A 72089-nucleotide genomic window follows, 5' to 3' on the forward strand; every position below is an offset into this window, starting at 1 on the left:
TCTTTGAGATTCGTGAGTCCAGTGATCAGCTCCTTGACTCTTAAGTGTAGATGAGAAACTATTTCACCTTCTTCCATACGAAGGAAGCTGATCTTGTTCTGGAGTAGATCCCATCTTGCGAATTTCGCCTTCGTGGTCCCTTCATTCAACTCTAGGAACTTCACCCAAAAATCTTTGGCTGACTCGTAGGCTTCGATTAGATTGACTTCTTGTGTTAGTAAAATGCTTAGCAAATAAAATTCTACCTTTCCATTTGCCACGAAGTCAGTTTGCTCTTTCTTTGTCCATATTTATTATTCTTTGTTAGCTCCCTATTGATCTTTAGATGCTACAAAATCATATTTCACAATTAATAGCAATTCAAAATCTGTTTTGAAGAATACCTCCATCTTCCTTTTCTAAGTTGTGAGCTCCCCCTCGAACTTAGGTGGGTAGATTCTTGGTCTGACGATTTCTTGTGTGCTTTGGTCGATGGTTAGTCCTTCTAAAGTATCCTCGCTCTAATACCAATTGTTGGTTCTGTGCGGCTAGAAGGAGGGGGGGAGGGGTGAAATGCCTAAAATTATAAATACACCCTTCTCAAAGCTGTTGACTTTAACTAATAAACACTTGTTATTAAAGAAGAAATAAATTGCATACAAATAAAAGAGGCTATCGAATTTTACTTGGTTATAACAACGGAGGTTGTTAATCTAAGAAGTTGAAAGCACTAACAAAATTCTCCTTTTGTCGTAGGCGGGAAGCCTCTTACAAGCGTTGGAAGTACAGAAAATATATACTGAATAAAGAATTCGAAGTACAAAATGTTGGATCGAATGAGGGTGATAGAGGGGGGGGGGGGTGAATATCACACTTTTAAAACTTTTCTTTTACTTGTTAAAAACAAAGTCATGCAGTGGAAAAATAAAGAACATTTCGGTTACTTGGTTCGAAACCTAGGTTGACTCCTACTCCAAGGCTTGCGATCCTTGCCGATGGGCAATCCACTAATACTCTTCTTTCCGAATATCTCGGAAAGAAGCAGTGTGTATAATATGCAAGATAGTAACACCCTACTATCTTATAAGAATTTAAGTACAATGCAAGCTTTTCTAAAATAAAATATACCAACAATAATTGACGACGAAGCTTGGTCGGCACTTCTGGATGGAGCAGCTTGCGAGTTGTAGAGCAGTAGCAGAAGCTTGCATAGAGATGATTTTTAAAGCAAAACAGAGTTACCCACCCTCGGACCTCGAGCTCTCTTTTATAAGAATCGCCGATATTCGGTCGACCGATCCCTGGGTTCAGTCGACCGAACCAGCTCTCTTCCATCTTCGCTGAGATCTGATGCTGATTCGATCTTCGACATTAACTGACCATTAAGGGTTCGTTCGACCAATCCCTTTATTCGGTCGATCGAATGGGCTCCTTCCCTATTCGTCGAGATTTGTCGAGATTCGCATTTACTGTGCCTTTAATGTTGATTGTTTGGTCAACCGATCCTCTGGTTTGGTCGACCGATCAGTGTAGTTTCCTCCTGCTTCTGATATTTGCTGATTGAATTGATCTATGCTGAGTCATAAGGGTTTAGTCGACCGATCATATGGTTTGGTCAACCGATCAAGCTTTGATCAAACTCTATTTTAGTCTGAACTTATACCTGCTCTGAGTTGGCCTTGTTCGGTTGACCGATCCTCTGGTTCGGTTGATCGATCAGGCCGAACCTGCAAAACAGTGTTAGATAGAGTATTCCTGCAACATAAAGGTTAACACAGTCATATATAATGCATGAGTAATATTAGATAGTAGAACTGTCTTGACCTCAACTTGAAAACCTTTCTGGTTTCTTCAATTGGATCAACGACCTTAATTAGGTTGTTCCTTTCAGGAACACGACTTCACTGTCGCTCCTCCAGTTGCTTACCTCAACTTACCTGCCAAACATTGGTCCTCCAGACTTATTTGGATTTTCTCTGCTCAGTGTCTGATCACCTGATCCACTAAGGTCTTTCCTGCAATACTACATTAGCCAGCAGCAATAATAGTAATACAGAATGCTATGGTAAAACTAAACTTAGAATCACCAAGATCCGTTGGTCTAGTCGACCGCACGCGGTCGACCAGAAACCATTCAATCAACCTTACTTGGAGTTCACTTCTCCAAGACTTCTCGCTACCTAAGGTTATCTCTCCTTAGGATTTTTACCATTTGGCTTCACTTACCAGAACTTAAGGTTACCACCTCCTAGGGGTTTCTCCACCTAGCTTCACTCAATAAGACTCAGTATTCGGCTACCATGAGATCAGATCATCCAGACCTATCCACCTGACTTCCACGATCTACCGAGATTTCCCTTGCCTCAGTATTCGGCTACCTAGGGATCAGGTCCTCTAGACCTATTGAATCCACCTGGCTTCCACGATATACCGAGATTTCCCTTGCCTATCCTACAACTAGGACTTTCTTTGCCTAACAGCAGTTAGGACTAGTCACTTGGTTGACTTCCCACCCTTGCCTAGCCATGACTAGGACTTCCCATAATCAAGCTCTATTAAACATACTTAAACATATTTATCGAACATTAAAACCTTGGAGGTTGATTGCGCAAACACAAAAGTGTTGTCTTAAATCTCAAGCACCAGGGCTCTTTTTATAGGCTCACTGGTCGAAGTGACTATTTGATAATGTGGCATGATCTGGGTGCCTAGACCCATTCTGAGCACCCCCAGCTGGTCACCTAGCTGGCCATCTCAATCCTCTTTGCAACGATAAAGAGATAAACATTTATCCAGTCCCAGGCACCCGGATGATCTTTGGGTGCCCGAACTGCCATGAGGCATCCTTTCGACACCAAAGTGGTTCGGGTGCCCAGACCAATTGGTTCGAGCACCTGGATCAGTTAGCCATGTGTTGACCATCCGGTGCCTTCTCCAGTCACTTGGGTGATCCTCTAGCCTTCCGGAGTTGAGCTTACCTGAACCCAACTCTGGCCTTCTCTCCTCGAGCACACTTCTGCTCTGGCTTTTCATCCTTTGGAAGCGTCGCACGCGTCTTTCTCGCTCCACCGATGTACTCTTCTATAGCTTCTTGTCCATCGGATGCACTAAGCTAGTTGACTCGATTCCCGTGATATTCTTCTCCTCGTCCGCGTCTTCTAATCAACTTATTGTGTTCATAAGTTTTTGCACACTTAGACACAAGGATCAAAATACTATAGGATTTAACTAAACCTAATTGATCACATCAAAACCTACCCGAGGTACTTACACTTGTATAGTTTTTGACAATAATTATTCTATATTTTTTAAAATTTTGTCTCATGTCCTAGCCTCCAAATATATTTTGTCTATGATAATATCAAAACTATTAGTATAAAAGGATATTATTTATATAATATCAATAATATTCAAATTACTTATAAAAAATTCCTAATAAAAAATCCTTTAAGATCTTAGTCTACATGTGTCAATATAAAACCAGAAGCACACTGTCACTCTTTAAATATTTTTGGTTATGTAAGAAGCTATACTATGACTATCGGGAGTAAAACTACAAGATTTGTTTTTCATTTTTCAAAATAATAAATCAAACATTAGATGAATTTAAATTATTAATGACAATAATGTTTATCAATCCCCAATAATCCTCAACATAATCTTACCGCCGTGTACTGCTATAATATCTAACATGATTATATCCGTTAAATAATATTATAATACACACATATTCCAAAAATAATTAAATTAGATCAATAATGCCTTATATGGTAGAACTAGTGAGATTTATGTTGGATCGAGAAGCGTTAGAAGGAGAGGGGGGGGGTGAATAATGCTCGTGGCTATTTCGTTCGATTTAAAACGTATTGAGAGTTTAAGCAGCGGAAATAATAAAAAGGAAGACAATCACAAACACACGACCCAAGAATTTACTTGGTTCGGAGCCTAGGGCGACTCCTACTCTAAGGCCCATGCTCGTTGAGCGTTTCCTTTGGGCAAAAACTATAATCGTGAAAAGTTTTACAGAAATGCAATACAAGTAAAACAATAACAATCTTATACCGACAACAAAGGAATAGTATAATAGCAACTTCTGGTTGTCGGGGCATAGCTACAGCATTTCAGTGTTGTCTTTTGAGCAGGCAACAGTCAAAAGAAAGCTTTTGGATTCGTTATCTTGCTGCTTCCTCGAGACCCCCTTTTATACACTACTGGAGGTGCCTCAAAACCCTTTCGAGGTGCCTCAAAACCCTTCCGAGGCGCCTCCAACACGCTGAGTCAGTCACGAGGATCAGTGCTGAAAAGTTCGTCTCTTATCCTGCTAGAGGCGCCTCCATGGCCACTCCAAGGCGCCTCCAAGCCCTGATCCAAGGCACCTCCAAGTCCTGGTCCAAGGCGCATCCAGCTCCGTCCGAGGCGCCTCCAGCTCCTCTTCGCAGCCAGCTCACACTCTGCACCTGAGGCGCCTCCAAGCTCCATGGAGGCACCTCGGACACTGCTCATCCGAGGTGTGACTTGCTCCTTTGTTCCTGCAAAATGTGTTAGTCACAAACGCATACCCTGCAAAATAAAGTTAGCACATAATAGTCATAAATAAAATATTGATAGTTTCCGGACTGCCCTGGTCTGACTTCGGATTTCCGACCGGAAACCCAAGGTCGACCCGACGTCTACTGTTCCCTCTGTAGATGCTTCCAGACTTTCAGGAGAGTTACCTGTTGTCAGTGCGATCCTCCAGATCGACTGGACTTTTGCTCAGCGCTAGATGCTTCCAGACTTTCTGTTGGACGCCCACTCCCGACCCATCCAATCTTCCACCTAGTTCGCGACACCAGGACTTTCCACCTAGGGTTACCACCCCTAGGACTTTTGCCTGAAGCCCTCGACCCGCCAAGACTTTTCGCATAGGGTTACCACCCCCTATGACCTAGGGTTACTACCCCCTAGGGTTTTCCACCTGCCTAACCACAGCTAGGACTTTTGCCTAAGTACACTTAGGACTTTTCCTGCAAATCCCATTCAACATATTAGTAAACAAAACACCTTAACTTGAACCCTTTGACATAATCAAAACACCGGTCCGATCATCGGATGCCTCCCGCACCAACAATTTACATGTAAAAGCAAGCATATCCTAAAATTTAATCATAATTATAATCTGAATAATTAACATTAACAGTTTCTAGGTCTTCATCTCTAGACTCTATTATTACATCAAGCTTCTCACTAGTAGAAATCTCTCCATCATTTATTTCCTTGTAAGTGACATTTATATCTATAAGTAATTGAGTTGTTGATTGAATTTGTGAATCAACTGAATGTATCTTCACTTTCTCATTTTAAAATGCATCATGGTTTTAGGTCATGATGGAGTTTGACATTTCTATGATTGAGGGAGGCTTCAACCATTCTGCATTCAATAAGTTCACTATCTTTATTCCAAAAGATCATATAGTTATTTATATAATAATTAATTTTTTCTACAAGTAAACCTAAACCCTTTACCAATTTCTTTGTACTATAGAAACTATCAGTCATTATGTTATCAGGAGAGAGCAACTCTGACATCAATTGAAAAATGTGATCGTAACATCATTATGATAAATGATGTTCTGCTGTAATGTTCAATATTCTTATAACAATTGATAGTTGGGAATGACCAGAAGAAATGTCTTTTTACACTTCTCTTTCACTAGTCTTTAACATGTCATGTACACTACAAGAAATATCTTCTGAACGATGCACGATTGCAAGCTATTGAAAGTCATAAGACATTGATAGCGTGAGCTGCAATGCATACTACGGTTAAGAGCATTGGTAGTGTATGACACATGCTGAGGTTAAGAACATTTGTAGCGCTCACCACATGCTATGATTAAGAGCATTCATCATACGCAATGCATGTTGTGGTTAACAACATTCATAGTGCGCACCTCACGCCACAATTAACAACATTCACAGTGTGAGATGTCTGCTACAATTAAAATACCATACAATTATCATTAATATTTAGTTAAAATATATAATCTAAATTTAAAATTTAGAAAGCATCATAATTCATCTCGTCACTAAATTAGACACCTTCGATATACTTGAACTTTAATATGAAATAATAAGAATACAAGCTTGAACTTAGAATTACTCATGAAAAGGCAATAAGAATATAACCATTCCATAATAATAATGAAAACAAGGTATTACTCATTAACTGATAGTGATTGTACAGAATAGATTACAAATATCTCATTACACTAACCTATATATGTAATTTAAAATCCTATTGAATATGTTTGGTTAGCCACAATAGGAAGTGCAGATTGACGTCATTTCACTAAATTCCAATTCTTGTAAATCCAACACTTCAGTTTGGTCCATAGGTGATCCATGGTCGATGTATCCACTAAAACTATTGACCTTGCCTAAATAGGAAGCATAGTTACCTATGGACTGAAACCTCCAATCAAAATATTGAGCTCTGTCAGTTATCAGGTCACTTCTTGACCCATCTAAACTTCTACATCAATTATCAGGTCCTCCCGATGAAGCACTTCCTATTTAGGCAAGGTCAATAGGTAACTGTGGACCTTGCCTAAAGAAGTTACCTTGAGCTGCTTATCAAAAAACCCACTCAAGGACCAAAACCTCCAATCGAACTAGATCAGAATCTCATGCATTTGCCAACCTTCTTATGAACTCCACATCAAGAGGTTTACAATGATTTAATTTAGATAAGAATCTCATGTAGCAGAATGTAGAAAACATGAATAGCTAGAAATTGAATAGGGAGTTGTCAAACTCATGTTATCTGAATGTAACAAAGTTATCTCTTTGATTCAACATCTATAAAGGATCACCAGTGATTTAATTCCTTACCTCACATATATAAGAGCATGCCTCTTCCGCTAACCACCTACCTTTTTTGCATTCCGAATTCAAATAGGTGTACCATTTGCAAATGAAACAATAGTCCAGGAGAATTTCATTTGCCACGAGGTGTATTTAAAGAGAGGATTAGAATGGGATTGTATTTGTAATTGTAGGAATATACATAAAGGAGAAATTATTTTCTCTCTAGGTATATCATGAGAAATTGTAGTTCTTCTACTCGATGTTTGTTCTAGCTTATCTCAATAATTTACCCTACTTATTAGCATATGTAGAGGGATGACTTTTAGTCTTCCCTTCCAACAAAAACAAATAATATAGCTCTTGATTCCGTTTTTCATAAAGACTTAGAGCTGCAACGATTACATAACTATAAATCATTTTTATTGTAGTTGGATAATAATTAAAAATATGGTGAAATCCATATCAAAAAATAAATACCTTCCTATGAAGACATACAAATAGAGTAGCATTAAGACCTTGAATGACACTGGCCAGCAATGATTGATGATATATTCTGTAAACATTCTATTCATGCCAAAATTAATTCCAATAAACAAATGCTAGAAAAATATCTATCAAAGAACTTTGATATGCATGAGAATAATGTTAAGATGAAAAGTTATGATACATTGAGACATATATATACACATTACATTTTATAAACATTTTTAAAATAGCATTTGGAATGGTCTCTTGCATCAATTAAGGATTTAAAATTTTTTATCTTTCATGATGCCGAAGAATAGAGCTCTCAACAAACTTAAAACCAGGAAACAAGTAAGCGATCAAATACCAAAATTTTGTTGGATCGAGACCGCGCTAGAGGGGGGGGGGGGGTGAATAGCGCTCACGGCTATTTCTTTCGATTCGTAAAACACTCGAGTAAAGACGCAGCGGAATAAAAACAAACAACACAAAGACACAGGTCAATTTTACTTCGTTCGGAGCCTAAGGCGACTCTTACTCGAAGGCCCGCGATCCTTGATCGCTTCCGGTGGGCAACAACTATAAGTTCGAAAGTATACAAAAGATGATTTACAAGTAATGCTGTAAGTAATCTTATACCGACAATGGAAAATACTAAATTGAAGCTTCGGGTTGTTGGTGTCAAGTTGCAGCACTTCGGGACGAGTTCGTTAGCAGCTAAATGCAGAGGGAAGACTTGAATCTTGTTGTCTTGAGCTGCTGGTCGAATCCTCTTTATAAACAGTGTTCAAGGCGCCTTAAACAAGCTCCAAGGAGCCTTAAATGAGAATTTTATCCCGATCTGCTCGTTGGGATAATCCTTTGACTGCCGCGACCTGAAGGCGCCTTAAACCCTTTCAAGGCGCCTCCAAGCTGTCTAAGGCGCCTTCAACCCATCCAAGGCGCCTTAAGCCTGCTCTTCGCGCCAGCTCAAGATTTTGAACCCGAGGCGCCTCCAAGTCCCATGGAGGCGCCTCGGACACTGTTCATCCGAGGTAAATCTTCGTTATTTTGTACCTGCAAGATATGTTAGTCCCAAACAACATCCTGCAACACAAGGTTAGCATAAAATAACAATATGGATAATAAAGAATGTTTAAGACAGTTTCTGGACTGTCCGGGTCTGACTTCGGATTTTCTACCGGAAACCCTATGTCGACCCGACGCCTACTGTTCCCTCTACGGGGAACGCGTCCTCACCTACTCCACTCAGGAGATTTACCTGTTGCCAGTGTTGGTTGCTACTCGGAAAACCTAGAGGTTCCACTGTACAAAAATTTTGTACAAAGGTCTGAACCTTTTCCTAGCTACCATGTGTTCTTTTAAATTAAATTTTGGATCGCCTGCGGAACTTAACACGTTTGATCCAAAACTTAATCTATTTGTTCTTTTAGGTTTTGACTTGGATCTCCTGCGGAACTTAACACGTTCGACCCAAGTCTCCTTAAGTTATTAATTCCATTAAATATTAATTTCCATAAAAGGTTCCCAGTACTGACGTGGCGAGGCACATGGTCTTCTTGGATATGGGAGCAACCACCACCGACTAGACAAAACCTTTAATAGAAAGCTAATATTTAATTTCCTAAAATAACTTTAGGTTAACCAAAGAGAACAATCAAATCACAAGGAAAAGAAAGAAAACAAAAGAACACAACTTCGAAAAACATATTCGAAATACTAGAACGTAAGCCTCTTGTATTTGGTATTATTTCCATAAATAACTAGCATGATGCGGAAAGAAAAATTACTAGTTATACCTTGTAGAAAAACCTCTTGATCTTCTACCGTATTCCTCTTCTAACCTCGGACGTTGTGTGGGCAACGATCTTCCGAGATGAGAAACCACCAAGCACCTTCTTCTCCTCCTAGCTAGGTTTGGCCAAAACAAGAAAGCTCCACCAAGGAAGAAGAAAAACACCAACCAAGCTCTAAGAGATGCAAGCTTCCTCTTCTTCTTCTTCTTCTTCTCCAAGTAGTATCCGGCCTACACAAGACCTCCAAGCAATAGAGAGTTTCGGCCACCACAAAGAGGAAGAAGAGAAGAGATGATGGCCGGCCACAACACCAAGGAAAAGAGGGAGAGAAAATAATATAGGTTGTATCTCATGAAGGCACCCTCACCCCTTCTTTTATATTCCTTGGCCTAGGCAAATTAGGAAATTTAATTACAATAAAATTTCCTCAATTTCCTTGACATGATTTAATTTAGAAAAATAAAACAAATTTTCCAAATTAAACTTCAATGGCCGGCCACATCATTGGAGAGCAAATTGGACAAGTTTTAATCAACAATTAAAACTTCCTAATTTGTTTCCGGAAATTTTAAAAATAAAATTTCTCTTTAAAAATCTCTTCATGGTTGATAAAAGGAAATTTCTATAATTTTAATTTTATCAACATGTGGATAATTTTTAAAGAGAAAATAAAATAACTCTCCAATTTACAAATAAGGAAAGAGATCTAATCTCTTTCTTTAATCTTTTGTAGATCTTTTACAAGAGAGATATTTTAAGTTTAATTCTCTTTAATAAATTAATTCTTCCACATAATAAAAACTAAAATTAAAATCCCTTTTAAATTTAATTTGGCCGGCCCCCACTAGCTTGGGTTCAAGCTAGGGCCGACCATTTTATACCTAGGCCGGCCCTAACTTGTTCCCAAGCTAGCTTGGCCGGCCCCTATTGTGTGGGTATAGAAGGTGGGTATAGGTGGGTATAGAACTCTATAAATAAGAGGCTACGATAGGGACCGAGAGGAGGAATTGGTTTTGGTCTCCCGATAAAATTAAGCATCACGTGTTCGCCCCGAATACACAACTTAATTTTATCAATAATAATTCATTCCACTAGAGAATCATTATTGAACTACCGCACCAATCCCAAATTACATTTTTGGGCTCCTTCTTATTATGAGTGTGTTAGTCTCCCTGTGTTTAAGATATCGAATGCCCACTAATTAAGTGAGTTACTGACAACTCATTTAATTAATTTCTTAGTCCAAGAGTAGTACCACTCAACCTTATTATCATGTCGGACTAAGTCCACCTGCAGGGTTTAACATGACAATCCTTATGAGCTCCTCTTGAGGACATTATCAACCTAGTATCACTAGGACACAGTTTCCTTCTATAATCAACAACACACACTATAAGTGATATCATTTCCCAACTTATCGGGCTTATTGATTCATCGAACTAAATCTCATCCATTGATAAATTAAAGAAATAAATATCAAATATATGTGCTTGTTATTATATTAGGATTAAGAGCACACACTTCCATAATAACTGAGGTCTTTGTTCCTTTATAAAGTCAGTATAAAAAGAACGACCTCATATGGTCCTACTCAATACACTCTAAGTGTACTAGTGTAATAATATAGTTAAGATAAACTAACACCTAATTACACTACGACCTTCCAATGGTTTGTTCCTTTCCATCTTAGTCGTGAGCTACTGTTTATAATTTATAAGGAACCGATAACATGATCTTCTGTGTGTGACACCATACACCATGTTATCTACAATATAAATTAATTGAGCAACTACATTTATCATAAATGTAGATATTTGACCAATGTGATTCTTATTTCTAGATAAATGTTTATACCAAAAGCTAGACTTTTAGTATACACTCTAACAATCTCCCACTTATACTAAAAGACTAAGCTGCTATATCTGCTGCCATACATCTGATTCCTAACCCTTCAACATGTCCATCAAAAGCTCTTGCCTTAAGGACCTCGGTGGAAGGATCTATAGGTCATCACCTGATGCAATCTAGGTAGCAACAACTTCTCCTCGTTTATACGATTTCTCGTATTGGGTGGTACTTGCGCTCTATTGTGTTTACTTGCCTTTATAGACTTATGGTTTCTTTGAGTTTGCTACTGCACCAATATTATTACAATAAATTGTAATAATCTTTGGACAAACTAGAAATCATATCTAAGTCTATCTTGAGGTTATTGAGTCATTCAGCTTTTATGGCTACCTCAGAGGCTTGCCATATACTAAGCTTTTATGGTGGAGTCCAGAAAAACACCTATGCTTATCACTCTTCCATAGTTATGACTTTACCTCCTAAAGTAAACACAAAACCCCGAGGTCGACTTATTATTGTCCCTATCCGATTGGAAGTCAAAATCCATGCAACCCACAAGGACTAAATTAACTGCCTTGTAAGCTAGCATATAATCTCTAGTGCCTCTAAGGTACTACAATATATGCTTTACTGCAGTCCACTGTCCTTGTCCAGGGTTACTTTGATATCTGCTAACTATGCCCTTGGCAAAACAGATTTCTGATCTCGTGCATAGCATACATTAGGCTTCCAACAGTCGTAGCATAAAGAACTGCCTTTATTTCCTTTATCTCCTTTGATGTCTACAGAGACATATCTTTAGATAAAGTTACTCCATCTTTAAAAAGTAAGAAACCTTTCGAGGAGTTTTGCATGCTTAAAATGAGCAAGGATTTTCCGATGTATCAAGCTTGGGATAAGTAAAATATATTTTTCTTTCGATCCCTTATTATTTTGATCTCAAAAATATATACATTCTCCCAAGTCCTTTATATCGAATTATTTGGACAACCATACCCTTACTTCTGACAACATTTTGATATTGTTTCCAAGTACCAAAAATGTTATCTACGTATAGTACAAGAAATACCACCACGCTTCCATCACACCTTTTGTATACACAAGACTTATCCAGTTACTAAATAAATCCATAGATCTGGATTACTTTGATAAACCGGATGTTCCAAGACCTTGAACCTTTGCCTCAGTCCATAGACTGATTGAGCTTACACAAGATGCTCTTAGCCCTTTGCAATGAACCCTTCTGGTTGCTTTATATGGATGCTTTCTTCAAAACTTCCATTAAGGAATGCTGTCTTGACATCCTCTTGCCAAATAGATAGAAGAATCCGGATAGACTTAAGCATGACTACCAGTGAAAAAGTTTCCTTTTTCATCAAGCCTTGCTTTGAAAGTTACTGCCTTCCTGTCTATCCCTCTTTTCCTATTATAGACATTTTTATACCCAACGGCTTTTACACCATTTAGTGATTCTACAAGCTTCCAGATTTTTTTAGAATACATATATTCTAATTCTTTTATTCATTACTCTTTGCCAAGATGCTGCATCTTTATCTTGGAGTGCTTCATCATATGACCGGAGATCAGGTTCATGCCCTCCAGGGATCGAGTCCAAAAACTCTCCCAAAACATGAACCTATTTAGGTTGCATAACAACCCTCCCACTACAATAAGACACTTTCTGTAATTGTGTATCAATTTGTGATACGTGTTGCAGTTTTCTTGTAGTATTTCATCTTGTACAGTTGGTACTAGGTTAGACATGTCCTTTATTATTTCCTTAAGAACAAATTTACTTATGAGCACGTGGTTCATTATATAGTCCTTTTCTAAAAAATCAGTCATTGATGCTAACAATGACCTTCTGATTTTTAAGACTATAAACCTACTTTTGTTTATCTAGGATAACTTACAAACAAGTGAACTCCTATCCAACTTATCATTGTCTCTCTTTAACATATGTGCTGGATTATCCGAATCCGAATATGCTTCAAAATAGGTTTTCAACTATTCAGCAATTCTATATGAGTAGAGAGTTCTAACTTGGAAGGTACTATGTTCACTTTCGTTATCAGAGTTTATCCTTAAAACAAATTTGGTAATTTTCTGAATAACTCATCATCTATCTAATTATTTCATAAGAGTTCTTTACTTTCTTTCTACTACACCATCCTGTTGGGGTGTACCAGGTGCAGTTAGTTGGGGTTGAAATCCAACTACTGATAAGTGACTCCTAAAATCTCTCAAGAGGTACTTGCCACTACGATCTTCCATAGTGACTTTTTACTTTAACATTTCTCCGCATCAACCTTGTACTCTTTGAACTAATCAAAGTACTTAGTCTTGCGGTACATTAAGTAAATTTATTTGTATCTTGAATAGTTGTCTATAAAATAGACAAAATATTCAATACTACCTCTTGTCTGGATAGTCATAGGATCACACAAATCAGTATGAACCGATTTCAACATATCTTTGACTCCATACCCCTTGGACTTAAAAGCTTCTTGGTTATTTTCCTTCCAAGTAAGACTCGCAGGTTGGAAATATTTCCACTACCAATGAACCCAAAAGTTCATTAGCTACCAATGAATCCTACTCAAGTATAACCTAGCTTTTAGATGCCAAAGATATAATTGGTTCATTTCCGAAGATTGCTTTCTCTTAAAATTAGAAGATGTGTTACTAATTTCCATTTGTTGCATCGTGGGAGTTATTGGATTATAAATTATCAACCATCATACCAGAATATATAACTTCCCTATTTTTCTTGATAACAACTTTGTTATCAAAATAGACACAATATCTATAATAGTTTAGAAACTGAAATCAGGTTATTTCTAAACTTGGTACGTAAAGACAATTACTTAAAATCCATATTTTATTCTTATCAAAGGATAAACATCTCCCACTGCAATAGCTACCACTTTTACAGTAGTGCCCATGTGGACGGTGATTTACCTTTCATTTAGTTGTCGGGTTTCCTGGAACCCTGCAATGAATTGCACACATGATTAATGGCATCTTGTATCTACTCTCCAGGTTCTGGTAGATAACACCACTAGACATGTTTCAACTAATGAATTAAATACACCTAAATTGTTCTTAGTTCTAAAAAGACAGTTTACCTTAATAGCCAAGTCCTATTTCCAATCATTACACTTGAGATTACTAAGTCTTTCTTATAGTATGACTACTAGGGGATTGACAAACATTTTAAATCCTAAGAATCATAAAAATACTTGGTCAAGATCAACTCCTTAAAAATCCCCATGAATTTTGTATGCCACAATAGTGTGGACGTATACAAAATCGAAGAGGAGATTTTATTCATTAATTTTATTATCTCGTCAACTTTACTTTATGACGAATAAAATTAATAGTTGATCTGTCTTTGATCAAATATTTGGTCAAAAACTTTTGAATTTTTAAAAAATATTGATTCCTCAAACAATATTATTTAAATTCACCAACACCTCAAACACTGTGAATTTTGTATGCCACGTTAGTGTAGACATATACAAATTCAACATTTGTAAAAGGAGGGTTTTACCCATTAACTATCTTGTCAACGTAACTTTATGACAAATAAAATTATCTCAAACACCGTTAATTTTGTATGCCACGTTAGTGTGGACGTATACAAAATCAATCATTTGTAAGAGGGGTTTTAACCCTTTAATTTTATTATCTTGTCAACCTAGTTTTATGACAAATTAATAGTTGGTTTCATTTGGTCACACAAATAATAGCAGTGACTCCGATGGGGAGGATACTATTAGATGTATCTAAGTGTATACCATTACTTGACACTAAGTCCATTAATAAGATTATGCCCCTTCCGTTGGGGAAGATCACACGCTCTTAATTAACTTCCTATAGTCATCCAAAAATGGAAGTCTGTTCTAGTGATCCGCAAACAAGCTCATCCGTTATGGAGGAAGGCACTCAGAGCCAACGCGCAAGCTTGTTTGCATCACTTACAAACCAGTAATGGAGACCATGGGATTTACTTAAAAAATCCCTCTCCCACTTAGTTATTTATTAATGAGGAATTTTAACTATGCTAGCCTACTAAACTTGTAAACTAACATGCACACACATCACAATATAAAAGCAATAAATAGAAAATCTAATTTTCAACTATTATGGCTTTTATCTCTAGTTGTCCTCCGTGTGTTGTCATCCCAAGCTGCTGCCATATTTGGCCACTGCCACCTGGTCTAGCTGTCGCATCCATCTTGCTAGTTCCGCTGCGCCTCTGGTCCTTAGAAGGTTCCACGCTTTGCAAGATTCGATCCGCGACATAAATAGAATTTTACATTTTTGATCCTATATTCCATAAAAGGAATGTACATGTATCTAGATCAAAATAAAATCCTAATAAAACTAAATACAGCTCCTGCTGTATTTTATAATACAATCATGCACACACAATAAAATGCCCTTGACATGTCCAAGGGTCCAATCACACACATAATAACTATAAGCCATAATAGTTGGATCCTGCATCCACAAAGTTAGTACATCCTACTATTATCCTGCCTATGTATGACATGTGCATAATTAAACTAATACCAAATACACAGAGGCAAAACCCTAGCTCTGATACCAATTGTTGGTTGTTACTCGGAAAACCTAGAGGTTCCACTGTACAAAAATTTTGTACAAAGGTCTGAACCTTTTCCTAGCTACCATGTGTTCTTTTAAATTAAATTTTGGATCGCCTGCGGAACTTAACACGTTTGATCCAAAACTTAATCTATTTGTTCTTTTAGGTTTTGACTTGGATCTCCTGCGGAACTTAACACGTTCGACCCAAGTCTCCTTAAGTTATTAATTCCATTAAATATTAATTTCCATAATTGGTTCCCAGTACTGACGTGGCGAGGCACATGACCTTCTTGGATATGGGAGCAACCACCACCGACTAGACAAAACCTTTTATAGAAAGCTAATATTTAATTTCCTAAAATAACTTTAGGTTAACCAAAGAGAACAATCAAATCACAAGGAAAAGAAAGAAAACAAAAGAACACAACTTCGAAAAACATATTCGAAATACTAGAACGTAAGCCTCTTGTATTTGGTATTATTTCCATAAATAACTAGCATGATGCGGAAAGAAAAATTACTAGTTATACCTTGTAGAAAAACCTCTTGATCTTCTACCGTATTCCTCTTCTAACCTCGGACGTTGTGTGGGCAACGATCTTCCGAGATGAGAAACCACCAAGCACCTTCTTCTCCTCCTAGCTAGGTTCGGCCAAAACAAGAAAGCTCCACCAAGGAAGAAGAAAAACACCAACCAAGCTCTAAGAGATGCAAGCTTCCTCTCCTTCTTCTTCTTCTCCAAGTAGTATCCGGCCTCCACAAGACCTCCAAGAAATAGAGAGTTTCGGCCACCACAAAGAGGAAGAAGAGAAGAGATGATGGCCGGCCACAACACCAAGGAAAAGAGGGAGAGAAAACAATAGAGGTTGTATCTCATGAAGGCACCCTCACCCCTTCTTTTATATTCCTTGGCCTAGGCAAATTAGAAAATTTAATTACAATAAAATTTCCTCAATTTCCTTGACATGATTTAATTTAGAAAAATAAAACAAATTTTCCAAATTAAACTTCAATGGCCGGCCACATCATTGGAGAGCAAATTGGACAAGTTTTAATCAACAATTAAAACTTCCTAATTTGTTTCCGGAAATTTTAAAAATAAAATTTCTCTTTAAAAATCTCTTCATGGTTGATAAAAAGAAATTTCTATAATTTTAATTTTATCAACATGTGGATAATTTTAAAGAGAAAATAAAATATCTCACCAATCTACAAATAAGGAAAGAGATCTAATCTCTTTCTTTAATCTTTTGTAGATCTTTTACAAGAGAGATATTTTAATTTTAATTCTCTTTAATAAATTATTTCTTCCACATAATAAAAACTAAAATTAAAATCCCTTTTAAATTTAATTTGGCCGGCCCCCACTAGCTTGGGTTCAAGCTAGGTCCGGCCACCCAACGGCCCTAGCTTGTTCCCAAGCTAGCTTGGCCGGCCCCTATTGTGTGGGTATAGAAGGTGGGTATAGGTGGGTATAGAACTCTATAAATAAGAGGCTACGATAGGGACCGAGAGGAGGAATTGGTTTTGGTCTCCCGATAAAATTAAGCATCCCGTGTTCGCCCTGAACACACAACTTAATTTTATCAATAATAATTCATTCCACTAGAGAATCATTATTGAACTACCGCACCAATCCCAAATTACATTTTGGGCTCCTTCTTATTATGAGTGTGTTAGTCTCCTGTGTTTAAGATATCGAATGCCCACTAATTAAGTGAGTTACTAATATTTAATTTTTCAGTCCGAGAAAACCACTTTTTCTCGTTCGGACTAAGTCCACCTGCAGGGTTTAACATGACAATCCTTATGAGCTCCTCTTGAGGACATTATCAACCTAGTATCACTAGGACACAGTTTCCTTCTATAATCAACAACACACACTATAAGTGATATCATTTCCCAACTTATCGGGCTTATTGATTCATCGAACTAAATCTCACCCATTGATAAATTAAAGAAATAAATATCAAATATATGTGCTTGTTATTATATTAGGATTAAGAGCACACACTTCCATAATAACTGAGGTCTTTGTTCCTTTATAAAGTCAGTATAAAAAGAACGACCTCATATGATCCTACTCAATACACTCTAAGTGTACTAGTGTAATTATATAGTTAAGATAAACTAACACCTAATTACACTACGACCTTCCAATGGTTTGTTCCTTTCCATCTTAGTCGTGAGCTACTGTTTATAATTTATAAGGAACCGATAACATGATCTTCTGTGTGTGACACCACACACCATGTTATCTACAATATAAATTAATTGAGCAACTACATTTATCATAAATGTAGACATTTGACCAATGTGATTCTTATTTCTAGATAAATGTTTATACCAAAAGCTAGACTTTTAGTATACACTCTAACAATCTCCCACTTATACTAAAAGACTAAGCTGCTATATCTGCTGCCATACATCTGATTCCTAACCCTTCAACATGTCCATCAAAAGCTCTTGCCTTAAGGACCTCGGTGGAAGGATCTATAGGTCATCACCTGATGCAATCTAGGTAGCAACAACTTCTCCTCGTTTATACGATTTCTCGTATTGGGTGGTACTTGCGCTCTATTGTGTTTACTTGCCTTTATAGACTTATGGTTTCTTTGAGTTTGCTACTGCACCAATATTATTACAATAAATTGTAATAATCTTTGGACAAACTAGAAATCATATCTAAGTCTATCTTGAGGTTATTGAGTCATTCAGCTTTTATGACTACCTCAGAGGCTTGCCATATACTAAGCTTTTATGGTGGAGTCCAGAAAAACACCTATACTTATCACTCTTCCATAGTTATGACTTTACCTCCTAAAGTAAACACAAAACCCCGAGGTCGACTTATTATTGTCCATATCCGATTGGAAGTCAAAATCCATGCAACCCACAAGGACTAAATTAACTGCCTTGTAAGCTAGCATATAATCTCTAGTGCCTCTATATGCTTTACTGCAGTCCACTGTCCTTGTCCAGGGTTACTTTGATATCTGCTAACTATGCCCTTGGCAAAACAGATTTCTGATCTCGTGCATAGCATACATTAGGCTTCCAACAGTCATAGCATAAAGAACTGCCTTTATTTCCTTTATCTCCTTTGATGTCTACAGAGACATATCTTTAGATAAAGTTACTCCATCCTTAAAAAGTAATAAACCTTTCGAGGAGTTTTGCATGCTTAAAACGAGCAAGGATTTTCCGATGTATCAAGCTTGGGATAAGTAAAATATATTTTTCTTTTGATCCCTTATTATTTTGATCTCAAAAAATATATACATTCTCCCAAGTCCTTTATATCAAATTATTTGGACAACCATACCCTTACTTCTGACAACATTTTGATATTGTTTCCAACTACCAAAAATGTTATCTACGTATAGTACAAGAAATACCACCACGCTTCCATCACACCTTTAGTATACACTCTAACAGCCAGTACGATCCTCCAGATCGACTGGACTTTTGCTCAGCACTCGATACTCCCGGACTTTCTGCTGGACATTTGCTTCCCGGCTAGTCCAGTCTTTCACCTAGTTCGCGACGCCAGGACTTTCCACCTAGGGTTACCGCCCCTAGGACTTTTTACTTGAAGTCATCGACCTGCCAAGACTTTCCGCATAGGGTTACCACCACCTATGACCTAGGGTTACCACCCCCTAGGGTTTTTCCCTTTGCCTAACCGCAGCTAGGACTTTTCTCCACCTAGAGTTACCGCCCCCTATGACCTAGGGTTACCACCCCCTAGGGTTTTCACCTACCTAACCACAGTTAGGACTTTCCTGAAACACTCATTCAACATGTTAGATAACAACAACCCTTAACTTTGAATCCTTTGCCATTATCAAAACTCAGGTTCGATCGTCGGATGCTTCCCGCACCAACAATCTCCCCCTTTTTGATTATGGCAACCCAAATTCAAAGTTAAGTAAAACCAATGCATAAGTATATTAAAAAGTTTTAAGTGAGCAAGCTTAAGTATATAAATTCAAATGAATGCCTAACTTAAGCTAACACTTAAACTTTTGTGAAGCTCCCCCTTAATACAGGGTTTCCTTTTTGAATTTTTACTTTACTTTTGAATTTCCTACTCTCCCCCTTTGCCATTATCAAAAAATAAGCCAGTTGAAAATAATTTTCAATTTTTCTTTTTGAAATGTAAATTAGATTATGAAAAAACAGGATAAGTGCTAAGTTGAAAAATAAATTTTCACCTAAAATTTTGAAAGCACTGAGTTAAAATTTTGCAAAATTATCTGAACGGTAACTTAGAAAATATCTTATTAAGAATTTATAAAGTTATGATTCAAGATTGGCTAAGTTTGAAAAAAAATTGAAAGTTGCTCTATGAATCACTTAGCTAAGCCTTTTGGAAACATTGAATTTTGAAAAGGGACTTAGCTTAATTTTGAATAAAATAGTACTTATTTTTGAAAAAGAACTTGTTAATTTTTAGGTTGAAGAGAGAGAGTAGCTAATATTTTAATTTAGATTATTTATTTAGTTGGTTCTTAAGTCCAAGCATGAGTCCAGTTCAATAGATTGACTTTAAGAGGTATCAGAGCCCTTAACCTGAATATTTGCATTTCCTTTAGTTTGAGAGATACTTTTAGCTGAGATAAGGTTATTTTTGTCTTTAACAAGTAACTAAGCAAATTTTTGTGATATCACAACACTTTAAATTCTTAGTTTTTTAAAGAGGGAGTTTAGCTAAAAAAGATTGATCAGCTAAGATTTTTACTTTTTAAAATACTTTTATCAAGGACTTAGCTAAACTTATGAGGATAATAGTTTTGTTAAGTATTTAACCTTAAAAAGATTTAGTTTTTCAAAACAAACTGTTTTGATGAAATTTTGAGAATGCTTTGGAAAATACTTAGCATTTTCAGCAGAACTTAGCATTTGAAAACAATTGTACTTAGCTAATTTTTTTTTTAAACACTTTAAAAAGTACTTAGCTAAATGTTTTTGAAAAAATATTTAGCTAACTTTGAAAATACTTAGCTATGTTTTCAACTTAAACATGATTGCGTTGAGAAAATAATTTAACTAAGTTTAGTTAGAGAAAACTTAATTAAGTACTTAGCTTTAAAAATATTTAGCTTCTAGAGGAGTTATAATTTTAGAGTCAGGTCATCAATAATTTTAATTTTAAAGCTAAAAAATAACTTGAATTTTCGAAGATATGCCAAAAATAGTTTTTAATTTTGAGGTCAAGTCAAAATTTTTAAAGAAAAAATAATTTTAAAACCGACTTAAAATCACTCCCCCTTAATTAATGTCTTAATAAATTTTTGAGTTCAGGAGTTCAAGCATGAGAGGTTAAAAAAAATAATTTTCCTAATTTTCCATCTCACTCAATCTAGATTAACAAGCATGTTTAGCATTTGAGTGAACGTGAGATGGAGTTGTCTTTACAGTTGATATAAAACATAAGTTTTGAATTTCAAATAATTTTGAAATGAAGTTTTAAAAGAATTTAGTTTTGCAAAGATTTTGAAATAATTTTGAAATTAATTTTTGAAAAGATTTTGAAATTAAATTTTGAAAAGATTTGAAACTAATTTTGAAAAGATTTGAAGATAATTTTGAAATTGAGTTTTAAAATAATTTTTTAATTTTGAAATTGAGTTTTAAAATAATTTTGAAATTGAGTTTTAAAAATCATTTTGAAATTGAGTTTTAAAAATCATTTTGAAATTGAGTTTAAAATAATTTTGAAATTGAGTTTTGAAAAGATTTTAAAATGATTTTGAAATTAATTTTTGAAAAGATTTTGAAATAATTTTGAAACTAATTTTTAACATATTTTGAAATAATTTTGAAATTAAGTTTTGAAAAGATTTGAAATTAATTTTGAACAGATTTTGAAATAATTTTGAAATTAATTTTGAAAAGATTTTAAAATGATTTTGAAATTAAATTTTGAAAAGATTTTAAAATAATTTTGAAATTAAGTTTTAAAATAACTTTGAAAATAAGTTTTGAAAATAATTCAAGTTAATTAAAGATAATTTAATTGTTAATTAACTTGATTTAAGTTCAAGTCAATTTTCATAATTTGATTTCTTAGTCATCTCACCCAATCTAGATTGTCAATCAGGGAACCCTATAATTGTTGTGAGATGAATTATTGTGAAATTTAAGGGTCTGGTTTAACTTTGCGTTAGATTCAGGTTTAGCTTTGGGTTCAACAAGTAAGCATTCTTTGGATAAACTTCTGGGCTATGGTGACTCACAAGGAGCTCATTAAAAGTAACCATGCCTTCGAGGTTTCCCAAATAGTCCTACCCATTAAACTTAATACTAATCCTTGGTCTAACTAGTTAGGATCCATTTAAGGGTAGCTTCGGTCAGTTCCACTTGGCCAAATGCACCAGGTCGAAGCCATATCTTCCTAGACATGCGATGCCCAAGCTTCCCTAACGTACTATCATCCAAAAATTTCACCAGTACTGTGGGTCAAGTTAAACTTAGTCCGTTTTAGTCTAACCTTAATTACCCTGCCGGGTAATTTACTCTTGTTTTACCCATTTCGGGTAGATTAAATTCAGTTACCCTGTCGGGTAGTTCAGTGGGGGGTGCCAGCTATTCTGGATCCTCCATCTTTATTTTAAATTTATGATTTAATTTCAAATTTTTAATTTGATTTTGATTTTTGAATTTTGAATTTATAATTTAATTTTGAATTTTTAATTTGATTTTGAATTTTGAATTTTGAATTTTGAATTTAATTATGTTCGTTTTATTAATATCATTTTTCTTTTTGCTCCCCCTGGATCATAGCCTCGATAAGGTCTATCAAGGTAATAGACTTGATCCTTGGGGACCCAATATTGACCAAGTCCAACTTGATTGATCAAGTTGGACTTAGGTACCCATCCTTGGACTACCTTTTTATTATTTCTATTTACTAATGATAAATACGATTTGTATTTTCTTTTAGTTTTAAATCCAAGTCCGGATTTGTTGTAAACGACTCGCTGTTTTCCAAGAATCAGATCCAGATTCTTGGAACCCAAAGTAAACCGTTCCAACATGTTCTTGAGTTCTTTAACTTGAGTTTTCAAATTGGAATTTTCTTCCTCAAGTTGTTGGACTTGGGTTGAATTTCCAATTTGAACTGGCTCAGTTAAAGGACTCGAGTTAGTCACTTCCTTAAGGATTGTTACCTCCTTTTGGAGTGACTTGACTCGGACGTTAGATTTAGCCAACTTTTTTAGTAAGTAAGGAACTAAATTTTCTGAATTATCTAAGCAAATACTAGAAATTAAAGAACTTACAGTGGGTTTAGAACCTTCGGAAACGGATACGGATCCGTGGCTTCGCTCGGACTCGGTTCCAGATTCGCTTTTGGTATCTGTCTCGTATTTGAACTCAGTTTCCGCCACAGATGCTAGTACTGGTAATGCGAGGAAGCTTGTCACTTCTTCTTCGTCAGTCTCTGATTTGTCTGAAGATTCAGACCATGTTGCCTTCATCATTTGTTTCTTTCTAGCTTCCTTTGTCGTTGTAAAATACCGAAAAATAAGCGAATATTAATAAGGGAATTTTCCGGAATTTTTGGACATTTTTTTTGGGAATTTTTCGGAGCTCGTACGGACTAATTGACGGGGATAAAAACGGGGTCCGGAAAAGCATGTTTAGGCTACCCCATTTAAATGAGGAAAAGTTGAATTTCTTAATTCCTTTTCTTTATTTATTTTGCCTTTTCTTTATTTTCTTTCCGCCATTCTCTCTTCCTCGCCAAACCCGAGTGCTCGAGCCTCGCCGCGCGCTAGGCATCTCCGAGCCCTAACCGCCGGAGCTCTAACCGGCGACCCCGGCGGTTTTCCTCTCTCCCTCGTGCCTAATCCATGACCAAGGGAAGAAGTCGACGCCACTCCACCCAGCGCCGCCGGTCCAAAAAGCCCTAGCGCCCAGCAGTGCTCGGCATCTCCTGGCACAACCTGACCTCTCCCTCTCGGTGTGTTACTGTCGCGTCGCCGCCGGTTGAGCTGTTCTCCTCAGTCCTACTTCTCCGGCCGACTTCTCCTCTCAGACTTGTGATCCCCTCATTTCTTTCCTCACCAGCGCACATCTTCGACCAGGGGCAGAGCCGAGCCCTAGCCTCGCCTTCTTCTGGTTTTCTTGCGTTGTGCCCTAGGTTTTCTCTTGCTGTTGGATCCGAACAAAACAGTAGTGAGGTGAGCAGCCTACCCTTGTTGGATTCTTGGTTTGAATTTATGTTTTTGATCAGGATAGTGTATCTGGTTTTGGGTCTCTTGCCGGTGCGTATCTGTTTGGGTTTAGTATCAGACAGGAGCAAGCAGTGACGAGTTCTTCTTGTGTCTCTGCTTGGTAGTGCCGAAGACAATACCGAGTTGTGTTTTAGCCGGATCTTGGAGGTAAGTATGGTTGGTATTGAGATTATAGTGATTTAATTCTGTTCTGTGGTTGAATCTCGAATCTGATTTGTGATCTCCCCTATTTACCTCATTTTTGGTCCCAACAGGGTGTAGTGAGTTAGGTAAGGCAAAAAGGGGTATTTGGATTTTTGATTTGGATCCTGTGCTGAATTTGTTGGTTGATAACTATGTTACTTGTCACTGTTTTCCCACAGCAGCTTCTCCGGGTCTCGACAGTAAGTTCTTCAGGATTTGAGCAGCACTGAGGCATCGGAAAAATTTGAGGTAAGGTTTAGGGTTTTTGAGCTTCGTGTATATTGATTAGGTTTATGTTGGAGATTGGTAGATTGGATTAGCTTTAGATTTTTAATCTCATGTTATGATTAGGGTTAAGGAACTAACCCTGGTGGACCCACTGATTTTATTTAATAAGGGTTCATTAATTTTGTTGGAAGGATTAGTTGGATCCAATTTAAATTTCTTTAATTGGATTAGAATGTAGTTTGGCTAATTGTGGTATTATAGAAATAGCTAAACTAGACATTATGTTTGATATACAGGACCTTGACGCGAGACGAGTATCTCGACGTCGGATTTGGACAGATTGGACCTTTCTATTTTCGGCGGCGGGTACTTTTGACTTATGCCATTTGATATGCTTAGTAATTAAATTAACATGTTGTATTAATTGTATTTCTTATCTGTTTCGGTTAATCACTACCCAAATCTTACATGCTTGATTGATTGATTGGTTATGCATCTCAGGTATATTTTACCTGTTTATACATGCTTATAGGGGTAGTGATATGCCATGCTTGACCATGTTCAGGACCTAGGTTTTATACCTTCTGTATACCTTTGGATTGTTTTGGATTCGTTGACCTATGATGCATTTTTATATATATGTGGATTAGGTCAGGATATTCTTGTGGTTAGTGCCATGCACCATTTGCATGATTGCATGCTGAGCGATAGTCCGCTCCATTATTGTTGAGCACATCGCCAGTTACATGGATCTGCACACACCACCACTCATGGGTTAGTGGTCGATTCAGGCTGAGTGTGTTGCAGCAGGGACTCTGTTAGGCACCGTTGGTCCGCTCATGGGTAGTGTGACACAACGTGTTATCCGGCAGGGATTCCTCCCCGTCTTTGAGTACCGGGAGTTGAGAGCATTGCGCTCCCCCATCTATGATTTGGGGTAGGAGGATAGGTGTACTCCGACAGCATCCCGTCCACTCGGTCACTCATCAGGAGTAGTGACGACAGAGTGCACGGTTGTCACAGCCCTACCCACTCGGTCTCACTTTTGTATGAGATGATCGACTGGCGTCAGGGGTGACCAGGACGCATCATTGGCATCATATGCATGATGCATCTATTGCTTGTGTTTGTGTTTGCTGCATTTATATGCTGCATATTGTTTGGATACCTATGTTTGACATGCATACAGGATTTCCTTATCCCTCGGACTGTTTGACCTTATACTCAGGACCTGGTTAGTACAGTATTCTCCTGTTTATTTCAGATGCATTCTTATCTTTCTTATCAGGAGACTGTACGCATGATTAGTGCTAGGTGTTGTTTCTTTACTTTGCATATCAACTGTACCTGCTGAGTGTTGGACTCACCCCGCCTCCATTGTTGATATTTTTAGGTTGATGCTGTCAGGAGAGAGTTCCAGTCGCTAGTCCTCACTGCACGTAGTGCTGGTCCTGCAGACCTCCAGGATATGTTTGGTTTTCTTTGGTTTCTTTCTGTTCTAGACTGTTTGAACTCGTTATGTTCTGGATTTATTTGCTTATGGACATGATATTGATTTTATTATATTGATGGATTTAGATTTGGTTTTTATTCTACTACATGCCTGCCTGGATGGCAGAAGAGGTGAGTTCGTCGGTTTTGAGCTTTACGAGTGTAGTTGAGTAGGGTGGTTTTTGAGTCAGAGTATTATTACTGCGTGGTTGTGTCAGCCAGAGGCTGAATATATATATAAACTGCGTGGTGATTGATTTTTATTATTGTTATGATTCCATCCGCCTGTGGCTGAGTATTTAGTGCTTGTAGAAAATTTTTGATTGTCCGCCGTACAGGGGAGATGCTGCCGAAATTTTCTCGGACAGGGACTCCTCTGGGGCGTGACAATTTAGTGGTATTAGAGCACAGGTATACGATCTTTTGTTTTCGTATTTTTGATGTTTGGGATAACCTGATACCAATTTATTTACTTGGTATCAGAGCGCCAAGTTTGGCGATACTTGTTGGATTTTTTTGTATTTTGGATTTTCGAGATTTATCTGATACCAATTTATTGGTATCAGAGCTGGTTATGGATACCTGCTTTTGGTGTTCTGGATTTTTGGATGTCTATTTCGGTTTGTACGGATTTCCGTTATGGTTATGTTTCGGACTTCCGTTTCGGATTTAGATGGATTTCCGTCGATTTTCTCGTTCGGAATTATGAGGTCAGAAGTTGGGGACTGGACAGCGATGGAACATCTCCAGACGACAAATAGGTATGATGTTTATTTTATGATAGTTATGACATGTATTAGCACTTTATCTTTAGTACCTGTCTGGTTGTTGTAGCCATATTACATGTGATGGGTTAGCCACTGATCTGGGTCGACTCTCATAGAGATCAAGGATTATAGTCTCTGGTGATTTTTAATATCATACCATCAGTAGTTTTAGCTTCTGTTACTACTACTAGGAGATGGAGGCACATATCAGCTTCTGCTATTGTTAGCTGGGTAATGGATGATACCTATATATTCCTGTGGACTTAGCCAGTAGAGTTTTTTATACTCGTATCTTTTGGATAATAGGGTATCCGATACGATGAAAATTGGGCATTGGAGAGTTATCATGTTTGATCATTGTTGAGAATGATTTGAGGTTGAGGGATATTGGAAGATCAGATATTGTGATGTGTTGATTTCTAATGATTTATGAGAGTAAATGTTATGTGGTTGTTTGATGATCCATTATTAGATATTTGTTTTGATGATCTATTAGTGGATAACTATTTTGATGATTTATATTTGGGTTGTCAATGATGGTGACATAGTGAGTGTCATTTATAATATTCACAGGTTTGATGATTATGGTTGGTGATCAATTTATAAATTGGGTACTAGAGAGTTTATGGTTGAGTGTGCCTATGAGATTTTAATAATCTGGTTAGTTGGGGTTAGTTAAAAGGATGATAAAATGGATATATGCTTCCTCTGATATGGGACTATGTGGATAAATAATGATTGATGTTTTGAATGCTAACTTGCCCTCATGGGGAGTAGAGATTTATTCATCTGATATAGTGTGGGCTGATGTTTTTGAGGATGAAGATGAGAGTGTCATGATGTTCTTAAATTCTGACTTTTTCTTTTGGGTCGTACACATTTATACATATGATATTATGTGGTTGGATATACTTTAGTTGCTTGTGGAGGATTAAGGTATTCTTGATTAGTTAGTAGATGAATGATTTAGTTTTGTTGGTTGATCAGTAGAGGATTGCCATACTCTATTTTTAGAGGTTCGAACCTTTAGGTTATTTGTGCTTAGTTATGTATCTAGAGCACATTTGAGTACATGTTTTGTACTGACGTGAAAATGACTGATTTAGCCATATATCATTATCGGCTTGGATAGGTTATAAAGGATCGATGTATCCTATTCCATGAAGATTTTGACCGTGGATTGTATATACCTGGTGGGATAACTTAGAGGGTGCTTTGGGATATGTGACCCCGCTGATGTAAGGAAGTGTAGAGCTAATTGCTTAACACTTATGGGATACAATAGTTACTAGTGTATTCTGGGAGAGTACATTTGGATTTATGTTGATAAAATTTTTCCCATTGGATATAGTCTTAGTAGTGTATGACATTGACTGGCAATGTTATACCACGGTGTGTATATCTTTCTTGTCTGATACCAGTTCCTTTGAACCTAGAGCAGGGTTGTTACTGGATGATTAGGCTGCTTTATTTTGGGTTGCTTTGGATTGATGTATTCATGCTTGATACATATGCATGAATTTTGTTTAGATATACTGTAACCCATGAGTGTTGGTAGCATAAGGTTGGTCTCTTTGATTGAGCTGGTATGCTGATTTTGCATGTCTATGTTGGATGTATATTATGATTGTTATGTGTTGTAGGAGTCCTGTGGTAGACTGTCCATTTGCAAGTAGTATATGTATCCATGTTCTGATATGGTTTGAAGGTTCCTGGTGGATTATAGATATGTAGTTCGGTGTATTTATCTGGATGAATTATTGAAGATATCTTGTTGATTAAATCCGAGATGTAGTATAAGTACATCGGTGGTGTTTTGATGGAGGCATTTTGTCGATTTAATCTGAGTTGTGATATGTACATATGTGTTTGGTGTGGTATCTGAGGTATCTTTTTGATTAGGTTTGATTTGTGAGTGCACCTGGGTTTAGTATGTTTTATTGGAAGCATATGTCGGTTATACGATATGTTATGTGAGTGCTGTTTGAGGTGTATTGTTGATTTTACCTATGTTGATTTTGCACACGTGTTCGGTATGTATTGTTGGATGTATCATACTGAATATACCTGAGTTGTGAGTATGTTTGGTGTATAATAATTGGAGGATTTTGTTGATCATACATATGTTGTGTGAGCATGTGTGCTAGGTGTATACATTGGTAGCAGTATGATGATTCTACTTATACTGAATGTAGAATGTGGAGTGACTGCATTATGTCATTTGTTGAATTAACACATCAACTAATTTTCCTATCAGTATATGACCCACTAGGATGTTGATAGAGTTGATGATGTATTTGATTAGTTTCTAGGTTGTTATCTCCTAGGCTAACCACAGCGAATTGTGGTAGAGAGATCTTGTACAGTCTCTAGCTGGTTAGTTAGGTGTCTTGGGGTACTTAGGTATTGTTTTGTGGTGGAGCGTTGCTCCCACATATCACGGATTGCTGGTAGCGGAGCATTGCTCCTATATTTATTGCAGATATATATTTCAGATTATTTGTGGTGGAGTGTTGCTCCCACATATTGAGGATTTCTTGTGGTAGAGCGTTGCTCCCACATATGTGGTGTTTCCTGTGATAGAGCGTTGCTCTCACCCTGGAGGATTTATTCTTTGGTGATTTATGTTATTGATGATCAGATTTTTCGATCTATTATCGGAGATCTTATGGATAGGAATGTCTGTGATACGGACATTATGTGTCTTGGTTTTGCCATATAGGCTTACAGTGCCTTAGATGTTTTCAGGGACTCGATGATCCTGGTATGTCGAGGATGTTTGGATAGGTTTCCATTATCTTTGTGGACGATGTTGTGATCTATTACGGATCCGAGGTGAGTCACGTACACTACCTTTGCATAGATCTAGAGATGTTTCGACGAGAACATCTACATATGAAGATCAGAAGTGCATATTTTGGTTGTCTTCTGTGAGATGTTTGAGACACACGGTCACTGGTAGGAGTATACCGTGGTTCCACAGGAGATCGATGTTGTTACTGTGGGGAGTAGACGGAGTCTATAGAAGAGGCTCGCAACTTCCTTTGTTTGGATCGATATTTCCGGAGATACGTTTAGGGTTTCTCTATGATAACTATGTCACTGACACGCCTGACCAGAAAAGGCGTGAAGTTCACGTGGTCCGAGGACTACGAAACCAGCTTTGAGGAGCTGAAGCGGAGACTAGTGTCGACTCCGATGTTGATTTTTCCTTATGAAGAGGACGGATTCGTGCTCTATACCGACGCATGTCTATAGGGTATGGGCGCTATTTTGATCCAGCACGGCAGGGTAGTTTCCTACTTCTCGGCAGTTGAAGGAGCATAAGGAGAACTACCCAGTACCTGACTTATGGCTGGCCGCCATTATTTTGCTATGAAGATTTGGCGACATTATTTATATGATGTTACATTTGAGATTCTCACTGACAATAAGAGTCTCAAATATCTGTTTTACTTAGAAGGAACCTAATCTCCGACAGAGGAGATGGATGGAGTTCCGGAAGGATTTTGATTGTACCATTAGCTATCACCCGGGGAGAGCTAATGTGGTTGCCGATGCACTTAGCCGGAAGTCTAGAGGGACTTTAGCTTGCCATCGAGTTGTGGTCACAGACTTGATTCAGGGTTTCTCCGAGTTAGACCTGAGGAGAAGGGACAGACAGAGCAGGGTATTCTTGTTACCATAGTTGTGCAGTCGTCGATCAGGACGAGAATCCGAGAGACCCAGTTGTTGAGACCTCATAGAGCTCAACGTGAGGCAAAGTGGTCCATATTATCAGACAGAGGATGCCAGAGGCATAAGACTGCCAGAAGTGTTATGCTGACCGGAGTCGGAGACCCTTAGAGTTCTCCAGTTGCGACCAGGTATTTCTATGAGTTTCACCCACGAAAGGGGTGAAGAGATTTGGTCTCAGGGGTAAGCTAGCTTCGCGGTATATTGGTCCTTTCGAGATCTTGGAGAGGGTCGGAGCGGTAGCTTACCGGCTGGCACTACCACCGTCCCTGTTAGGCGTGCACGATGTATTTCATGTATCCATGCTGAGGAGATATGTACCCGATCCGACGCATGTGCTTGCAGATATTCCAGTTCCAATTCAGCCTGACATTACATATGAGGAGGTTTCGGTACGGATTCTCGACCGGAAAGAGCGTCAGTTGCGGAACAAGACTATCCGGCTGGTTAAAGTCTGATGGCAGCATCATTCGGATGAGGAGGCTACTTGGGAGCTTGAGGATACGATCCGAGCTCGATATCCCCATCTTTTTACGTGAGGTATGTGATTTATTTACCGTTCAGCATGTATACTCTATATCTGTTGTTAGTACTTGCTGATGGTAGATAACGGAATTTGGGGACCAAATTTTTATTAGTGGGGGAGAATGTAAAATACCGGAAAATAAGCGAATATTAATAAGGGAATTTTCCGGAATTTTTGGACATTTTTTTTGGGAATTTTTTGGAGCTCGTACGGACGAGTTGACGGGGATAAAAACGGGGTCCGGAAAAGCCTGTTTAGGCTACCCCATTTAAATGAGGAAAAGTTGAATTTCTTAATTTCTTTTCTTTATTTATTTTGCCTTTTCTTTATTTTCTTTCCGCCATTCTCTATTCCTCGCCGAACCCGAGTGCTCGAGCCTCGCCGCGCGCCAGGCATCTCCGAGCCCTAACCGCCAGAGCTCTAACCGGCGACCCCGGCGGTTTTCCTCTCTCCCTCGTGCCTAATCCGTGACCAAGGGAAGAAGTCGACACCACTCCACCCAGCGCCGCCGGTCCAAAAAGCCCTAGCGCCCAGCAGTGCTCGGCATCTCCTGGCACAACCTGACCTCTCCCTCTCGGTGTGTTGCTGTCGCGTCGCCGCCGGTTGAGCTGTTCTCCTCAGTCCTACTTCTCCGGCCGACTTCTCCTCTCGGACTTGCGATCCCCTCATTTCTTTCCTCACCAGCGCACATCTTCGACCAGGGGCAGAGCCGAGCCCTAGCCTCGCCTTCTTCTGGTTTTCTTGCGTTGTGCCCTAGGTTTTCTCTTGCTGTTGGATCCGAACAAAACAGTAGTGAGGTGAGCAGCCTACCCTTGTTAGATTCTTGGTTTGAATTTCTGTTTTTGATCAGGATAGTGTATCTGGTTTTGGGTCTCTTGCCGGTGCGTATCTGTTTGGGTTTAGTATCAGACAGGAGCAAGCAGTGACGAGTTCTTCTTGTGTCTCTGCTTGGTAGTGCCGAAGACAATACCGAGTTGTGTTTTAGCCGGATCTTGGAGGTAAGTATGGTTGGTATTGAGATTATAGTGATTTAATTCTGTACTGTGGTTGAATCTCGAATCTGATTTGTGATCTCCCCTATTTACCTCATTTTTGGTCCCAACAGGGTGAAGTGAGTTAGGTAAGGCAAAAAGGGGTATTTGGATTTTTGATTTGGATCCTGTGCTGAATTTGTTGGTTGATATCTATGTTACTTGTCACTGTTTTCCCACAGCAGCTTCTCCGGGTCTCGACAGTAAGTTCTTCAGGATTTGAGCAGTACTGAGGCATCGGAAAAATTTGAGGTAAGGTTTAGGGTTTTTGAGCTTCGTGTATATTGATTAGGTTTATGTTGGAGATTGGTAGATTGGATTAGCTTTAGATTTTTAATCTCATGTTATGATTAGGGTTAAGGAACTAACCCTGGTGGACCCACTGATTTTATTTAATTAGGGTTCATTAATTTTGTTGGAAGGATTAGTTGGATCCAATTTAAATTTCTTTAATTGGATTAGAATGTAGTTTGGCTAATTGTGGTATTATAGAAATAGCTAAACTAGACATTATGTTTGATATACAGGACCTTGACGCGAGACGAGTATCTCGATGTCGGATTTGGACAGATTGGACCTTTCTATTTTCGGAGGCGGGTACTTTTGACTTATATCATTTGATATGCTTAGTAATTAAATTAACATGTTGTATTAATTGTGTTTCTTATATGTTTCGGTTAATCACTACCCAAATCTTACATGCTTGATTGATTGATTGGTTTTGCATCTCAGGTATATTTTACCTGTTTATACATGCTTATAGGGGTAGTGATATGCCATGCTTGACCATGTTCAGGACCTAGGTTTTATACCTTCTGTATACCTTTGGATTGTTTTGGATTCGTTGACCTATGATGCATTTTTATATATATGTGGATTAGGTCAGGATATTCTTGTGGTTAGTGCCATGCACCATTTGCATGATTGCATGCTGAGCGATAGTCCGCTCCATTATTGTTGAGCACATCGCCAGTTACATGGATCTGCACACACCACCACTCATGGGTTAGTGGTCGATTCGGGAGTGTGTGTTGCAGCAGGGACTCTGTTAGGCACCGTTGGTCCGCTCATGGGTAGTGTGACACAACGTGTTATCCGTAGGATTCCTCCCGTCTTTGTGGAGTTGAGAGCATTGCGCTCCCCATCTATGATTTGGGGTAGGAGGATAGGTGTACTCAAGCATCCGTCCACTCGGTCACTCATCGGGAGTAGTGACGACAGAGTGCACGGACCTACCCACTCGGTCTCACTTTTGTATGAGATGATCGGTGGCGTCGGGGTGACCAGGGCGCATCATTGGCATCATATGCATGATGCATCTATTGCTTGTGTTTGTGTTTGCTGCATTTATATGCTGCATATTGTTTGGATACCTATGTTTGACATGCATCAGGATTTCTTATCCCTCGGACTGTTTGACCTTATACTCAGGACCTGGTTAGTACAGTATTCTCCTGTTTATTTCAGATGCATTCTTATCTTTCTTATCAGGAGACTGTACGCATGATTAGTGCTAGGTGTTGTTTCTTTACTTTGCATATCAACTGTCCCTGCTGAGTGTTGGACTCACCCGCCTCCATTGTTGATATTTTCAGGTTGATGCTGTCGGGAGGGAGTTCGAGTCGCTAGTCCTCACTGCACGTGGTGCTGGTCCTGCGGACCTCCAGGATATGTTTGGTTTTCTTTGGTTTCTTTCTGTTCTAGACTGTTTGAACTCGTTATGTTCTGGATTTATTTGCTTATGGACATGATATAGATTTTATTATATTGATGGATTTGGATTTTGTTTTTATTCTACTACATGCCTGCCTGGATGGCAGAAGAGGTGAGTTCGTCGGTTTTGAGCTTTACGAGTGTAGTTGAGTAGGGTGGTTTTTGAGTCAGAGTATTATTACTGCGTGGTTGTGTCAGCCAGAGGCTGAATATATATTTAAACTGCGTGGTGATTGATTTTTATTATTGTTATGATTCCAGCCGCCTGTGGCTGAGTATTTAGTGCTTGTAGAAAATTTTTGATTGTCCGCCGTACAGGGGAGATGCTGCCGAAATTTTCTCGGACAGGGACTCCTCTGGGGCGTGACAGTCTTGCTTGTACCTACAACCAACGTAATACCTTCCTCGACCGAAGTAGTGTCATACTGTTCATCTAATTCAAATAAATTGTCTATTAAATTATGCTTACTTACTTGGGTACCTTCGTGTAACTGAATCAGATTCTCCCACAGCTCCCTGGCGCTTGAGAATGGGCCGGCGCGATTCAGCTCCTTATTCGTTAAGCCGCATTGTAGTGTATACGTTGCTTTTGAGTATGCTTCTACCTTTTTGATAAGGTTCGCGTCCCAGTTCTCGTACGGTAGTGGCATGCCGGCGCCCTCAGTTGGTATTTCGAGCCCGGTCTTGGTGATCATCTAGACATCGAACTCGGTTTGTAGGTACGACTCCATTCGGCCTTTCCAGTAGCCGAAGTCTTCGCCGGAGAAAAGTGGAGGACGAGTGGTGCTATAGCCTTCTTGGAGAGCCATTGAATCTTGCACGAAAGAGTGAGCAAAAAACTTGTCCTAGGACTTAATCTGGATTAGTAGTGTGGTAGAAGGATAGAAATAGAAATTTACAAGTTTCGAGAAAAAATAATAAAATAATAATAAAATATTATTAAAAAATATTTAAAAAATATTATTTCAAATTTTGCCAAATTCAATATTTTATCAATACTAATAAACCGTGAAAGGATGAAAATGAATTTTTTGAAAATAATTTTGGAGGGAAAAAACGAAAGGCATAAGGTTTTATTTTTACCCTATACAAACGACAAAGCCACGAAAAATGCTTGGATGGTGGTTGCACCAGTTCAAAGCGACCCCGCTCTGATACCAATTGTTGGATCGAGACCGCTCTAGAGGGGAGGGGGGGTGAATAGCGCTCGCGGCTATTTCGTTTGATTCGTAAAACACTCGAGTAAAGACGCAACGGAATAAAAACAAACAACACAAAGACACAGGTCAATTTTACTTCGTTCGGAGCCTAAGGCGACTCCTACTCGAAGGCCCGCGATCCTTGATCGCTTCCGGTGGGCAACAACTATAAGTTCGAAAGTATACAAAAGATGATTTACAAGTAATGCAGTAAATAATCTTATACCGACAATGGAAAATACTAAATTGAAGCTTCGGGTTGTCGGTGTTGAGTTGCAGCACTTCGGGACGAGTTCGTTAGCAGCTAAATGCAGAGGGAAGACTTGAATCTTGTTGTCTTGAGCTGCTGGTTGAATCCTCTTTATAAACAGTGTTCAAGGCGCCTTAAACAAGCTCCAAGGCGCCTTAAATGAGAATTTTATCCCGATCTGCTCGCTGGGATAATCCTTTGACTGCCGCGACCTGAAGGCGCCTTAAACCCTTTCAAGGCGCCTCCAAGCTGTCTAAGGCGCCTTCAACTCATCCAAGGCGCCTTAAGCCTGCTCTTCGCGCCAGCTCAGGATTTTGAACTCGAGGCGCCTCCAAGTCCCATGGAGGCGCCTCAGACACTGTTCATCCGAAGTAAATCTTCGTTATTTTGTACCTGCAAGATATGTTAGTCCCAAACAACATCCTGCAACACAAGGTTAGCACAAAATAACAATATGGATAATAAAGAATGTTTAAGACAGTCTCTGGACTGTCCGGGTCTGACTTCGGATTTCCTACCGGAAACCCTAGGTCGACCCGACGCCTACTGTTCCCTCTACGGGGAACGCGTCCTCACCTACTCCACTCAGGAGATTTACCTGTTGCCAGTACGATCCTCCAGATCGATTGGACTTTTGCTCAGCACTCGATACTCCCGGACTTTCTGCTGGACATCCGCTTTCCGGCTAGTCCAGTCTTTCACCTGCTTCGCGACACCAAGACTTTTCACCTAGGGTTACCACCCCCTAGGACATTTTGCCTGAAGTCATCGACCTGCCAAGACTTTCCGCATAGGGTTACCACCCCCTATGACCTAGGGTTACCACCCCCTAGGGTTTTTCCCTTTGCCTAACCGAAGCTAGGACTTTTCTCCACCTAGGGTTACCGCCCCCTAGGACCTAGGGTTACCACCCCCTAAGGTTTTCACCTGCCTAACCGCAGTTAGGACATTCTTGAAACACTCATTCAACATGTTAGATAACAACAACCCTTGACTTTGAATCCTTTGTCATTATCAAAACTCAGGTTCGATCGTCGGATACTTCCCGCACCAACAAATTTAACAAAGGAAACTAATCCAAGTGTAGACATGAAAAAAATTGGAGTCAATGTATATGCAAGAAAATTTCTGCTACCTTTTGGAAAACAAATTGGATGATGGAGGATTGAAAGTACACCTCGACAACTTTGAACAGAAAGTTAATAACAAACACATGAGTAATCCATTGAATTAAAATTATAAACTTTAATCTTGACTCTAATAGTTGTTAACTAGGATTTTAAATGAGATTATTAGAATTGATCTTTTTACCAGTTCTTGACATTTGATAAGACATCAAATCTCCAAAATACATAACCAAAAAACAATTTGGTAGTGCATGCCTAAAATTCAGGTATGCTAATGCAAAATCTTAGGATGTACATATGATGAGGTACACGATGTCAAATCATCTCCCAGCAAATATTTTACAATCTTTTAAATCCAAGATGGCATACAAGATATGCAAGCCAAATGATAACAGTTACTCTTGTTCAGGAATGGCCATCTAGGAGAGAGGGAAACATTTTGGCTACTGATATTCTTATCTGTTCATATTTGCCAACCATATTGGAGGATAAATCAAGGTACCCAAGTTGAAAAACCTGATAATGCCTGATGCATAAAGAAGTCACAACGCTAGATTTGGTAATTCTATGGTGTTCGTAGACAAGAAGAGGTTGTTGCTTCACTTTCAATTTATAGTGTATTAAAGGATTAAGAGCTTATGTACGTAAATCTTTTGTCAAAGATTAGTAATCTTTCTATATTTGACAAAGCTAAAAGTCCAAAATTTGGACTTACCTATGTTAATAAAAAAATAGCAAATCGATGTGAAATTGAGAAAAAAATACCATATAAATAAAGGAACAATCATAGCTTGAAACCCTAGTCTGGATAGTCCGATCCATCACCCAACTAGAGTGGTGATGTGTGTAGATTATATATACGTTTATGCATATTGCGCATTTACGTACTTTATTTGCGTTTGATCTATGCACTTTTACACCTCCTATCATATTTTTAGCATAATTGCTCTTCTTTGTTAGAAATCTACTCTTTTTGTATTTTCTTGTTGATAAGACGCGCTTTCAGAGTGAAAATGAGGCTTGTAGATGACTCAAAGAACAAATGAAGAAAAAGACTTGGCCGTGTGGAATCCACACGACCGTGTCATATGCCAGAGGAGGAGAAGGCACCGGCCATGTGAATCTACATGGCCATGCGACAAGGCAGAGATGAATCAAGCCCCGGTCGTGTGGAATCCACACGGCCGTGTCATTGAAATAGAGAAGGAGCAGCACCCGACCGTGTGGATTTTTCAGAGCTAGAGCGGGCTGTGGCTGTGTGGATTCCACATGACTGTGCCACTAGACCAGAGCCCAGGCAAATTGTGGCCGTGCGGAATCTACATGGCTGTGGCACGGGTCGTGCAAGGCCCGTGCCTAGCTCTATTTAAGGGGAGTTCTTTTCCTGTCAAGGGGAGGGAGGTTCTCCCCTTGGGGAGATCCAATTTGGACGAGATCTAGACTTCTTTAGCTCTTTCTTGGATGATTAGAAGCTGAATTAGCATCTCCATCTCTTTAGAAGTGTGGCTTGGATTTGAAAACCACTCTTCATATAGGATAATCCTTCTTCTCTTCTCTTTCTTGAGTTTTGGTGATTTTGGCTTAAATCTTTATGTCTTTGGATTCTTTCCTCCTAGTTATAGAGTAGATCTCTTGTTTTAGGATTAAGGAAGTAATTGTAGTGTGAATTGATATAAAACTCATAGATTTGTCAATTTTCTATCTATATGATATTGCTATGCCTTGTATATATTTGATCTTATTTGTGTGTATTGTGATTAAGCTTAATCTCCATGTTTGATTGAATATTTGTGTAGAATTACTAATCCCGTAGAGGGAATGCCCTAGATCGTATGACCGAGGGGCCCTAGAGACAAGGGCATCCCATTTTTGGACATCTAGGGCATTACCTTGAAAGGAGAGGCAATCCTCCACAAGGAAGTAGGGAATTGGACATAATTGTTATTTCTATTTCTATGTTATTGAGTGTTAGTGCATTCTTGTAATTTATGACCGAGAGACCCTAGTGACAGAGGTATCCCGTTACCGGACTTCATAGGAATCACTTCCATTTAGTAGCATAGGATGTGGGTTAAGATAGCATTCCGGCTTAACCTCTACAGGAAAGAGCCGGTAATGAATCTAATTTTCTACAAGTGCATAGGAATAGAAGATAGACAATATAATAAGTGATCCATGATACATTGATTAGCATCACAATAAAACTAAACCCCTAGAATATTTCCCAAAACAAGTTCCTCAATACTCTTTCCCTTTCTCTCTTTCTCCTACTTACTTCTCTTTACATTTGTGTTTGCAATCTTAAATCTTTTAATAGTTTTGCTAGTTTGTTGTGCTTGGATTCTAGTGCTTATATCCATTCCCTATGGGATTGATATTTTATTACTTGATGACATCCAAATACTTGTGGGCACACATCAAGCTTTTGGTGGCGTTGCTGGGGACTGCGCATATAATATTAATTGATAAGTGTTGGTGCAATATCCCCTGGGTTAGATTGACTAGGTTGACTAAGTTTGAGTTGACTCAAGCTTGAGTCCTGATGTTTGAGGTTCTATATTTGACAATACATGGAGATTACAGATGTAATCATCCAGTTGGAGAGATTGCTGGTACAATTTGTTGGAGCAATCCCAATGGTCCACGGGACCATGTGTTTTGGTGCTTGGGCAAAGAGTTTAAGTTAGGTTCACCCTTGTTATTTGATATGTGTACTTGAGTTGTGCAGGACTGCAGGATACACATGTGACTCAGGTTGACGGCTTTGGGTCCGATAAAGGATGGAGCATCTGAGGGACCGTGGACAAGGTAGCAAGGACAAGGGCCGAGGGAAGTGACTTCGAGGCATACGCGAAGATGGCATTGGGGACGAGTCGTGGGCTTGCATGCATCTGAGGGACGAGAGCCAAAGAGGAAGTAGGCTTGAAGGCAAAAGGTCAAGGCTGCGAAGGAAGCGTCAAATGAGTCGTAAGGGTGAGGGTCCGAGTGCTGTGAGAGAATGTACTCGGTACCAGTTGACTGCATGTTTTATCAGTTGACTGGTTTAGTCGACTGGGCAGTCGATTGGGAGCGAACAGAATGCTTCTGTTCGCTCAACCAGTGTGGAGCAGTCGACTGCTAGTTTTAGCAGTCGACTGGTATCGAGCCATTGGGATGTAACGGTCGAATTTCCACACATGGCAGCCAACTGCATGTTTTGGTAGTCGACTGGTAGGCGGGGTTTTCAACCCGCGACCTATATAACCAAGGCTTGGAAGCTTGGTTATCTCTAATAAAATAGAGGTGGTAAATCTCTATTAGTAGTCTACCTGTGCCCTAGCATCAAAGGAGTCCTTGGTGAGAGTTGTGGTGAGGTTTCTCCACCCACAAGGAGGTTGAGCTAGCCGGAGTTTGGCGGGGACTAATCCACCGACGGATTGAGGGATCGTCCACCTTACGGATACGCCGTGGAGTAGGAGCAAGTTATCTTCGAACCACATAAACGAACGTGTTAGCGGTTTGCATTTCCTTTCTTAGTTTTAGTCTTTCTACTTGTTTGTTTGTATTTCTGCTTGCGCACTAACATTGTAGAAAGAAGCGAGTATTTGGGGGTGCTGTCTATCCAACCCCCTTCAAGTCGGCCACCGATCACCCTACAAGTGGTATCAGAGCGAAGGTCGCACTTCACCGAACTAACCGCCGAGAAGAGCAACTACAAGAAGATGATCGACTTGATAGAATCACCAAAGTTCGAAGGTGGAGGCTTATGGGACATCACATATTGGATGATGAAGATGGAGGTCATCTTCAATACAGATTGGGACACCATGATGGTGATCAAGGAGCCGTTCGAAGTCCCAAAAGACAAGAAAGGGAAAAAGCTCCGACCACGACATTGGACGGAGGAGCAAACCACACGGGCAAAGGAAAACTCAAAGGTAATGTCTATTTTAATTGATATTTTACCTAATGACATGATGAGTCGTGTAGGTAAATATGAGAACACCCATGATTTATGGAGCAAGATAAAGAAGGTTTCATGGGAAGAACCTTTGTCTACATAAGAGGAGGAAAAATCCGAAGAAACAGATGAAGAAGCTCAAGTAGAGAAGGATTAATCGGATGTGGAGACCAACTCAACATCAAAAATAAGAAGAGGAAGTGAATTTGGTCACATTTGAGGAAAAGGATGAAGAAAGGCCATCCACAAGTGTGGATGATGAAGATATAACATCTACATCCTCAAAGGTTGAAGAAGAATCCAAGACAAGTGAAGAAGAAAAAGAAGAAATCTTGGAAGAAGTCAACCTAGTGAGCACCTCCACTGAAGTAAAGTCAAAAGATCACATTGTGTGCTTCGGATGCAATAAAAGGGGACACTACAAAAGTAGATGTTTAATGGGTAAGAAGGTAACTCCTAAACCAACTCAAATTATTTTAGATACTAATTTGGGTTGTAGGAATAATGGTGCCAAGAAGAAGAAGGAGAAGAAGCACATTAAATGCTTCACTTGTGGTGAAATAGGGCACTACCACACCAAATGCCCAAGGAAGAGAAAGCTCAAAAAGTTGGGGCATTTAAGGATGTGGGAAAAGACGTGGAGGAAGAATAGAGGCTCATGTCAAGGGGGAGCTCCAAAGGTAAAGGGTAAGGTAAACACTAATTTAAATTTGAAGTCAAATTTAAATTCCTCCATGCATGCTAGAAATAATTTTTATTATTTACCCATGCAAAATTTTGGTTTCAAATATCAGGATAGGAATAGGCTAATTGTAGATCATAATCCTAAGGTGTCTATTCATGATAAATCTAGAAATGGTAGACCTAAGGAAACCTAAGGCATTAATCCCAAGAAGGGGAGATACCTGCCTAGAAAGGGTAGGTCTAGGAATGTCCATGGTGGACATGTTGATTCTAGTGTAAAATACCGGGGAAAAAAAAGGGAATATTAATAAATGATTTTTCCGGAATTTTTGGATATTTTTCTGGAATTTTTCGGAGCTCGTATGGACGAGTTAACGGAGACCGGAACGGGGCTCAGAAAAGCCTGTTTGGGCTACCCGATTTAAGTGAGGAATTGTTCCTTTAATAAATTCTTTTATTTAAATATTTCTTATTTCTTTATTCTCTTCTCTTCATCGCCGAAAAAAAAAAAAAAACCCAAAGTCCCGCACCTCTTCCCTTTTCTCCCCGACGCCGCCGCAACCTCTCACTGCCCTAACCGCCGGCTACTCGGCGGTTCTCCTCTCCTCTGCCGTTCCCCAGCCGACGCCGAGCATCGGCCACAAGGGCTTTCTGTGCCCTAGCGTCGGCCCGCCGTCGCCGCCGCACCTTGCCCTAATCGCCGACGCCCCTCCTCACTGCCTCTGTGACGTCCGACCGTCAGCCCTAGCCACCGTCGACCACCCTGAGCCCTAGCACCGGCCGATTCTCTGGACCGAGCAGTGCCGGCCAGCCGCTCCTCAGCCCTAGTCTCTGCCCTAGTTTCTGCCGCCGACGAGGTGAAGCCGACGCCGACCCCAATCGTCGGAAACCTACTCTCTCATTGTGGAGTTGCTCACCGTCACCACAGCCGGCAGGCGGCCGCCCCTTTGCCCTGGTCTCTGCCGTGGGATTCCAAGTGCCGAGACTTCTCTGCCCTAGATTGCCATTTCACAGAGCAACGCTGGCACACCACACTTCTATAGTTGAATTCCTTCCTTCTGTGGCCTAACCCCGAGATTTACTGCCGGTTCCTTCTTCATCCATCAGTTGCCGGCAGAGAGACAAAGAGGGGACTCCAAATTAGGGTTTGCTTTGTTGCGGATTTGCTTGGTTCCAGCATCAAAAGTAGGTTGGTTGCTATGGAAAGTTGCTGTTGGAGATCACCACTTCCTCCTACTTGATTCGGTTGACTTGAGGTAAGGTGTAGGGCATTTTATATATGCTTTATAATATGGTTTTGATTCGATTGTTTAGATGGATGAATATGAGTAGGTTTGGGTTGTGTATATTGATTAGGGTTTTACCCTAATCTTAGGGTTAGGGAGTTGAAATTTAACCCTAATTAACCGTTTGATTTAATTTAGGTAGATTGAGATTGATGGGTTAGAGTTTATCTCTAAATCTATATTTAGGATTTATTTAGCCATTTATTGTATTCTAGCTAAATAAAAGTAAATGTATTTGTTTACACAGGGCTCTGATTCGAGACGAGTATCTCGGAGTTGGATTGGATCTTTCTATTTTTGGAGGCGGGTACTTTGACTTGTGTCTTTTGATATGCATGATAATATGTTTAACATATAACAGTAATTGTGTTACCTGTTTATTTGGGTTGGTCACTACATGATTAGTACATGTTGTTTGCTTATTTATTCTGCACTGCATATTGTCTACCTGATCACATATGCCTTAGGTAGTGACCTAACCACATGCTCTGTTATATTCTGGATCTAGGGTTTATTTGATACCCTCTTCAATTTGTGTACCTTCTATTTGATACGTCTTCTTGTGGTACACACTTTGTATCTATTTATATGGATCATGCCATGTTATTCATGAGATTGCCATGTTCAGTATCATGCATCATGATTGCATCTTTGTGCGATTATCGGCTCTACTTTGGTTGAGCTCATCGCCAGACTACGTACTGCACACATCACCCATGGATTTGTATATCCGGTGGTGTGTGGCGGTTCTGTTTAGCTCCGTTAGTCGAGCGACTCAGTGGTAGCCGCCGATCGATTCCTTCTGTTTGGCTCCGTTGGCATTTAGGGTAGCAGCGTGGTCGGCAGATGGTGGACTTTGTTTGGCTCCGTTGGTCGGGAGACTCGGTAGCCGGCAGAGATATCCTCCCGTCATCGTGTATCGGAGATGAGAGCATTGAGCTCCCCATTTATGATTTGGGGTCACGGGACAGGAGTACTCGACAGCATTCCGTTTACTCTGTCATTGCATAGGAGCATTGATTTCAGAGTATGGGGTTGACATATGCATTTATTGCATTTTTATTTGCTTGTGATTGCTGCACTTATATGCTGCATTTGTTTGGATGCATTGATTGACATGCATACAGGATTATGACTCACTCGATCTGACGACCTGTTACCTTTATACTTTGATCCGGTCAGTACAGTTATCTTCTGATTTCATTTCAGTTGCATTTATCCTCCTCATATTCAGGAGACTGTACGCATGATTAGTGTTGTCTGTTATTTGTTTTATTATGCATATCAGTTGTACCTGCTGAGTGTTGGACTCACCCCGCCTCCATTGTTGATATTTTCAGGTCCGGAGCAGTTCCAGTCGCTGGCCCCCCATCTGCACGTAGAGCTAGCTCTCTACTAGGTTGTTATTTGCTTTATTTTGGTTTTTCTTCCATCAGACTATGTTTTAGTTTTGTTTTGGATTTTATTTATGGATATTGTACGGATTGTTACCGTTTGATGGTCTTTTGGATGGTTTGGTTTTTATTCTACTATATGCCTGCCTGGACGGCAGAAGAGGTGAGTTCGTTGGATTTGAGCTTTACGAGTGTAGTGGAGTAGGGTGGATTTCGAGTCAGAGTCCTACTATTATTGATTACTACTATTAACTGCGTGGTTGTGACAGCCAGAGGCTGAATATCTTTATAAACTGCGTGGTGTTTGTTTTTATTTATTGTTATCATTCCAGCCGCCTGTGGCTGATGTATATGTGATATGTAGATTGTCCGCCGTACAGGGGAGATGCTGCCGAAATTTCTTCGGACAGAGACTCCTCTGGGGCGTGACAATTAAGTGGTATCAGAGCGAGTATACGATACTTGCTATGTGTTCTGGATTTTGAGAGCTTAAGTTTTACGATCTTTGTTTTCGTATTTCGGATAGTTGATATAACCTGATACTAATTGATATGGTATCAGAGCGCCAAAGTTTGGCGATATTTGTTTGATTTCTGCGTGTTGGATTTTCGAGATTTATCTGATACCAATTCATTGGTATCAGAGCAGGGTGTGATACCTGCGTTTGGTATTTTGGACATTTTTATACTAGCCTAGTTGTGAGACAGATTAGTCTGGGCAGTTATTTTCGGTTGCACGGATTTGTCCGTTTCGATTATGTTATGGACTTCCGTTTTGGATTTATATGGATTTCCGGTGTTTGTTTTTCTCGTACGGAATTCCGAGGTCATTTTGGGGACTGGACAGCGATGGAACATCTCCAGACGGCATATAGGTATGATGTTTAATTTTATAGTTTATGACAGGTATTAGCATTCTTTATTTAGTACCTGTCTGGTTGCTGTAGCACATATTACTTGTGATAAGTTAGTCATTGAGGATGGTTGACCTTAATAGAGATAAGGGATTATAGTCTCTGGTGATTTTTCATATCATACCAGTAGTAGTTTTAGTTTCTGTTACTACTAGTAAGAGTTGGAGGCACATACCAGCCTCTGCTATTGTTAACTGGCTAATGGATGATATCTACATATTCCTGTTGACTTAGCCAGTAGAGTTTTTATACTCATATCTTTTGGATATTAGGATACCTGTTTCGATGAAAAATTATTCATGGGGGAGTTACCATGTTTGATCATTATTGAGAATGGTTTGAGGTTGAGGGATATTGTGAGATCAGATATTTTGATGTGTTGATTTCTAATGATTTAAGAGAGTAAATGTTATGTGGTTGTTGATGATCTTTTAGTGGATAACTATTTTGATGATCTTTTATTTGGGTTGTCATTGATGGTGATATAGTGAGTATCATGTATGGTGTTCACAGGTTGATGTTTATAGTTGGTGATCAGATTATAAATTGGAAGCTAGAGAGTTTATGTGCCTATGAGATTTTTGATTTTAATAAATCTGGTTAATTATGGTTAGTTAACAGGATGATAAAATTGATATTTGTTTCATCTGATAATGAACTATGTGGATAAATAATGATTTGGTGTTTTGAATGCTAACTTACCCTCATGGAGAGTAGAGACTTATTCATCTGATATTAGTGGGCTGATATTTTTGAGGATAAAAAAAAATGAGGGTGTCTTGATGATATTGAATTCTAGCTTTTTCTTTTGGGTCGTACACATTTATTCATATGATATTATGTGGATTGACATTCTCTAGTTTGAGATGATGTATTAGTGTTGAATTGACCCATGAACTGGTTTAGTTATTTGACAACGTTGTATACCATTTTATCTTAGTTAATTTTCGTCAGTAAATATTGATTTACACTTGTTAAATCGGTCAGTAGAAGACTGATTTATGTTTGTCGAGTTGGGTAGTTGTGGTTTGATATACCTTAGTTGCTTGTGGAGGATTAAGGTATTCTTGATTAGTTAGTAGATGAATGATTTAGTTTTGATGGTTGATCAGTAGAGGATTGCCATGATCTATTTTTAGAGGTTCGAACCTTTAGGTTGTTTGTGCTTAGTTATGTATCTAGAGTACATTTGAGTACATGCTTTGTACTGACGTGGAAAGGACGGATTCAGCCGTATATCATTGTCGGCTTGGATAGGTTATAGAGGATCGATGTATCCTATTCCATGAAAACTTTGACCATGGACTGTATATATCTGGTGGGATAACTTAGAGGGTGCATTGGGATATATGACCCCGCTGATGTAAGGAAGTGTAGAGCTAATTGCTTAACACTTATGGGATACACTCGTTACTAGTGTATACTGGGAGAGTACATTTGGATTTGTGATGATAAAATTCTTCCCATTTGATATAGTCTTGGTAGGGTATGACATTGACTTGCAATGTTATATCACAGCTGTGTATATTTTTCTTGTCCGATACTAGTTCCTTTGAACTTAGAGCAGGGTTGTTACTGGATGATTAGGCTGCTCCATTTTGAGTTGCTTTTGATTGATGTATTCATGCTTGATACATATGCATGAATTTTGTTTAGATATACCCGTAACCCATGAGTGTTGGTAGCATAAGGTTGGTCTCTTTGATTGAGCTGGTATACTGATTTTGCATGTATATCATGATTATTTTGGGTTGTAGGAGTCCTGTGGTAGATTGTCCATTTGTAAGTAGTATATGTATCCATGTTCTGATATGGTTTGAAGGTTCCTTGTGGATCATAGATGTGTAGTTGGGTGTATGTATCTGGAGGTATTATTGAAGATATCTTGTTGATTAAATCCGAGATGTAGTATATGTACATCGGTGGTGTTTTGTTGGAGGCATTTTGTCGATTTAATCTGAGTTGTGATATATACATATGTGTTTGGTGTGGTATCTGAGGTATTATTTTTTTTGATTATGTTTGATATTTGAGTGCACCTGGGTTTAGTATGCTTTATTGAAAGTATATGTTGGTTATACTCTTGGCATAGGTGTATATATGCCATGTGAGGTTGTTTGAGGGGTATTGTCGATTATACCTATATTGATTTTGCACACGTGTTCGGTATGTATTGTTAGAGGTATCATACTGAATAAACCTGAGTTGTATGTTTGGTGTATAATAATTGGAGGATTTTGTTGATCATACATATGTTGTGTGAGCATGTGTGCGAGGTGTATACATTGGTAGCAGTATGATGATTTTACTTATACTGAATGCAGAATGTGGAGTGACTGCATTATGTCGTTTGTTGGATTAACCCATCAGCTAATTTTCCTATCAGTGGATGACCCACTAGGATGCTGATAGAGTTGATGATGAATTTGATTAGTTACTAGGTTGTTATATCCTAAGATAACCACAGCGAAATTGTGGTAGAGAGATCTTGTACAGTCTCTAGCTGGATAGTTAGGTGCCTTGGGGTACTTAGGTATTGTTTTGTGGTGGAGCGTTGCTCCCACATATCACGGATTGCTGGTAGCGGAGCATTGCTCCTATATTTATTGCAGATACATATTTCAGATTATTTGTGGTGGAGTGTTGCTCCCACATATTGAGGATTTCTTGTGGTAGAGCGTTGCTCCCACATATGTAGTATTTCCTGTGATGGAGCGTTGCTCTCACCCTGGAGGATCTATTCTTTGGTGATTTATGTTATTGATGATCAGATTTTTCGATTTATTATTGGAGATCTTATGAATAGGAATGTCTGTGATACAGACATTATGTGTATTGGTTTTTGCCATATAGGCTTACAGTGCCTTAGATGTTTTCAGGGACTCGATAATCCTGGTATGTCGAGGATGTTTGGATAGGTGTCCATTATCTTTGTGGACGATGTTGTGGTTTATTACGGATCCGAGGTGAGTCACGTACACTATCTTTGCATAGATCTAGAGATGATTCGACGAGAACATCTATATGTGATTATCAGTAGTGCTGGTTTGGATTGTCTTTTGTTATGATGTTTGGAACACACGGTCACCAGTAGGAGTGTATCGTGGATCCACGGGAGATAGAGGTTGTTACCGTTGGGAGCAGCCGAAATCAGTGTAGGAGATCCGCATTCTTTTGTGACTCGCAGGATATTACAGGCCTTTCGTCGAGGGTTTCTTCCGCATAGCTATGCTACTTTCATGCGTGACCATGAAAGACGTGAAGTTTACTTGGGCTGAGGATTGCAAGACCAGCTTCTAGGAGCTGAAGCGGAGACTAGTGTCAGCTTTGATTTTTGGTTTTTACCATTTGGAGAGGACGGATATGTCCCCTATACCGACGCATCTATTCAGGGTTTGAGCGCTGTTCTGATGCAGCACGATATGTTAGTCTCTTATGCTTCTCGTCGGTTGAAGGAGCATGAGAAGGTCTACCCTGTACATGATCTGTAGATGGCCGCTGTTATTTTTGCCCTGAAGATTTGGCGGCAGTACCTGTATGATATTACATTGAGATTCTCACTGACCATCGGAATCTCAAATATCTGTTCACTCAGAAGGAACTTAATCTTCGACCGAGGAGATAGATGGAGTTCTTGAAGGATTATGATTGTACTATTAGCTATCACCTGGGAAAAGCTAATGTGGTTACCGATGCACTTAGCTAGAGGTCTAGAGGGACTTTAGCTTGCCACCGAGTTGTGGTCACAGATTTGATTCAGGATTTCTCTGAGTTAGACATTAAGGAGCAGGGACAGACAGAGCAGGGTATTCTTGTTACCATAGTTGCTCAGTCGTTAATCAGGACGAGAATCCGAGAGGCCCAGTTGTTGGGACCTCATAGAGCTCAACGTGAGGCAAAGTGGTCCATACTATCGGACAGAAGATGTTAGAGGCATATGACTGCTAGAAGAGTTACGCTGACCGGAGTGGGAGACTCTTAGAGTTCTCCATTTGTGACCAGGTAATTTTGCGAGTTTCACCCAAGAAAGGGGTGAAGAGATTGACTTCAGAGGTAAGCTAGCTCTATGATACATTGGACCTTTCTAGATCTTAGAAAGGATTGGAGCAGTAGCTCACTAGTTGGTAGTATCGCCGTCCTTGATTGGCGTGCACGATGTATTCCACGTATCCATGCTGGTGAGATACGTGCCCGACCCGACGCATGTGCTGACAGATATTCCAGTTCCAGTTCAGCCGAAAGAGCGTCAGTTGCGGAACAAGACTATCCGGCTGGTTAAAGTCGGATGGCAGCATCATTCGGATGAGGAAGTTACTTGGGAGCTCGAGGATACGCTCCGAGCTCGATACCCCATCTTTTCACTTGTGGTATGTGATTTAATTTACCGTTCAGCATTTATTATTGTTACTTGTTATTAGTACTTGCTGATGGTAGATACTGAAATTTGGGGACCAAATTTTTATTAGTGGGGGAGAATGTAAAATACCGGGAAAAAAAAGGGAATATTAATAAATGATTTTTTCGGAATTTTTGGATATTTTTCTGGAATTTTTCGGAGCTCGTATGGACGAGTTAACGGAGACCGGAAAAGCCTGTTTGGGCTACCCGATTTAAGTGAGGAATTGTTCCTTTAATAAATTCTTTTATTTAAATATTTCTTATTTCTTTATTCTCTTCTCTTCATCGCCGAAAAAAAAAAAAAAAACCCAAAGTCCCGCACCTCTTCCCTTTTCTCCCCGACGCCGCCGCAACCTCTCACTGCCCTAACCGCCGGCTACTCGGCGGTTCTCCTCTCCTCTGCCGTTCCCCAGCCGACGCCGAGCATCGGCCACAAGGGCTTTCTGTGCCCTAGCGTCGGCCCGCCGTCGCCGCCGCACCTTGCCCTAATCGCCGACGCCCCTCCTCACTGCCTCTGTGACGTCCGACCGTCAGCCCTAGCCACCGTCGACCACCCTGAGCCCTAGCACCGGCCGATTCTCTGGACCGAGCAGTGCCGGCCAGCCGCTCCTCAGCCCTAGTTTCTGCCGCCGACGAGGTGAAGCCGACGCCGACCCCAATCGTCGGAAACCTACTCTCTCCTTTGCCCTGGTCTCTGCCGTGGGATTCCAAGTGCCGAGACTTCTCTGCCCTAGATTGCCATTTCACAGAGCAACGCTGGCACACCACAGGTCGCCTTCCTTCTACTCTAGTTGAATTCCTTCCTTCTGTGGCCTAACCCCGAGATTTACTGCCGGTTCCTTCTTCATCCATCAGTTGCCGGCAGAGAGACAAAGAGGGGACTCCAAATTAGGGTTTGCTTTGTTGCGGATTTGCTTGGTTCCAGCATCAAAAGTAGGTTGGTTGCTATGGAAAGTTGCTGTTGGAGATCACCACTTCCTCCTACTTGATTCGGTTGACTTGAGGTAAGGTGTAGGGCATTTTATATATGCTTTATAATATGGTTTTGATTCGATTGTTTAGATGGATGAGTATGAGTAGGTTTGGGTTGTGTATATTGATTAGGGTTTTACCCTAATCTTAGGGTTAGGGAGTTGAAATTTAACCCTAATTAACCGTTTGATTTAATTTAGGTAGATTGAGATTGATGGGTTAGAGTTTATCTCTAAATCTATATTTAGGATTTATTTAGCTATTTATTGTATTCTAGCTAAATAAAAGTAAATGTATTTGTTTACACAGGGCTCTGATTCGAGACGAGTATCTCGGAGTTGGATTGGATCTTTCTATTTTTGGAGGCGGGTACTTTGACTTGTGTCTTTTGATATGCATGATAATATGTTTAACATATAACAGTAATTGTGTTACCTGTTTATTTGGGTTGGTCACTACATGATTAGTACATGTTGTTTGCTTATTTATTCTGCACTGCATATTGTCTACCTGATCACATATGCCTTAGGTAGTGACCTAACCACATGCTCTGTTATATTCTGGATCTAGGGTTTATTTGATACCCTCTTCGATTTGTGTACCTTCTATATGATACGTCTTCTTGTGGTACACACTTTGTATCTATTTATATGGATCATGCCATGTTATTCATGAGATTGCCATGTTCAGTATCATGCATCATGATTGCATGCTGTGCGATTGTCGGCTCTACTTTGGTTGAGCTCATCGCCAGCTACATGTACTGCACACATCACCCATGGATTTGTATATCCGGGTGTGTGGCGGTTCACTGCTTGGCTCCGTTGGTCGCGACTCGTGGTAGCCGCGATTCCGCTCTATTTGGCTCGTTGGCATTTAGGGTAGCGTGGTAGCCGCAGATGGTGGACTTTGTTTGGCTCCGTTGGTCGGAGACTCCGTGGTAGCCGGCAGAGATATCCTCCCGTCATCGTGTATCGGAGATGAGAGCATTGAGCTCCCCATTTATGATTTGGGGTCACAGGACTGAGTACTCCGACAGATCCCGTTTATTCTGTCATTGCAAGGAGCATTGATTTCGAGTATGGGGTTGACATATGCATTTATTGCATTTTATTTGCTTGTGATTGCTGCACTTATATGCATTTGTTTGGATGCATTGATTGACATGCATACAGATTATGATACTTGTCCGACGACCTGCTACCTTTATACTTTGATCCCGGTCAGACAGTTATCTCTGATTTCATTTCAGTTGCATTTATCCTCCTCATATTCAGGAGACTGCATGATTAGTGTTGTCTGTTATTTGTTTTATTATGCATATCAGTTGTACTGCTGAGTGTTGGACTCACCCGCCTCCATTGTTGATATTTTCGGGTTGAACCAGTCGCTGGCCCCCATCTGCACGTAGAGCTAGCTCTCTACTAGGTTGTTATTTGCTTTATTTTGGTTTTTCTTCCATCAGACTATGTTTTAGTTTTGTTTTGGATTTTATTTATGGATATTGTACGGATTGTTACCGTTTGATGGTCTTTTGGATGGTTTGGTTTTTATTCTACTATATGCCTGCCTGGACGGCAGAAGAGGTGAGTTCGTTGGATTTGAGCTTTACGAGTGTAGTGGAGTAGGGTGGATTTCGAGTCAGAGTCCTACTATTATTGATTACTACTATTAACTGCGTGGTTGTGACAGCCAGAGGCTGAATATCTTTATAAACTGCGTGGTGTTTGTTTTTATTTATTGTTATCATTCCAGCCGCCTGTGGCTGATGTATATGTGATATGTAGAAAGTTTCATATTGTCCGCCGTACAGGGGAGATGCTGCCGAAATTTCTTCGGACAGAGACTCCTCTGGGGCGTGACATCTAGGGTTAGGAACTTAGAAAGGGAAAATCAATCTTTGAAGGCAAAGCTTGATAAGTTGGAGAAAACCCAAGAAAGATTCAATGTTGGATCTAAGGGTTTAGGTATGATGTTGGGTAGCCAAAGACCCAACAATGATAGATCGGGTTTGGGATACCGATCTAGTGTCTCTAAGGCTAAGGGAAAGTCTTATGCTAGGGTTGCATATGACTATAGCAAGGAGAAGCCAATAAATGGCAAGGGAAAGCCATTTAAAGGTAAGGAGAAACTAACCAAGGACAAGGTGTCCAAGGTTAAAAAGGTTAGATTTGTAGGCCAAGTGTCACCGGAGGTGCGTCAATGTATGAAGAGTCAAGTTTGACTTGACTATTTGCCACTTCATTGGTGAGTTGGCAAGAAGTGGACCAATGATGATGCTCCACATCATCATGGTTGCTTAAGTGAGATGTCACCTCATGGGAGTTACCAAGAGTTGTGACTCTTGGCATCCCATGGAGGTTACATTCTCTCTTAAAGTGGTCGGCCACTTTAGATGAGGGAGTTAGTGCATTTTGTGTGCTTGGTGAGTAACTCCTTCTTCCTCAAGCTCTTCTCTTCTCTCCCTCTCCTCCACCATTACTGATCTTCTAAGGTTGCTAGCACATCCTTAGAGGTTCTCTCTTTCGAGTTGTTCGTGTGGATACACATAGAGGAGTATCTACTTTGATACTCTTGAGATCTGGCGACGAACCTTGGACGAGCGGGATTGCGAAGGGCTTCGCATCAAGGGTAACCTTTTTCTTTCGTAGATCTAATGTAGATCTAGGAGTAGAAAACATGTATATGAAAGTTTTACATAATTTTATTTCTTCGCACAGATCCGTGGCTTGGGGGTTTCGAGGTTTCTGCAACACAAAAAGTGGTTTTTGCAGCCCGAAAAACCCAACAGTGGTATCAGAGCCACGTGCGAAGCGTATACATGTTTTATTTTGAATTTTATGAAATTCTACAGATCTGTAAGTTTTTGTATTTTTATGATTTTTATTGATTTTATGGGTAATTTTCTCGTAGAAGCGAAGCACAAGTGTTTAGACACTTGTAGGCTTCGACTACCGAGAAGATATTTCCGAAACGGCAGGGTTTCGCCCCAAATCCTTTTGGGACAGCGGACTAAGGCGCTGTAGGATCGCTTAGGAACACTCACGATGGTTATATCGCGAGTAGGGGCGCTGCCCCTGACCCCGCAAGGGGCTTCGTTCCACGATTGCGCCCGAAAATCGCTAAACAGGACTGCCGGGATCCTAGACATCTAGATTGATCAATATGAGGCATAGACCGTGTCATCCTCTAATCAATCTAAATCTTGAACTCCAAATAGACTCACTCAATCAAATGAGTTCAATATCTCATATTGACTCACTTGGGCATGGCCATGCACTTAGTGGTCTCACTCTATCAAGAATATCGATGTCACTCCCGTCATATAGGAGGGATAGATCCCATCTACATCACTCACATCCCTCCGCATAATTTGTTACATACCCAGTAATCGCCTTTATAGTCCACCCAATTACGGGTGACGTTTGACGAAACCAAAGTACGTAATTCCTTATGTAGGGAACCATGGTGACTTTAGGTCCAAGGACTAATAGTCATACTAACAACCACATGAGAAAGTATATGACACTCATATAACGATCCATGATACTTTCTCATGGCGGGTCATTCAGTATACATTTTCCAATGCATACCCATGTGTCAACTTGATATCTCCATATCCATGACTTGTGAGATCAAGTCATCGAGTTGACCTACATGCTAGTCTCGTCGCATTAACATTGTCCCTGAATGTTAATACTTGACAAGGAATGATTAAGAGTAGTGTTCCCTATATCATCTCACTATCGATTCTACCAATCGATTGATATAGGTAAGAACCTTCTACTCAAGGACGCTATTATACTTAGTTATTTGACACCAATACAAGTAGAATAACCAAAAACAAATGTCTTTATTTATATACAAGAATATGATACAACGAGTCTATACATCAATCATCAAATGATTGGCTCTAGGGCTCTAACTAACATATTTGTCATATAGAAAAATTAATATTTTCAAGTCTATTATATTATCATATTTATAATTATTTTGATTGTATGTTTTATTTAATCTTTCCATTATTATTTTGGATAATTTCTATAAATAAATCTATTGGCTTTAGAAAAAAAAATCAAAAAGGTTTATATTATTTCTTTCCTCTACCTATTAATTTCTACATGTATCATAACCATTGTCCTTCGTTTCTTCCTCGTTGCACCAGATTTCTTCTCAACATTGTAATTTTCACATGCAACTCCTTGTTTCTTTTTCACCCTTTTGCAGCAAGGATTGCTGTAGTCAACCTTTCCTGTTGCCTTCTTGTATCGCCGACCATCCACGTTATTGCAAGCAAAGCTCCAACCAACCACCCCCTTTGCTGCCACTCACGAAAAAGGTTTCACCGGAGGTCAAGTGTCACCGGAAGTGCATCGATGTGGCCTAGCGATTGTGAATGAGTTACCTAGTGAGATGGCAAAGGCTAAGGGCTCTAGGGGGAGTTCAAAGAGTCAATTTGGGACCCATGGCAAATGGATCTCAGGTGGGTACTACTTGGGAGTCTAGACGAGCCATGGAGTGTGCCAAATGGTTTAGAGATGGATTTGAGTCTCAAACCTAGGGATTTGACATACATAGTTTGTATCCCCCTTTGCTGCCACTAATGAAAAAGGTTCCCCCTCTTCCTTTTCTCCTGTCGCCGACACCAACAGAAAAGGTATTTCCTTTTTTTGCATTGCCACCTCCTCCGGATAAGCTCACTGTGGTCATCGCCTAGCTATTGGACAGCACCACCCCGCCTCTTTGCTCCTTCTTGTTGTCGGCCAAAGAATTGCCGTCCACAACAAGTGGCCATCGCCGTCCACCAAGCTTTTGATTTGCCACTTCCGTCGGACAGTAAGGTTCCAGTGCCAAGTATTATTTCCAACCACCGAAAATTCTTCCAGCAAGGTCTATTACGATCAAGGGACAAGTTATTTATTTTCGATATCAAATACTCAATGACATCACGATGGACAAAAGTAAAGTTTAGACTGATGTAAAAGTTGTCACATCATTAGTCATACTGATATTCATTGCTCTAGAAGATTTGATTGGTCTTATAATCGAAGAAGATGTCAAATTTGTCTCAGAATTGGACATATTGGTATTCAATGTCCTAAAAGATTTGACTCAAATTTTGCTGGTGGTCTTGCAGCATTGGGACAACCAACTATTTCACAAGGAAAGCATGCATCTTCAAATCGACCACCACCTTCTTGGAATTCTACAGCCTAGTCATCTCATTCTAGAGCATTCTCATATTGTATCTGTCCTAATATAGTTTCATCGACTCTTGAGAACCCAAGCTGACATCTGGATTCTAGAGCAACTCATCATGTTACACCGGAATATAATATTCTCACAGAAGCTTCACCTTATGATGGACCCGACATGGTACAAATAGGTAATGGCTCAGGTTTACAAATTACTCACATTGGAAACACATCTTTTCACTCATGCGGTCGTACTTTTCGCATGCGCAACATTCTTTCTATCACTAAAAATTTACTTTCCGTCTGTTAGTTTGCTCTTGATAATAATATGTTATTTGAATTTCATCCTCATCATTATCTTGTGAAGGATCCCACAACAAGAAATATTCTACTTCAAGGAAATATTGAAGATATCTTTATCATCTTCAGTCCACCTATACTAATGCGTTTGTTGGAGAATACACTGATAAATTCTCTTGACATCCACGTCTTGGTCATCTGTCACTACATGTTGTTCAGAATATCATTAACCAGTATGGTTTACCAATTTCTTTAGCCTCCACTTCTCATTAATGTGAAGCTTGCATGAAAACAAAATCTCATAAATTACCTTTTGTGTCTTCGTCTCGCACTTCTAGTTTTCCTTTAGAAATTATTCACTCTGATGTGTGGGGTCTTACTCCTATTCTATCTAATCAAGGTTTTCTTTATTATGTTATTTTCATTGACAATTTCAGCAAGTTATGTTGGTTGCTACTCGGAATACCGTCCTAGTTCCCCTATACAAAAATTTGTACAAGCATAGAACTATCTTAGCTACCCATGTGTTCTGCTAAAGTTAAATTTGGATTGCAAACGATGCTTAACATTATTAATCCAAATTTCCCTTTAGAAGTTAAACTTGGATTGGGAATGAAACTTAACATTCCTACTCCAAGTTTAACCGATGTGATTTTCCTAAGTTAAACCATATTACAGAAGTTATCAAATATCTATTTCTAAGATCGATTTCCAAGTTAAACATGGCGAGATACTAGGCCTTCTTGGGTATGGGATCATCCACCACTTCCTAGACAAAGCCTCACAAAGAAATTAGATATTTAACTTCTTACACTAAACTAGGTTTAACTATAAGGACCTCAATAGAAACACATTATCGAAACATGAAATTGAAAAATAAAATCGATAACAAAAATGATAACTTAAAACTGATAACCTCTTGTGTTTGATTTTACAAGATCTATACAAAAGGATGAACTACTCATGATGCGGAAACTAATAACTAGTTATATCTTTCGTTGCTTATAGACCTCTTGATCTTCTATTGTATTCCTCTCATTCTCTTGAACGTCGTGTGGGTGACGATCTTCCAAGAGGTAGTCCACCCAAGCTTCTTCCAAAGCTTTCAAGATCCGACCACCAACTATCCTCCAAGGGATGCTATACAAGAGAGCTTCCTTCTCTTCTTCTTCTCCTTCAAGCAACCGACCACCAAGAGATCACCACCAATTGATACTGCCAGACTCCAAGAGAGAAAACAAAAGGAGAGAAGAGAAAGAGCAAGGAATGACCACCAAGGAAGAATAGAGAGGAATAGAAGATGTGTTCTTGGGTGAGGCACCCCTCCTTCTCTTTTATATTCCTTGGTCTTGGCAAAAAAGGAAAGTTTTGTAACAAAAAATAAAACTTCCTTTCTTATCATAGCATGGCCGACCACAAGCTTGTTCTCGAAGCAAGGAAAGATTTTAAATAAAAATTAAAATCTCTCTTTTAAAATCCATTTTGTGGGTAGTTATAAAAGGAATGTTTTATAAATTAAAATCACTCTCTTTTAAATCCTTTTATGGATATCTATAAAAGATAAGATTTAAAATAAAACATGATTTCAAAAAAGGAAAGTTTTATAACAAAAATTAAAATATTTCTTTCATATTATAGATAACTACAAATAAGGAAAGATTTCAAATCTCTCTTCTATGTTGGTGCGGGAAGCATCCGACGATCGAACCTATGTTTTGATAATGGCAAAATGTTCAAAGTTAAGTTGTTTTGTAATCTAACAATTTGAATGAGATTGCAGGAAAGTCCTAAGTGTACTTAGGAAAAAATTCTAGCTGCAGTTAAGCAGGTGGAAAAGCCTAGGGGGTGGTAACCCTATGCGAAAAGTCTTGGCGGGTCGAGGGCTTCAGGCAAAAGTTTTAGAGGGTGGTAACCCTAGGTGGAAAGTCCTGGTGTCACGAACCAGGTGGAAGACTGGACGGATCGGGGAGCGGGCATCCAGCAGAAAGTCCGGAAGCATTGAACGCCAAGCAAAAGTCCAGTCGATCTGGAGGATCGTGCTGGCATCAGGTAAATCTCCTGAGTGGAGTAGGTGAGGATGCGTTCCCCGCCGAGGGAACAATAGGCGTCAGGTCGACCTAGGGTTTTCGATTGGAAATCTGAAGTCAGACCCGGACAGTCTGGAGACTATCAATATTTTATTTATGACTATTATGTGCGAACTTTGTTTTGTAGGGTATGTGTTTGGGACTAACACATTTTGCAGGAACAATGGAGCAAGTCACACCTCGGATGAACAGTGTCTGAGGTGCCTCCATGGAGCTTGGAGGCGCTTCGGGTGCAGAGTGTGAGCTGGCTACGAAGAGAAGCTGGAGGCGCCTCGGACGGAGCTGGAGGCGCCTTGGACCAGGTCTTGGAGGCGCCTCAAGCAGGATATGAGATGAACTTTTCAGCACTGATCCACGCGGCTGACTCGGCGTGTTGGAGGCGCCCTGGATGGTGTTGGAGGCGCCTCCAGTAGTGCATAAAAGGGGGTCTCAAGACAGCAACAAGAACACAACTTTCTGAGCCATCTTTGTGCAACGAGCTGCTCAAGAAATGACCCGACAAAGCTACAACTCAAAGCCGACAACCTGAAACTCTGAATCTGCTATTTCCTTTTGTTGTTGGTAAATTTAACAGCTTTTATTGTACGTAATTTGTAACACCTTTCGAGCTTATAGTTATTGCCCACCAGAAGCGATCAACGATCGCGGGCCTTGGAGTAAGAGTCGCCACAGGCTCTAAACCAAGTAACCAACTTGAGTTAGTGTTTGTTCTTTTCTTTTCCGCTGCGTTTATCTACTCTATACGTAAAATTGAACGAAATAGCCACGAGCGCTATTCACCCCCCTCTAGAGCTTCTTGATCCAACAATTGGTATCAGAGCGGGGTCACTTCGATTTGGTGCAACCACCAATCAAGCATTTTTTTGTGGTTATTTTCAGCTTTATAGAGTCAATTAGAATTAACTTAATAACTATATTCTAATTCCTTTTTACGAATAGGGTTTTTCTTGAAATTGGTGCAACACCACTCGAGCTCGTTATTTTAACTCTATTCCCGCACTACTAATCCAAGACCTAGTCTTGGGACATCTCGTTCTATTTTGTGCTTGGATATTAACTAAATGGCCCAGCAAGAAGGATACAATACCGTTCGTCCCCCGATCTTCATCGGAGAAGACTTTGGGTACTGGAAGGGATGAATGAAAGTCTTCCTAAAGATCCAGTTCGAGATGTGGATGATCGTCAAGACTGGATTCCAACTGCCAACCGAAGAAGACGGCAAGCCTACACCCTGCGAGAACTGGGAGCCAACCCTAATCAAGAAGGTGGAAGCCAATGCCAGAGTGACCTACACCCTCCAGTGTGGACTGACCAAGGAGGAGCTCAACAAAGTTGGTCCGTTTTCAACCGCAAAAGAGCTATGGGAGAAACTGATTGAACTATACAAGGGCACCTCCGACACCAAGGTAAGCAAGAGAGATTTATTGTTTAATAAATTATATAATCTCAAAATACAGGAAGGAGAGACAGCAAGTCAACTCCACAAACGTATTCAAGATATTCTCAACTCCCTCCACGCGATCGGGCAAAAGGTTGAGAACAGAGATATAATAAGGTACGCTCTCAATGCGTTTTTGGAGAGTTCATTGTGGGCATCAATGGTAGATGCCTACAAGGTCTCCAAGGATTTATCTTCTATAAAATTAGATTAGTTATTCTCTGAGTTTGAATTACATGAGCAGACTAATGCACATCCAATCGAGAAGGGCATTGCTTTGGTTGTAGGGACAAGCAGAACACGCGAACTTAGACCAAGGCGTAGAATCGAACCAGAATCGGATGAAGAACCTGACTCAGACGATGAAGACGATGAGCTAACGGTTGAACTCGTCAACCTTGTAAAGAAGCTCTACAAGAAGAAGGGGTTCAACAAGAAGGACCTCATGAAGGCAGTTCATTCCAAGGAAGCCCAATCCAGCTCAAAGGTAAAATTTGAAGTGACATGTTATGGCTGCAACCAGAAGGGACACATCAAGGCCGACTGTCCCAATCAAAAGGAGGTAAAGAAACAGAGAAAGAAAAAGGTATTGAAGGTAACATTCAAAGAATCTTCCTAAGAAGACGACGAACTCGATCAGACGAGTCTCCTTGCACCGATGGCCCGAGACCAGATCAATATGTCCGAGAGCGAGAGCGAATCAGAAGCTGAATCAGATCCGTATCTATTTCCGAAGGGCCTAACCCCACTGTAAGTATTCCGCATTTAAACAATTTAGTTAATTATTTATTACGTAAATTAGCAAAATCCAATATTCGGATCAAGTCACTTCTGAAAGAGGTAACAACCCTTAAAGAAGTGACCAACTCCAAATCCTTGTCTGAATTCGTTCAGACTGGAACCTCGACTCAAGTCCAAAAGCTTGAGGAAGAGAATTCCAACCTGAAAATTCAAGTCAAGGATTTGAAGACTGCATTGGAACAGTTCACTTTGGGTTCCAAGAATCTTGACCAGATTCTTGGAAAACAAAAGGCCGTATACAACAAATCTGGAATTAGATTCAAGCCTAAAAAGAAGTATAGATCGTATTTTTCACTTGTACACAGGACAAATAGAAAAGTAGTCCAAGCATGGGTACCCAAGTCCAACTTGGACAATCAAGTTGGACTTGGTCAATATTGGGTCCCTAAGGATCAAGTACATTACCTTGATAGACCTTATCGACGCTATGATCCAGGGGGAGCCAAAAGAAAAATTGTATTAATAAACAAATAAATCATTAAAAGAACATAATTAAAATATAATTAAATTAAAAGTAAAAACTTAAATCTAATCTATAAATTAAATAAACATATATAAAATTATCAATAATTTAGGTGGAGGCTCCATAATAGCTGACACCTCCAAAACTAACCTACCCGGTAGGGTAATTAGAACTAATTAGAAAAGGAACAAGTTTAACTTGACCTATGGTACTGATGAAATTTTGGATGATAGTACGTTAGGAAAGCTTAGTCTATGCATGTCTAGGAAGATATGGCTTTGACCTGGTGCATTTGGCTAAGTGGAACTAAACGAAGCTACCCTTTATGGATCGTAACCAGTTAGACCAAGGTTTTGTATTAAGTTCAGTGGGTAGAACTATTTGAAAAACCTCGAAGGCATGGTTACTTTAATGATGTCCAAGTGACTCACCATAGCCCATAAGTTTATCCAAAGAATGTCTATTTGTTGAGCCCAAAACTAAACCTGAATCTAACACAAAGTTAAACCAAACCCTATAATTGAACCTAATTCATCTCACAAAATTATAGGATTCCATGATTGTAAAATTTAAGATTAGGTGAGATGATTAAGAATTAAAATTAAATCAAATTAAATATAATTAAATTAAATCAAATTAAATTAAATTAAAATAAAATTAAATATAATTAAATTAAATTAAATACAATTAAATTAAATTAAATTAAATTAAATTAAATTAAATCAAATTAAATTAAATACAATTAAATTAAATTAAATACAATTAAATTAAATTAAATTAAAGTAAATCAAATTAAATACAATTAAATTAAATTAAAATCAAATTAAATTCAATTAATTAAATTAAATTGAATTAAATCAAAATAAAATTAAATTCAATTAATTAAGCTAAATTAAATTAAAATTAATATTTCAAATTAAAAGCTTTCAAATTAATTAACTTAAAGCTTTTTAAATTAATTCACTTAAAGTTTCTCAAAATAAATTATTCTTAAAAAATTACTTAAAACAAATTCAACCATCTTACAAATCACCCATAGGAATAACTGAGTGTTAACCTAGATTGGGTGAGATGAAAAATTATGGAGCTTATTTCAATCAAACTATCTTTTGATCAATCAAAAAGAATCCAATTCAAATACTTTATGTGTAGGAATTGGATCAATGGATGTTGGATTGTGGATGCTCCAGACATATGACTGGAGATAGGTTGAAGTTCACTAAGCTCAAATGCAAGAACCTAGGATTAGTTGCATTCGGCAACGACGATAAACTTAAGGTAATAAGAAAGGATAATATCTAACTTAGTTCCGATTTCATTATTCAAAATGTTTTATTAGTTAAAAATTTTAACTTTAATTTACTGAGTATAAGTCAATTGTGTGATAGTGACTACTTAGTTACTTTTGATAATTCTGGGTGTTTAGTTAAAAATATTGATAACCCCGAAATCATACTTAAGCGGCTTAGGAAAAATAACATCTACACAATTTACCTGCCCATATCCTCAACAAAGTGTCTCTTGACACAACAAGAGGAAACCAACCTGTGGCATAAAAGACTGGGTCACACTTATTTCAAACTCATTTCAAAAATGAGTCGAAACGACTTAGTTAGAGGGCTACCCAAATTAAGGAAGTTAGAAAATACAATTTCCCAAGCTTGCCAACAAGGTAAACAAACCAAATCAACCCACAAGTCAACCAATCTAGATAGAACTGACTCCTTACTTGAGCTCCTACATTTAGATCTATTTGATTCACATGGAGCCAAGTCGCTAAGTAAGAATTAGTATTGCTTAGTCATTATTGATGATTACTCTAGGTTCACTTGGGTAAAGTTTCTAAAAACAAAAGATGAAACCTTTGAAGATTTTAATAATTTTTTGCAAATTAACAGAAAATGAAAAAGATACCAAAATTAAAAGAATAAGAAGTGATCATGGGGGTGAATTTGAAAATTATAGGTTTACCCAATTTTGTAAAATCAATGGATACAAACATAAATTTTCATGCCCTAGAACCCCCCAACAGAACGGTATAATAGAATGGAAAAATAGAACCCTACAAGAGGCCGCTGGAACCATGTTAAATGAGTATAACTTAAATCATCAATTCTGGGCCGAAATAATAAATACAACAAACTATATTCAAAATAGAATTCTAATTAACAAAGTACACAATAAAACCCCCTATGAAATATACTATAATAAAATTCCCAACTTGAACTATTTAAAAGTATTTAGATGTAAAGTTCACATTTTAAACACTAAAGATTACTTAGGAAAATTTACACCCATATCAGTCCAAGGAATATTTTTAAGATACTCCTCAACCAGTAGGGCCTATAAAGTCTATAACCAAAATACCCTAAAAGTTGAAGAAACAACTAATGTAATCTTTGATGAAGAAAATAACCTACCTAATATAAATGAAAATGTTGACATTATCCCAAGAATTATAGAAGATGATGAAATTCAACCTAACACTACTAAACTAGAGGAACTAGTTACTGACCCAAGTATAAGACCAACAAGAATAAATACTTCTCACCCACCTGACCAAATTTTGGGTGACCCAAACCTAGGAGTTAGAACTAGATCTTCTTATAGAAACTTGAGTCAGATTGCTCTTATTTCTAAAATTGAGTCGAAGACTATAGAAGAAGCCCTACCTGACCCAGACTGGATCATTGCTATGTAGGAAGAGTTAGCCCAATTTGATAGAAACTAAGTATGGGAACTTGTACCTAAACCCATAGATAAGTCAATAATTGACACCAAATGGATATTTAGGAATAAATTGGATGATCAAGGTGATATAGTAAGAAATAAGGCCAGACTAGTAGCCAAAGGATTCAGCCAGGTTGAAGGGTTAGATTATGACGAAACATATGCACCAGTAGCTAGACTCGAATCCATTAAGATGCTGCTGGCCTATGCAACAAATAAAGGATTCAGGTTATACCAAATGGATGTCAAGTCAGCCTTCTTAAATGGGTTTGTTAAAGAAGGGGTATATGTGAGCCAACCACTAGGATTTGAGGACCAAGACAACCCAAACCATGTATTTAAACTAAAAAAGGCCTTATATGGACTAAAACAAGTACCTAGGACATGGTATGAATGATTATCTAATTACATAATATCCAAGGGCTTTAACCAAGGTCAAATAGATCAGACCCTATTTGTCAAAATCTTAGAAAAAGATATTTTTATAGCCCAAATCTATATTGAAGATATAATTTTTGGCTCAACCAACACTAGAATTTTAAAAGAATTTGTTAAATTAATGGAAAATGAATTTGAAATGAGTTTGGTGGGGGAACTTAATTTTTTCGGAGAGGATTATCGTATCATATCCATGGGGACTTTGACCATGGACTAATTGTATCTGATAGGATGACTTAGAAGGTACACTCGGATAGGATACCTCCACTGATGTGGAAAAGTGTAAAGCTACCTGCTTAACACTTATGAGATACAATCGTTATTGGGGCGTATGAGTTGGAGAGTACATTCGGACATATGATTTGTACTGACATGAGAGAGTTGAAGTTAGCTGCTTAACCTTTACGTGACCCGGTACCACGTGAAGGAAGAAGCAGAGAATGTTTTTGGAGATCAGGTCATCACTTAGTGATTTCCTTGAGGTGTTTGGAGAGAGAGTAGTTCTCTACTTTTTCGTTAGCATGATGGATTATAAGGCGATGATCAGTCGACTCGCCTAACGTTGTTCCATGGAAGATCCTGACTCATGGAACCATTGGATATGATTAGATATCCATGATGTACTTAGGGATATATACCCCGTAATGGTGCGGAGGAAGTGGTGTTAGTTGAGTAATACCTAGGAGTTCTGATCGTAACTAGGTATGATTTCAGAGGATGATCTTCGAGGGATAGAGCGTCGATTGACAGATATTTTGATCAGCTATTTAGTTGTAGTGTTCCTTTATCTTTGTGTTCATTGCTCGATACTGGAGGTTGCTGAACCTCAGGGTGGAGCAATCACAGTATGATGGGGTACAAGACAATGGTTGGACGACTCAGCTAACATTGTCTCTATCAGGTGGCTCAAGACCTTGACCACGTGATCATTTTACCAGATCTTGTGGTCTATATCTCATATTAGAGGGTTTGACTTTTTATCAGCATTTGTCGAGGGACATATATAGGATGATTATGATTGGAGTGAGTGGTATATGAGTTTGTTGCTTGGATGTTACTCTTGGAGGAGGATCCCTGAGTTGACCAGTAAATTTGGGGACCAAATTTTTATTAGTAGGGGAGAATGTAAGATATCACAAAATTTAAATAATAAATATTATTGGACGAAAAATCTTATTGGATTTTTCGAAAATTTTTAGAAATTTTCTGGGAATTTTTCGGAGCTCGTACGGAGGGTTTTGAGGGAATCGAACGGCGGGCGCGGATAAAGCCTATTTGGAATACCTAATTAAAGTGCGATTTGATTGAGGAATTAACTTAGGTTTTAATTACCTAAACCTAAGTTTATAATCCCTAATTTCTGAGTCATTCTCTTCAACCCCGAGCCCTTCTCCTCTTCTCCCTCACGCTCTGCTCTCTCCGGCGATTTCTCTCCCGGCGACGTTGAGCCACCGCATAGTGGGCATTCCGATCGCATTAACACATCTCAGCCCAACGTCGGTCGAGTCTCCTTTCTTCCTCTCCCTCTCCCTCTCGATTCCCCTTCCTCTCTCGCGCAAACGCCCGACGTCGTCGGTGCACGTTCTCCATTGCGATCGCAGCCTCGCCGAGTCACCTGAGGAAGAGCCGTTGGATATAGAAGGGTACCGGCCATCTCCGGTTGAGAAGGCGATCTGGTGGTTGTCTTCTACGGGCGATCGCTAGTGATCCAGAGGCTAGGGCACGCGGGGTGCTTGACTCGTATTATCTCCGATCGATCGAATTCATTTGTTCTTCCTCCTGGATCTGCCTAAAGGAAGGCGACTCGTGCCATCACACGTTGGGATAGATCCGGTGACACCGGCTGTAGGTGATGATTGAGGTAAGCAACGACGGGAAAAATCTTGTGGATTCAAAGATGTTGGTTTATAGGGTTCCAATGTGATGTTTCTCTTGTTTTGGATTAGGGTAAGACATAGGAACAACTCGATGGTTTTCCTTGACCGATCATTGTCCTCTGCATTCTTGCGGCTAGGGGTCTTTGGTAGCTCTCGGATAAAGAGGTAAGGGATCAATTGGCGTGAGTGTGATTCTGGTTGTAGGATTCATCAGATGCATTGCTGTATGATTGCTTCTTGGACAAATTTTTGGAAGGATTGATGTATGAATGCTTCTTTGGCAGCTATTGGCAGGGTTCCGGTGGGTGTTGAGTGTTGATCAGCTGCTACCTCCCAAGGTAAGGGACTGTTGAGGTGAGTTTTGTACTATGAATTAGGGTTTCAACAAATCATTTGTTGTATGGTTGGATTATGGATTGATTCTTGGAAGGATAGGTGTGGGTGTGTGCTTGTAGCTTATGGACAGGGATCATGGTGTTGTGAGCTACTGGATTAGCTGCTTCATCTTAAGGTAAGTATTTTTCCAGTGATGTACCTTGGGTATTTTCTCATTTGTAGGTTGCTAAATTAGGTTTAGGTTTTCTAATAGGTTGTTGAGTTTTGTTCTTGCTTAGATTTATTGGTGGGTATTGCTGTATTCCCTGTTGATATTAGATTAGGGATTTTGGGATTGGAAACTATGAGTTTGGGTGGAAAGTTAAAGGTGAATCATACTAGAACCTAATCTAATTGATTATGGAATGTTAGAGTGATTCCACTTTATTCATAAAAGGAGAAGTAGCTTTAATTTAAAAATAGAAGGGGGCATTAATTATGATTAGTTAATGCGTTAAGGATAGTTATTTCTTTTGATGCATGATTTATACATCGTAGTATATGTATATACTTTAATACATTATATGATACAGGACCTTGATCGAGGATGTACCGCGTGTCGTGAGGTGGTTCTGTTAGATACGAGACTTTTTAAAGGCGGGTATTTCTTCCTTGACCTCTATGTAGATTTTCTTATACTTAGTGCATGGTTATTATTGGATGAATTAGGCTGCTTTATCTTATATCATGATCGGTTGCTGTTTTTCCTGCATGATACTTATGCTTGACCCTTGTGATGATCTATTTAATTCATATACAGTCTCCACTCTTGATATCTACTCTGTTGTGATTTCACGTGTAGAGGATGTCTTGTAGGGATTGTCGGGTTGTTGGTATTCCCTTACTGATTGAGTATATGATGTGGACTGTACATAGGTGGGTATATGTTTTAGAAGTCATCTTGTTGACCGTGCATTTACATGTGGTGTGTACATATGTATTTGTCATGTACTTTTGGAGGAGTTGTGTTGATTGTATGTTTGGGGTATATACACATGTCTGTTGTGTTTTTACTGGAGGATACTTGTTGATTGTACTTATATTTTGTGTACATGTGTCTGGTGGGATTATTGGAGATTTTTGGTTGATTATACATGTGTAGTGTGTACATATGTTTGGTGGGATACGTGGATGTATCATGATGATTATACTCATGTTGGAGGTATTTATGAGGTTTGGGGTGTTGCATGGATGATGATTATATATATATATATATATATATCATGTTCATCATTCATTGCATCTGATGACTATTGTCTCCTTTGTGGTTGAGAGAGTCATCAGTTTGGTTTAGCGCCGCACACTCGGCCACTCATGGGTAGTGGTAGCTGGAGCAGTTGCCGCTCGTCCTGTCGTGCCACTCGGTCACGAGGTTTAGTGAGATCCGGCGTTGTGAGCAGTCAGGGACCCTGATGCTATGTAGTTAGATAACTACTTAGCATTCCGTCTGCCTCAGCTGCTTTATAGCAGTTTGGAGTATGAGGCTTGTACGGTTGTCACGGACCCAAGTCTCTCGGCCATACTGGGGTCGTGGTGTCAGGAGAGGTGTCGGGGGTGACCATGGAGCATGCATACGCAGTTATTATTCTTGCATTTGATGCGCGGTGCATCTGCGTTTGCATAAATGCCTAGTAGATACTAGTTGCATGCGATTGTTGTTGTTGCACTTTTTTGAGATATGATTGTTGCATATGGTTGTCATGCTGCATACATGTCATTTATTTTACATGTATATGCAGTCGTATTTATATTGCACAGGTGTCACGGGTATATCTGTTGCAGATCCGGTGAGTTTACTGATCATTGTATCATGTGTCGATTCCAGATTGGGTATGTATCTGTCATTATGTTAGTTGTGGTTTGTACAGTTTATATGTCAGGTTATTATGTCAGATATGTTTAGGTGCATTGATTATGATAGTATGATCATGTTCTTTATTCCCTACTGAGACTGTATACTTGTGATCTTCATGTTTATTCATAGACCATGCACTATCTTGTCTATTACCCGCTGAGTTACCTATACTCACCACCGCATGTATATCCTTATGTTTTCTGGTAGATGGTTGGAGTGTCGCTCGGAGTATCCTGTCTGCCGGGTCCTACGTCACATCTGAAGACCGTACTTGTTTTCTTTTGTATATCTTTTTATTATTTCTGGCATTGTATTTGTGTTTAGCCATGTGGCTATCTTTAGGTTTTGGTGTTGTATTTGTGTTTAAGCCGTGCCGACATGCATTGTATTTATTTGGTTTGTGTGGGCTTTCCTGTATTATTTTTCCGCTGTGTTGTGTTTTTGTATGGCCGAGTGGGCTGTTAAATATTTATATAACTGCGTGGTTGTTGTCTCTTTTATTCCAGTCGAGTAGGCTGATGATATATACTGCGTGGTTGTGTGAATATTCTAGCCATATGTGGCTGATGTATATTTGTATGTATTTATGCTATAGATTGTCACCGGTACAGGGGAGATGTTGTCGGATTTTTGTCTGGCAGGGATTCCTTTGGGGGCGTGCCAATTTTTGGTATCAGAGCAGGTTTGCGATACTTGCTATGCGTTTTGGATTTTCGAGATTTATCTTATACCAATTTTTGGTATCAGAGCAGGTACGATGCCTGTTATTCGTGTTTTGGATTTTGTGATTCGGTTTTCTTGATTTGACTTTTCGGGTTTTGGGACCAGGCAGCAGCAGGACATCTCCAGGCTTTAGGAGGTATGTTTGCGTATTGTTATCATACATTTCTGTTGGTGTATGTATTGTTGCCCATGATAGTTAGTTATGACATGTGTTAGTATTCTCTGGTTAGTACAGGCCTATTTGTTTGTAGCATGCATTGCATGTGTTGGGTCAATCACTGATCACGGTTGACCTACTGGATATCAAGGATTACAGTCTCAGGGGATTTCCTCATATCATACTATTAGTAGTTTTAGTGTCTGTTACTACTAGTTAGTTGAGAGTCAGAGTCACATACCAGTCTCTATTTTTATTAGCTGGATAGTGGATGATATCTGTATGCATATGTTGACTCAATTTGTATTACTCCGGTTGATTAAATCAGTTTAGGATTGATTTACTTGATCGACTTGTGCAGTGGTGGGTTGACCTATTTTAGTTGGTTCTGTGTTCCTGTTAGTTCGATCAGTAGAGCACTAATTTAGATTCTTTCAGTTCTGTCAGTAGAGGATTGATCTACACCTGTTAGTTCAGTTAGTAGACCTGTTAGTTCAGTTAGTAGAGGACCGTTTTACCCTGGTTGACTTGGGTAGTTAGGGATCGATTTTACCTTAGTTAGTTTTATCACTACAAGAAATTTTAGATTTAACCACACCTAATAGACAACAGTTTTTCGAGAAACTGTTGTCTTTTTGCCATTTAACAATGGTTTTATTGAAAACCGTTGTTGTTCACCATAATTTTTTTTTAAATGACAACGGTTTTTAAAAAACTGTTGTCTAATGTATGTCAAAGACAACGATTTTTAAAAAACTATTGTCTAATGTATGTCAAAGACAACGGTTTTAAAAAACTGTTGTCTTTTAGCGTTGCTTACATGATAATATACAACAGTTTTATTAAACTGTTGTCTATTGAATGTTGTTGAATCCGAAAAAAATAATAGTTTTTTTAACCTAACTTCTTCCACCGAAACCTCCCTTCACGAAATTAACCTAGCCTCTCCACCAAAATTCCAAAACTCATCTCCGCCGAAACCAACCTTCACCCCTCCATCCATCGACCAACTCCCACGTCTCCATCGTCAGCCGGCCGGCCACCATCCCTCATTCTGTCTTCTCCAATCAAGCAGAGACCCAACATCATCTTCTCGACGCCAACATAAGTTTTTGTCTTCTTCTCTATCTTCCTCCTTTCCTACATCCGACCAATCACCTCCTCTCTATCACCACCGGTGGAGCTACTTACTCTCATCTCTCCTGTTCAGGTTTAGAAGAGGAGAGGCCATAACTTCCTTTCAGCAGCCACCGCTCTTCCATCCATCATCCGAAAACTTCTACTTAGGTTAGAGGAGGAACTGAAGCCTTCCCCTTTCTCTCTTCGGGTTAGAAGAGAGGAAGCTCCACTCCTACTTCCGGTAATCCCCTCTTTCTCCGACTCTTCTCTTCCTCATCAAGCTCTGGATTCATTTTCACCACATCACCACCTCTCCTCTTCTGGGTTAGGAAGAGGAAAGCTTTATACCTACCACCGACAACCCCCATTCCCTCTCCACTTCCGGTTAGAAGTGGAGAGTTCATTTCCTCCACTCCGGCAGCCCTTCATCGTCTCCAAACAGCTTGCTCCACTCTGGCAGCCCTCCATATTCCATCTTCTGGTTAGAAGAGGGGAAGAGGTCACTTCTAGACAACCACTACATCTGAAGGTCCATCCGCAACTGAAGCTTCATTCACGTCAACAATATTGGGTTATTTCTACTTGTGTTGGATTGAGTTGCTTGTCGGTTGTTGTTTATCTTTGTTATGTGTAGATGGTTTGATTGATTGTATTGAATTATCCTTCTATGTTATGATTGCATGTACTTTGCTTAATTCAATTCAAGCTCACCAAATGTTTGATGAAATGTATCAATCATTTGTAGTCTATTTATTGAAAACAAAATCGGTTATTTAGATTTCTAAACTTCTCTTTTTTATGTTGAGTCCATGTAAATATTAATTAATATGATTTATCATGCTTTTCTAAATTTTCTTATTATCTATCTTTTGCTGAAGTAGAAACAAAATATTAGTGTACTTAATAATCTGGGAAGATTATCATATATTGAAAGATGTGCTGCATGCATCTTGATCAGCATCCACAATCTAACACCAAGTTTGGTTTCCTATGAATCAGACTTTCTTCAAAGTTCAAACACATAATGTGTGTCCAAATCATTTAGGTATTATTCCTAACAATTCATGTGTTCTTGCTTGCAAGTTCTTATCAGAATCTTAAGGAATTGTTACAATCATTTAAGCATATATTGACATTGTTACAAATCAAATAACTTGGAAAACATGATAAGACATTTTACCATAAGATATTTGTAGATTTATCTGCCGTGTCATCTTGAATTATATTTGTTTAGACAATGTGACATTACAAGCAAATCAATATGGAAAAAGGTCTATTGGTAACTTGATAACAGATGACTTGTATTTTATGAAAATTACATGTTAGTAACATAAATGAGCTTTAGCTTTCAAGGATTATTTCAAGATATTATTTTAATTGTTACTACATTTTTGCAGGGACCACTAGGAAAAACACCAAATTACCCATTTCAACTGATGCTCAATTGAGAACAATGCGAAAGGGATCTGACGACCATCTTGTTCTAAACATCGAGTCTGGGTCTGATCATTCAATTATAGCAAAGTCTGATGCTAAAGGTTTGCACTTCATATTTGAAGAGATTTTAGTTTCCTTGACGAAGCAAATAAATTCATTTTGAAGACATTTTTCTTCTCATGGTATGGTACCTAGCACCAGAAAACTTAAGTTATCAAGAAATAACTTGAAACTCTGCCTGCAAGATTCTCATTTCATACTAACAAACTATTTTTGTTATTATGGAAATACCGTTCAATCTGAGACATGATTTTTGTAGGGTTTCCAGGGGCCATCTTCTGATGCACCGGCCTAGTACAAGGCTAGGTCTCATGGCGTATATGATCTTCATGCATCTATGGTTGCTAGGAGTCATATTATGATATGACCAATAAATTTAGGTTACAAATTATATGATTAGAATGTAATATATCTTTTCATTATTTTTTATACATCTAGTTTATAAACTGGAACTTGAATTCAACAATTCATAAACAGATCCAAAGATGTAAAGTGATAAATTGTTCTATCATAGTTAAGACCATCAACAACATACGTTTGTGTGCTGCGGATAGTATTTTTCTGTTAGCATAGTCATGATCAGAGCCTAATTTTAGTTTACAATTATCTGAGTGTTATTGATTAAGTATTCTGTCCTTTCTTATGGTTCTTTTTTTTTTAAATTTGTGCACTCATTTAGATGGTTTATTATTCTTGTTGTGATGAATTCAGGTCTAGTGAAAATACTGAAGAAGTATGACAAGAGAACAGGAGCACATATCAGGCATCACTTCATCGAAAAGGTGCCGCAGCAGCCATTCTTTACAACTGATCTCCTATACAAACTCGTGAAGGAGTGTGTGGCTAAGCTCGACCACCTCTTCCCCACCAACAACCTGTCAATTTCAGCAGAATGCGACGGACAAAATGGAGTGCCAAAGCTGGCATAATCAGGTGGGAGGGTTCCGGAGTTGGAGGAGATTAAATATATGCAGAGCTTATACATGAAGAGCACCGTAGCAGCGCTGCGGTCCTTGAAACAGATTAGGAGCAAAAGTTCAACAGTCAAAACAGATTAGAAAATCTCGTGTTATATTGTTCAACCTTTGTTTTAATAGTGTTATCATTTTGTTGGTTGCTTATGAAATTTTGTTGGTTGCTTATGAAATTTCTTCAGAATGTTATAGATATTATTTTTGAATGTTAGAAAATTGTATATTAAATTTTATTTTGAAATTTAGTATTTTGAATGATTTATAATATTGGAAAATTATGTATTAATTTTTTTTTATTTTTTATCTGAAAAAGACAACGATTTTTCACCGTTGTCGTAGATAGTTTAAAACTGTTGTTGAAGACCCTGTTATTAAAGGTAGACGCTCAAAGACAACGGTGAAAAACTATTGTCTTTGAAGGAAAAGACA

The 72089-nt window shown here is 39.1% G+C and overlaps 3 long non-coding RNA genes across 4 annotated transcripts; all 3 read left to right on the forward strand.

Annotated features, from left to right (window-relative positions):
- Positions 1-23598: 23598 nt before the first annotated feature.
- On the forward strand, positions 23599-24548 carry LOC121982652. The gene is made up of 4 exons (XR_006112169.1): positions 23599-23740; positions 23847-23941; positions 24160-24226; positions 24502-24548. It is a non-coding gene; the product is annotated as an uncharacterized LOC121982652 (long non-coding RNA).
- A 6685-nt stretch (positions 24549-31233) lies between these two features.
- On the forward strand, positions 31234-31982 carry LOC121982653. 2 transcript variants are annotated; one of them, XR_006112170.1, is made up of 3 exons: positions 31234-31521; positions 31628-31722; positions 31941-31982. It is a non-coding gene; the product is annotated as an uncharacterized LOC121982653 (long non-coding RNA). The 2 variants fall into 2 exon arrangements; XR_006112171.1 differs by having other exon boundaries at positions 31938-31975.
- Positions 31983-69285: 37303 nt separating this feature from the next.
- Positions 69286-70706, forward strand: LOC121982654. Its single transcript, XR_006112172.1, has 3 exons — positions 69286-69430; positions 69519-69718; positions 70587-70706. It is a non-coding gene; the product is annotated as an uncharacterized LOC121982654 (long non-coding RNA).
- Positions 70707-72089: the final 1383 nt, after the last annotated feature.

Source organism: Zingiber officinale, chromosome 5A (genome assembly GCF_018446385.1).
Source record: "Zingiber officinale cultivar Zhangliang chromosome 5A, Zo_v1.1, whole genome shotgun sequence".
NCBI lineage: Eukaryota > Viridiplantae > Streptophyta > Magnoliopsida > Zingiberales > Zingiberaceae > Zingiber > Zingiber officinale.